We start from the raw sequence: 72,089 nt of genomic DNA, 5'->3' as shown, positions 1-72,089 counted from the left end.
AATCAGAACCTTCAAATTACCTTCATCCCCAAGCGGTAGTCAAAGATCCCTCAACAGAGCATCCGGGTCCGTAAGGAAGCTCCCCAACTGAATATACTTGAACAAGATAGCAAAGATCATTAACGGTCATAATGTCATCGTTTTCGAAATAACAAACAGGGATTTATTTTCCCAACCAAAAGTTTGATACACTCTAAACTGCATAAGTCATGTCCATACATCATACATCATACACATATTCATACATAGTATATAATGTTTCATGACAAACGCATACATAACATGCACGTTTCTAATTTAGTTTGAGAATTTCAACATATACATTACATGCATCATGACATTGCATGTCACTAACTTGGTTTTTCAGGTAGACGAATATCCTCAGCAAGTTATTCTCAATCACATGCAATATTCTCCTGGGTTCTATTCAAACAAGCATCCCTCTCAAATATAATCAAACCAAAGATTCATTCTGAAGAGCTCTCTTTTTCCAAATCACTTATCAACTCTAAACAAGCAAAGCAGATATGGTCTAATGGTGACTCATTCTGACGCTTCCGGGCTATACCACAGTCGAATAAACAACTTCAATAACTTCAGATCTAAGTCGATACCTTGGACGGGTCCTTAATGATCTACCTTCAGATCTAAGTCGATACCTTGGACGGGTCCTTAATGATCTACCTTCAGATCTAAGTTGATACCTTGGGCGGGTCCTTAATGATCTACCTTCAGATCTAAGTCGATACCTCAGACGGTTCCTTAAAGCAGTCAATCTTCAAGATCTAAAGCAGAAACTTCGGACGGTTCTGTAACGATCAACATTCAAAATCTAAAGCGGAAACTTTGGACAGTTCCGTAACGATCAACCTCCAAGATTTAAAGCGGTAATCTCGGACGGTTCCGTAACGGTCAACACAGAGATTTAAATCCTTCATCAAGATATAATCAATGGATTTATTCTGATGAACAAACCATCAACACATTCACTAGATGGCATCTGAAAGCCCATCTCAGGTAATGTTTTGATCCGCCAACGACATTTCTCAAGCCACATTCAATGCAATTTCCAACATCACTTCCGGTGGAGGTAAGTGCAAATTTTCAGGGCATCTAAATATTCAATCATCTTCTACCTTCAGATTCCAATCGGTCTCTTCAGGTTTAAGAAGATTGAATAGGGGCAACTGTTATACCCCAAAATTTGCCCGCATCTTTTTTCAGAGAGAAGGCAACAGACCTCTGTCTAAAAATTTGGAGTTTTATATAATCTTGGATTTTTATTTCATAAATATCCTGATTTTATGAATACTCAGTTTTTAGAATATTTTTTATACGGTATTTTGGGTTCGCTGTTAAATTTATTCTTACACAAACGCCAAATACTGTTTATCACTTCACACGCTGTTTATTTGAGATTTATTTTCAGATAAATAATACTGACGCAATTGGTACAGAATCAAATTTTGCAGGCGCGGAGTCCGGGGATTCAGACTGTACTGGTAACAATTAAATTATTATTAGTTTTTTGTTTCCCACTAATTTTTGTACTATATTATTGTTTTCAAATCTCTTTCTTTCTTTTCAAATCTTTTTCTTTCAAATCAAATCCTAACTTTATTCCATACACTTTCTTTCAAATCCTACTACCACTCAAATTTTCCTTTTTTGTACGGTATCACTTCATTCCCCAACGTCTCTATCTTTCTTTTCACTTTATATATACCCCTCATTTTTTCCATAAATTCTCACATCAAATTTCACTCATCTCTCAAATTTCTATCATACTATCTCATAATTATTTTCTCTTCTTCCCCGGCAAAAATGGCAAAGTGGGTGGATACGTTTTTTCTTGTTGTCATCACTGTTTTTGTGGTGATCATGTCCTTTTTCTGTCTGCATAGTCCTGAAAAATGCGGACCTGGGATGCTGGCACTCCCGTACATCTATATATTGTTATTTATAGCATGGGTTTTTAATCGTCATACTTAAAGTTTGTCGTATCTTTCGCTTTCAAATAACGTACCGTTCATTATATTTGTCGTACTGATCATTATATTATGAAATATTTGTACTATCAGTATTAAATATTGTATTGTCTATTGTACTGTAACTTAATTATCGAGATAATATTATGTGTGTTTATTGCTAGTTAAATATTTATTTTTCTATGCATTAAATCCTTCCCAAGATTATTATCGGTAATTTCGTTCGCGTACGGTATATTTTATTTATTTATTATGTTTGTGTTTTTCTAACAACTCATGTAAATAATTTTCACCATTAACACAACAAAAAAAAAACAAAAAGCAAAAATTAACTTTAACTGTTAAAGTTTTCACTTTAACTGTTACCTTAATGCCCGGACAGCCAGTTAACAGTCAAACCCGCTGATAGCACGATTCTCCGTGTTTGTACCATCAGTCAAATCAATCTTTTGCATTTCGAAAATTCCAAGATTTTTTGTTCTAGAAGTCTTCTGATAATCACATGATTAGCAGAGACTCAACACTGCACAAAAATCAGGTACGCTTAACTGTCTCCTACACAAACAGTCTCTAACTAGGGTTTTTGTTTTTTTCAGGAGAACGAGTTCTTGAGACCTCAAAATGGATTTCATGGATATCCATATGTCTCAAAGTACCACCAGACAAATTTTCAAACTTCGATTCGCTCGGATACGCAATCAACAGCTCAAACAGTCAACAGACGACCAGTTTGACCGAAAAGTCAACAGACAGTCAAAAATGAAATTTTTTGTCAACATCCATACTTTGTCAAAAGATTCATCATTTGATCAATGGTTGATCATAATTCATCAAGAAAAGTTCAGAAATCAACAAAATTCTAAGTTTCAAAATTAGGGTTTTCTCCTAAAAAGTCAACTGAACTTTGACCGGCCATAACTCTCTCCTCGTTCATCCAAAAAATTCCAACCAATGCTTATTTTGAAGGAAATTAAATTATATTTCAAATGAAATTGGTCCCATGGTCATTGGATTTACCATTTGGAAAATATGAGCCAAGACATTACAGGTCATTTTCAAAGTCAACAAAAAGTGGTTTTTTGTCAAAGCCTATAACATCAAGATAACTTCTCCAAATGGAAAAAAGCTTCCAAAGTAGCTTATAGAGGACATCTTGAGGTTTCTAAAAAGTACAAGAACTCCTTCATATGATCAACATTGAGGGAGTTATGCCTTGTTGAAGTTGGCTATTTTTTGGGAAAATGCACGAAACTAGCATTGATCAAAATTGTTTTTTTTTCAAAAGAGGCCAAGCATTCATGATCCAAACATGTTTCTAATGATGTTAAAGGGCTCCCATGACCAACATTAGGCCCATAACATTTTTATTTCTTTTTTAATTTAATTTTATTTCATTTAAAGTTAAATTAAAAAAGAAATGGTTCAAGATAATGATTCAAGGCTTTTGTCCTTAGCTTGAGTCACCAAGTTTGATCCAAGTTCTGCAAGCATAGAGTACAGAAGACCTATGGCAAGAGGGGTAAAGAAAATTGAAGCCATGGCCAAGAAATTCAAAGTTTTTATTATTAAAAAATCAAAAGTTCAAAGGCACTCAAGAGCTTGGTAGCTTAAGATTTCAGCACTCATAATGTTTATAAATGACATAAACACTTCAGCAAGAACACACACACGAATTATGAATCAATACCATCCTTGTATCACACTTGTGTCAACTTGAAATTTTCAAAGAAATTCAAATTTTGAATTTTAAGTTTAAGCTAATTTCTAGTCCAAATAATTATCTAAACACGATCTTTAAACATCCTTGAACCTATTCCAATCATTTTCAGCAGGCAAAGCACTCACAACCAAGCACTATAGCTCACGGTTTGTCCAAACAAAAACTAACACGAATTTAATCATACATGCATGTTTAACAAGATGTAATTGCATATTTGTGTTTGGTTAGATGTTCTGATCGTTTCTGGAGCTTTAATTTGATTTTAATGGAGGTTTGAAGCATATGCCATTTTAGGGTTTTTGAAGCTCGAAATGGGACTTTCTGTTTAAGGCAAAATCTGACAAAACTAAGACCATGGTTGTGATCAGTGGATCATTTGCAGTCGATCCATGGTCTCATGTTTTATTTATATAGCATGTTTTGTGATTTTTGATTAGCAAGAGCTTTAGTGACGGAAAAAACCGTTGGTAGAACCTTTACCTACGGTTGCAGAATTTTGAAATGAAGAAGACGAAGACGTGGCGTCCTCTGGTTGGCCAGTTTGCGCGCGTGCATTTTTTAAGTTTCAGACCAACCATGTGCTTTGCGTTCCACCATCATACCATGTGCCTCATGATTTCAGCCCTCAGATCTCATTAATTCAAGATCCAACGCACCTGAACACACATCCATACCATAGACCTTCCCATCTACCACACTTGATCCAGATTTAATATATATTTTTCATTTTATTTAATTTTCTTTGCAAAATTATTTAAAAATAGTTTAAAAATCAGAAAAAATATGCAAAAAATATTTTAGGTTGATAAAATATTGTCTTAATTTTTGACACAAAAATATTTTATTTTTCTTCATAATTAAAATATTTTGTTTAATTAATCAATATATATTCATATATTTCCATTTCAATAATTTTTAACCTATCAAAAAATCAGAAAAAAATATTTTCTTTTTATTAAATTAAGTTTGTATATTCTAAACTAATTTTGTACATAATTAGAATATTTTTTCTCTTTAAGTTTAATTTATGTGTATAATTATTTGTATAATTATATGTTAATTAACTTAATAATCTTAAAAACAATTTCAAAAATAAAAAAAAATTATTTTAAAATTAATTAACAAACAATTTGGACATATTTTAGAATTAACTTTTTAGGTTTAAATTTTATTTCTAATTCTTAACCTTTTAATTAAATTAGTTATGCATTAATTTTAATTAAAATCAACCATCCAAAAAATCCAAAAATATTTTCCCTTTATCTTATTGCAATTTAAATTCATAGATAAGTGTATAGGTTGTCAAATTCATGTAAATAGAGTAGTTTACATTTCTCGCACAATCGATGTAATAGTGTAGATTTACTTTCCGCATTTTACATTTTCGCACTTTAATTTCTGTACATATAAAACTGCGTGTATGTCAAGAATGAAAATTGAAGCGCTAGATCACTAATCTTAAGACAAAAACATATCTGAAAATAAATCACAATCACACTTGCACCTCTTAGGGTAATCCCTCTGTTACTTTTTTCAAAATCAAAACTTACTGTTTCAAATACAATTCAAATTTCTTCTATATTCAGTCAAGGGAAGTTTTTCTAAAGAAATAGAACCTTATAAACTTAGGGTATACCTCCTAATTGCTTGCTCAATCAAAAACAACAAAAGCTTTTTACACATCACTGTTTTTTCAAAACAAACTTTCAAAAAGACAACACTTTGTATATATCCAAACAAGGATCATTACGAAGTTAAAAATCTTTTTTCGAACCATCAAAATATCTTTTGAAAGATAAACACTTCGTATACATCCGCACAAGGATCATTACAAAGTTAACTCTTTACAAAATATTTAAAACCACATACAAGCATTTCAAAGCAAGACAAACGATTCAAACAAGTGAGCTAAGCAATTAAGAGCCCATGGATAACCATGGATACAAATGGTGCTAACACCTTCCCTTTGTATAACCTACCCCCGAACCCAAAATCTCTTTAAGGTCTTTTTCTGTTTCTTTTATAAACCTTTCCTTAATTGGATAAAATAAAAGTCGGTGGCGACTCTCTGATTTTCACAACTCAAAAATAAAAGAAGAGTCAGTTCGCATCCCACAAAAAACCGAGGATTACACCGGATCAGAAACTTCCTTTGGCGCCTTGCAAAAAATATCCTGCCAGTTAAATCTAACCTCCTGAAAAAAGGAACTGTCTTGGATCCTATCTGCCCGTTGTTTCATGAAGCGCCAGAATCGTCTCAGCATGTGTTTCTGCAATGTAATTTCTCAAGAGTGGTCTTCTTCTCCTCTAGATGTGGATTTCGGCTATGTCCAGAGATGGACCTGCATGAGTGGATCCTTGAAAGCCTATCAGCCCCGGTAAGCTCTAATGGCCAACTGATTTGCTTCCTGTTGTGGCAATTGTGGAAGACTAGAAATGAATGTGTGCATAAGAGTGTTCTGTTAGAGCCTAGAAAGGTAGCTGCTCTTGCGGAGGACGCGTGTTCGGAGATTAGTGCTTCTAATCCTGGAAAATTGATAAAGGCTGTGGTTAATGATGGAGTCGCACCGTTGGGTGAGGCTGGGGTATGCACGATTCAAGTGGATGCAGGCTGCTTCGAGGGAGGCTCCACTTCCTTTGGTTGTGTCTTTAAAGATCATGCTGGGAATTTTTTGTTTGGAGCAAGCAGGAGGGAACAAGTGATGGCTCATCCTCAGTTAGCGGAAGCGTTGGCAATTTGCTGGAGTTTACAACTGGCGTTGGATTTCAAGGTGGATAGGATTCTTGTCCAGTCCGATGCGCTTCAAGTGGTGGATGGAATTAACTCCATTGCTGTCATGGCAGATATAGGACATATTATAGGTGATTATCAGCTCTTGCTTAGCAAATTCATATCTTCGTCTGTTATTTTTATTAGTAGAACTATGAATGGTGATTCCCATAATCTTGTTGGTTTGGGTAATTTCCTTGGATCTAGATCTTGGCTTATTCAGCCCCCTTTTAAGCAGTTTGTTTGAATGCCCTTTTGTGGCTATCTAATGCAATGGTTTTACTGTAAAAAAAAAACAGTAAGTGTAAGAATAAATTAAAAAAAAAGATTTGTGTTTGTGTCTTATTTGTACGGTGAAGAAGAAAGGTTTATGTAGTGAATAAGAAATGAAAAAGAAAGAGTTAGAAATAAGTGAATAAATTTATGGCATTTAAGCAAATAGTTGTTTGATTTAACATGACTGTAAAATTTGAATATAATAATGACAATGTAGTAGACTAGGCTAGAATTAGAGATAGTATTAGAAATGATAGTTGATAAATATACATTTTAATAAATACATTATACTCTTATGTCAGTAAAAGTGGTAAGGTGGTGAGACACAACATAACCCACAAACACACTGAATTATTTTTATACAAATGATAAGAGACATAGCAACCTGAACTCGCCCAATTAAACTCATGGTTAACCGTATTTCAGTTTGTTTCAGCCTAAACGACAATTAAACTCATGGTTAACCCTATTTTAGTTTGTTTCAGCCTAAACGACAAAAAACCTGTGCAGATTAATATATTTAATATATTGTTATTAAATTGACAGTGATTTGTGGCAAAAAAAAATGCAATAAAAAAAAGAAGTCAAATTAAGCTAAAACCACTTCTATATTATTACTAACATTAATTATATTAACTATTGTTTTAATAAAGAACTATATAGGTTGTTTTTAGATGGCCATAATCAATACGGTAGAGGGCAAGTGGAAAGAAATATCAGAATTTGTGTAAAAAAACACCAATTCAAGTGGTATTTCATGCACAAAAATATTTCACCAATATTTAGTCAAATACATCCCTATTTTATTTTTATATTGAAACAAAATCCAGTTTTTAATGTAAAAAGCTTAAAATTAATACATATTTTTTTAATTTAATTTTAAATTTTATTAAAGGTTGATTAATTATAATGATTAGACTTTGTACATGTATATCACATAAAAAACCTGTAATTAATTTAATAAGTTTTATGATTTTTTTGTTGATATAAATATTCTTCACAAACAAATAAAATAATTTAAAAAATATAAAATTCTTTTTTTAAAATTCACCGTAATGTGTTAAAAGTGTAATTTTTTAATTTTGACCTAAACATTATAGTTATTTAACTTGCTTATAATAACATCAGATTAAAAATCTTAACAAACTCTAAAAAAACAATGGTTTCTTAGTTCATTGATTTGATTCAAATTTGTATTCAAAGAAAACAAATATTATCATGTCATTATATATATATATATATATATATATATATATATATATATATATATATAATTTGTTCACAATTATATATATATATATATATATATATATATATATATATATATATATATATATATATATATATATATATATATATATATATATATATATATATACTAGTTCTTTCTTTTGGAAGCTTATATGTATTTTATTACTTGGAGAGAGAATAGGAAGATAAATGACCACGGAAAATAAATTTTTTTAATATAAAAGTCTCACCTTAAGAATCAATTTAGAAAATATAATAATAATCATTTATAAAAAAAATAGAATTTTAACAAAAAGAAATGATCGAATTTTAATTTAAATTTATAAATAACTAGTTTAAAATTGTTTTGAGAAAATAACAATTTTAAAATCGAATTTGTATAAAAAACAGCCATAATTGAATTTAGAACTGATTTTAATTAAGATGTAATTGTATGATTATAAATCCTAACCAATTAAATGGTTTAATAAATGGTTATAAATTGGTTTTTCAAAATAATCAACATGTTCACCCCTATTGCAATTGAGAAGATAGAGCAAATTAGAGAGAATTATCATTGAGAAGAATCGGAAGATTTTAAGATGTTTGTTCAACTAAAAATTAGACAATGGTATACATAAAAGATGTATGTTTAAACTTTCCATAATGCACATCAAAGCATTTACCACCCAACCTAGTAACCCAATTATATGATAATAACATAACATCCAAACTACATGTATGATTGAATAATAATGAATGGATAGTAAGAGAATTAGAAAGAATTTGAACACTATGATTATTATTTAATTAATACATATTATTTTTGTAAGTAAGAATTTGATTAATGACAAGTATTAGGGGTATTTAATCCCAATTATAAAATGAGAGAAGAAATCTCAAACAAAAAGCAAATTATCCACCAAATGAAACTTACTGAAGACGATTCTCAAAATAGGATTTTGTGCTATGGCGATTTGAAGGCGATTTCCGACGACGCGTGAGGATCTTGACTACCCCCTTCCATCCCCACCAGATTGAAGTGGAAAGAACTTTCATGTTGGTTTAAATTCCTAATCTTAGGATTAGGGACCACTTGGAGGTTTGATTCACGAAGAACTGGGTACCATGGGTCGCGGTCGGCCGAAGAAGAAATTGAATATACGGTGCCTAAAGTTGTCAATGGTGAGATTGAAGTTCAACTAGAGGAGCAAGACCTTGTTTCAGAATTGAAATTCTGGGAACATGCCCTTATCATGTATGCACTAGGGGATGAACTCTCAATGAATGGAGTTAGGAAATTTATGATGAATTATTGGAACTTTGTGACCCTCCCGGGGCTCTACTATAACGAGGAGGGATTTTTTCTAATCAGATTCAAGTCGAAGGAGGATAGAGATGCGGTGCTGATGCGAGGTCCATATACTATCTACAAGAAACCTATGCTGCTACATGAATGGTCTCCAGATTTTACGCTGCAAGATGATATATTGTGTGTCCTGCCCATCTGGGTTACTTTTCCCCAGTTACCTCTGGTGATGTGGGGTGAAAAAAGCATAGGTAAGATAGCAAGTGCTTTAGGAAAACCTGTCATGGTTGATGAGTGCACTGCAAAAAAACTACGCGTTACCTATGCTCGAGTCCTTATTGAGGTGGATGTTACTACTGAGCTGAAAAACTATATAAACATTAGGGATCCCAGTGGAAAACTCTTGAGCCAACAAGTTTATTATGAGTGGAGACCTCCTTTTTGCAAGAAATGCAATAAGGTGGGGCATGAGTGCAAAAAGACTGAACCTAAACCAAAGAAGAAACTGGAGGCACAACATACTTGGGTTCAGAAACTAGTGGTGGAAGCAGGGGAATGCAGCCAGAAGATTGGCACTGAGCCTACAGAAGAAGACACAAGCTGGCAACAAGTCCCGACCTCACATAGGAAAAAATAGAAGGAAAAAGAGATTATGGTGTCTCAAGTGGAATGTATCAATGAGTTTAGGATCCTTAGTAGTGGTGTCACTGAGGGGAGTGCGGATCTCCTAGTCCCATGATTGTTAGCTGGAATGTGAGAGGGCTGAATAAGAAGGCTAGATGCAAGGAGGTTGCAGCCCACCTCAAGAAACTTCATGCATCCTGCTGTATTTTGATTGAGACAAGAGTAAAAGAGCATAATGCAAATAAAATTCGCCACTGGTTAGGTAATAACTGGAACTTTGCTGATAATTACAACTGTCACCCAAATGGTAGACTTTGGATTGGATGGAACAAGGATAATTGGGAGGATAACATCATTCACAAATCTGATCAATATATGCACTGTGAAATGAAGACTGGTCAAAGCCATATGTATGTTACTATGGTCTATGCTCACAATCAGTTGGAGAAACGTAAAAAACTGTGGAAAGACATTATTGTGTTAGCTCCTCAAAGCCAGGATCCTTGGATGATAATAGGTGACTACAATAATGTTCCGAAGCTTCATGACAGAATTGGGGGTAATGATGTCCATCTAGCTGAGTACATTGGTTTAGAAGAGATGATGAGTAGTATTGGGTTATATAAGCATGCCACTAGGGGAAGCTATTACACTTGGTCAAACAAGCAGAGCCAAGGCACAATTTACAGCAGAATTGATAGGGCTATATGTAATGGTGAGTGGTATCTAAAATTTCCTAGGTGTGAGATTGATGTCTTGCAACTCTATATCTCTGATCACTCTCCCCTAATAGTGAACCTGGATCATAGCAGTATTACACACAAGTGGAGCCCCTGTTTTAAGTTCTTAAACTGTGTGACTCAGAGAGATGATTATATTGCTATAATAAAAGAGAATTGGCAGGTTCCCATTGATGGTAGACCTATGTACATTTGTTGGAGAAAGCTCATCCGGTTACAAAAGACATTATCCCTACTTAATAGAGACACTACTGCAGAGGTGAAGAAGATCCAACAAAGTAGAGATAACCTTATGAAGGCTCAGCAGATGCTGGAAAATGATAGATTTAATCCTGGCCTCATTGATCAAGTAAAACATTGGACTGATGAAATAATTAAAGGGACAACAATTGAGGAGCAAATTCTCAGTCAAAAGGCCAAGGTGGACTGGCTACAATTGGGGGATGGAAACAATAAATATTTTCATGCTATTGTTAATCAAAAGAACAAACAAAAGAGCCTACTAAGATTGGAAAACCATAATGGAATTCCTTTAACAGAATTTCATGACTTGGAAAAGGAAATCCTGAATTTTTATAGTAACCTGGTAGGCACTTCCTCCACCAGTCTGGATCATGTGGATATCATGGCTCTTAGAGAAGGTGCTCAGTTGAGGGAGGAACAAAGAATTGATCTGGAGAAACCTATCAATGATAAAGAAATCTTGGATGCCTTAAAAAGCATTGGTGATAATAAGGCACCTGGAATTGATGGATACAATTCTAAGTTCTTCAAAGATAGCTGGCAAGTGATCAAGAAGGAAGTGACTGAGGCTACCAAAGATTTCTTCAATAAGAACAGACTCTATCCAGCCATTAACTGCACTCTGGTAACTCTTATTCCTTAGCATAATGAAGCAAGAAGTATGAAGGACATGAGACCTATAGCATGCTGCACTACTCTATACAAAATCATCTCAAAAATATTAACTACCAAATTGAGTAAAGTCATTAGATCTGTTGTTGATTCTAGCCAATCTGCCTTCATCCCTGGCAGAGTGATACATGATAATATACTCATGGCTCAGGAACTTCTGAGAAAGTATAATTGCAAGAACCTGTCCCCTAGATGTGCAATCCAGATGGACCTCCAGAAGGCTTATGATATTGTTGAATGGTATGCACTGGAATGTATCTTAAGAGAAATGAGCTTCCCTCCTCAGTTTACCCAATGGATAATGATGTGTGTGACCACTGTGTCATATAGGTATTCTATCCAAGGAATACATAGTAGAATCCTTAAGGCTAAGAGAGGTTTGAGACAAGGAGATCCAATCTCCCCTCTCCTTTTTGTTCTCATTATGGAGTATTTACATAGATGTCTGAGCAAGCTTAAGAGTAAGCCCAAGTTTAAATTTCATCCTAAGTGTGAGAAGGTAGACCTTACTAATATTTGCTTTGCAGATGATCTCATTTTATTTGCTAGGGGGATATCAATTTTGTCCAGCTTATGATGGAGGAAGTCAGAAGGTTCTCATGTGCCACTGGCTTGAAAGCTAATCCACAAACGTGCAAGGTTTATTTTGGTGGGGTAAATACTGAGGTAAAGAATGAGATTCTGGCTATTACTGGTTTTAGTGTAGGTACTTTGCCATTCAAATACCTTGGGGTCCCAATCACGAGTAGGCAACTACACATTTCATTATACCAGCCCCTCATTGACAAAATAGTGCAGAGAATGAGTTCTTGGACAGCTAGTCTGTTGAGTTATGCAGGCAGATGGCTTCTAATTCAAAGTGTGCTCCAATCCATGACAACTTATTGGATGCAAATATATCCTATGCCTAAAAAAGTTATCCATCATATAGGTGCTATTTGCAGGACTTTCCTTTGGTGCAATAAGAGTAACATTAGTAAAAAAGTCCCCCATTTCTTAGGAATCAATCTGTGAACCTCGAAATGCAGGGGGTTTAAACCTGGTGGAGCTAAATTGTTGGAACAATGCAACCATTATCAAACTCCTTTGGAACCTCCGGGCCAAAGCTGATAAGTTGTGGGTCCTTTGGATGCACACTTATTACTTGAAGGGGAATGAGGTCACTAATTGGCACATGCCTAGTAGCTATTCCTGGATAATGAGAAAGATGTTAAGTTATAGAGAGGAATTAGAGAATAGTAACTATTGGCATTCTATTGTTCAGGCTGGAAGTTACAAGACCAAACACATGTACAATGAACTCAAAGGTGAGAAACCAAATGTGCCATGGTACAAGATATTCTATCAGAATGCTGCAAGGCCTCGTGCAAAATTTCTACTTTGGATAGCTCTATGGGACAGACTGCCAACAAAGAGAAGGCTGGCTCGGTTTGGGATTATAACAGATGGGGAATGTGCCTTCTGCGGGAAGGAGAAGACTCAAGAGCACCTTCTCTTCGATTGTGTCTTTACTAGGGAAATATGGAGGACAATGCTGAACTGAATTGGTATGGACAGGGTTCCTCATGAATGGAGGACTGAGAAGGCCTGGCTCTGTATGGAAACATCGAGAAAAGGCTGGAGAAGACTCCTTCTTAAGGCTGTTATTGCAGAAACGGTGTATGCTATTTGGACACTTCAAAATGACATCATCTTCAAGAACCAAACCATGGATGAGGACCTGCACCAAATGATCAAAGTTAATGTAGTTACTAGATGTAGTGTGTTTACTAAGGTCTCCAACCATATCAATCTAGGGGAGCTTAGCATTTGTTAGATTTGTAGCTTTGGTGTCTGCTGCTAGTAATAAAGTTTATTTTCTACCAAAAAAAAAACTTACCGAATGAAATGCATCCAATCCTTGCAAAACTCATAAAAATTATATTTGGCATAAGTAATTTCGCCATGGAAATACCACTTCCAAACTTGGGCATTAATACTCCAAACCTAATCAGGAAAGCTTCATTGATCATTTCTAAAAATCACCGCATTTGTTTTAATCCAAATGCTCCAACAAACAACAATCCAAATAATACCTTATAATCCCTTGTTAACCTTCTTCATCTTGAACCCTGCCCTGCGCATCAAGGAAACTCTGCCACACAACATCCTCTTTGCCCAAATCGACACCGACCAATATGAAATAATCCCCTAAATCTCCTTTGCAATAGAACAATAGAGAAAAAGGTGATCTAGAGATTCATTGGAATTCTAACAGAAAACACATTGCAATTCGGAATAAGATGATATACAACCTCTAACCAATAATTGATCTATCGTCGGAATCCGATTGATAATACATCTCTAGAAAAGGCTTTAATTCTAAAAGGGATAGAAGAATTCCACATTGTATCAGCCGCCTTTTGACGGTCTAACTCATATACAGGCTACCTATTAAAATATTATAGGTAACCGTATCCAGACTTAACTGAATATCCATCTTCAACATCAGGATCCCATAAAAGAACATCTTCTTCGTCTCCATTAGGAAGAACCTGTTGCAGCAAATTCTTAAGGGACTGCAAGTTGCTTCCTAAAATTGAGCCCTCCTCAAAACGGACCCCAAAATCAACCCACTCCTATTTCTTATTAACCCACCTCCCCATGTCCTCCATTGAATGCGTTTTAAGCTCAGACTGCGCAAACAAATCCGAAAACACAAATTTCATAATCGTCTCTCTACACCAAATAGAATTTCATTTCCCTAACCGATACCTACACCTAGCCACAAATTCTCCCCCCGTATGTCTTTTTTCCATTCCAAGAACATCCTTCCACCATGAAGAAGAAGTTCTGAAGTTTAAGACAGCATTATCGTCCACAACCTAAACCTTCACATTTCCATACCTCGTAGTCAGAATATTAAATCAAAGAGAAATGTTACCTTGCAATATTCTCCATTTCCACTTTAAAAGCAACACAATGTTGAATTATTCCACCAATCTAAAGCCTAAACCTTCATTCTCTAAAGGCCGACAAACCAACTCCAAATTCACCCAATGGGTTTTCTTCCTATCATCTACTCCACTCCATAAAAATTTACTTTGTATGCTAGCTATATGTTTACAAACCTGCACAGGTGCTCTATAAAATGACTTAAAAAAATGTACAAACTACCAAGAACCGCTTTTAGCAAAGTAATTCTACCGCCAAACTCTAAAATTTTCCCTTCCAAGTAGCCAAACACGCCTTCAGCCTACACACCAAAAGCAACCAGCATGAAATTCACCTCGGATTGGCACCAATACTAATTTTGAGAAAAGTAAAAGCTTTATCCTCAATCTTGGAAGATAAAAAACTAGCAGCTGCCCTCAAAAAGTTAGTATTCAAATTAATACCAATCAGACAACTCTTGTAATAATTAACCCCCAATCCTAAGACTAGCTAGAAACCTTCAAGCACTGTTATCAAGGACAAACATGCTTCCATCCTCCTCCCCCATCCACTTTACACAACCCCTTCACGTTTAAGCCTTTAAAATCCTGGACTTCAGAAGCTCTAGCAACAAGACCTCTCAGACCTTCTGCTACCAGAACAAATAAAAAAGGGATAAGGGATCCCCCTGACGCAAACCTCTTTCCACTCTAAACTCATTTGTCAGACTGCATTTACAAGGACCGACATACTGCTATTAAAAATTTTCGCTTCTATCCACTTCAACCATAATTCACAAAATCTCATCCTACGCATGATATACGTCAAAAAACCTAACTAACCTTATCGTATGACTTTTCAAAATCTACTTTGAAAAGCCAACAAGCCTTCTTCTCCTTAATAAGGTAATCCACTACCTCATTCGCTACTAGAACACCGTCAAGAAGCTGTCTCCCAAGGATAAAAGCGGTATGATTATTCAAAACTAAAACGTGGAGGACCATTTTCAATCTAGCAAATAACAACTTGGAAACACATTTGAGCAAACATCCCACAAGACAAATAGGGCGCTAATTATCCAAATCCAACGGATTCTCGACTTTAGGAACTAAAGTCAAAAAGTTATATGTTACACATTTCACCAAAACTGAGTTATTATGGAAATCTTGGCAAACCTAATAAAATAAATTTCCGAAAATGCCAACATTTTCTAATAGACGTGAAATAATACTCGTCGGGAATGGGACTTTTAGATCCATCACATCTGTAAACCGCATCTTTGATTTCAATTTTCGTAAACTGAGCCTCCGAATCTATCACCTGGTTCCAAGACAGTCTTCTAAAACGAACTCCTTCTAGAATTGGTCTGTTCACATCAGTTTCCACAAATTTCCTACCAAAATGTTTCTAAACCTCCTATTTAACTTCCCCTACCCCCTTCATCAAACCCCTGTCAGTCATAATGCTCTCAATATAGTTTTTTCTCCTCCTTTCTTTAATCACACTTTGAAAGAATATACTATTTGAGTCAACGTCTCTATCCCATTTCAGCCTAGCCTTCTACCTCAAAAAATTCTCCTTAATTCTCATATTCATCCATATTCTACTTGTCACATCACTCCTTCTACGCATCACATCAACATGTTGATTCAAACTACATCAACCAACAAAATCATCCAAATCGTTAATCTCACTCACCCCTACCTTAATCTCCAAATTTACCTTACCGAAAATATTCATGTTCCACTTTCGTAAGCTAGCTTTTAACAACCTGAGCTTCTCCGTAATAAAAAAGTCATTTCTCCCTACAACTCTCAGTTTACTCCACTCAGATTTGACATATGGCAAAAAATTATTATGCTTAAGCCACACATTATTGAAAATGAAGAGTTTCAGACCCTAGTCTTCTTTATCCACCACTAGCCACATCGGACAATGGTCTGATATGTCTCTTGTAACACCCGTATAATTTTAATTTTTAATTTAATTTGAATATTAGATTAATAATTATTATTATTATGGATTTTATGAAAATAAGAGGAAAATGATGGTTAATGGCATTTGGGCCATGTGTGAAATTAGTAAGAAGAGGGGGGTGTGGTGCAGTAAAGCCCTTACTAATTTAATATTATTTTTCATAAAATAATCAGAATTGGGAATTGGGAAAGAAAGAACGTGAAAGAACAGAATTGGGAACAAGGAACATGAAGGAGAACTGTAGAGGGAGAGACCAAGAACCAAGACTTTTATCTGAGGTAAGGGGAGACTCTCCGTTTAATCTCTTTTATCGTATTATAGGTGATAGTATGGATTAGGAGTATGATTGGATCCATTGATTCTATATTCTGAATTTTCATCTGTGTTCATCATTGAAATTGAACTGTTAATCCCTAATAACTGATAGATTTAGGGTATGATGAATGAAATTGATTATGGGATCATATACTATGGTTATGGACGAATTCGTATGCTGTTTAGATGCAATTTTTCTGGTTTTTTAGACTCAAAATCGTGGACTGGTATGAGTAAAAACGAATGGGTTTTGGACTGTTACGAATTCTGCAGGTTCTGGGCATTTTCTGGTGTTTCGCGTATGAAACAGTGCCATACGCGTATGGGATGAGGTCATACGCGTATGGGGGACACTCCCAATGGGCTATACGCGTATGATACGCAATTGCCCTGTCCCAAATACCACGTACTGGTGTTTTGCGTATGAGAGCGTATGAGGATGCTCATACGCGTATGGGAGTTTTGAAAGAGGAAAATTATTCTGGCGATACGCGTATGGCAAGACTGATACGCGTATGAGTTGGTTTCTAGACCATTTTGAGTTCTGGTGAAATGCGTATGATACGCGTATGGGACATAGTGATACGCGTATGGGTGCGTATGGGCATCATGATACGCGTATGGACGCTGTGTGTGCACATTTCTGTTTTTTTGTGATTTTTCTGGAAAGTTCAATGATGTGTAACTTTCGATTGGTATGCCTTTTTGTATACTGTTTGGTACTGTGTAAACCTGGTGATGTGATTCTGTGGTTTACTGATGTTTTAATCATATTTGAATGATGTGAATATATATATATATGAACATGCTTGATAACGATGATGATGATGATGAAATGAGTATAGATGATGCTACTCATAGTATGATGATGAAGTATGTTATATATATGTTGCATGCATTCATAAACATGGGCTGAATCCTAGATGATGAGAGGATTCAGTGAGGGGCAGAATTCCCATTGTGTGGAATTGGTGCTGGCAGGGCCGTATCTGGATGATGATAGATCGGTCGGTGGATGATTTCCACTGGTGATGATTGGTACCACATGAATAGTGTCAGTTTCATACATGTGCATGATTTGTTTATAGCATGATGATATATGTTACATGTTGACTGACTGTTTATCGGTGGATGTATAAATGATTGATTTGTCTGAATATGAAACAATTGGGTGAATGATATAACTATGATATGTTATTATTTATGATGCAATAACATTGGTTAACTGTGATGAGACTCACCCTTACTTGTTGTCATTTTCAGATTGAGGATAGCGGCGCGACTTGGTAAGGATTAGCTCATAAGTCGGTTTCTAGTTATAGTGTCGGTGTCATGCTCTGGTAGATGTAACACGGGGAACACGTTTGTTTTGAGTTGATTATAACTCTAATTGGTTTTGTTGGTTGAGTCGGATACATTAATGATGAATGTTGACTCTATGTTTTTGATTCCGCTGTGTAAAACATGATTTTATTTAATGAGTTATAATTTCAGTTGTTTCAGTGAATGCATGATATGTACCGACGTGTGTTTTCTTCATTTTATGAATTGTGAGGCCTCTCTACATGTTTACTCTGATTGATAATTATTTAATTGCCGCGAGTTATTAGAGGGGTGTTACATCTCTCAAACCAATAAACTGACCCATAACTCCCCAAGAGGAAATTAAATCTTCAGATAACAAGAAACGATCAATTCTGTAAGCCGCTTTCCCGTCGCTGCTAAACCAGCTGAAACGTTTCCCCTTACAAGGAATATCCACCAAATCGGAAGCCTCCATAATTTGAGAAAATTCCTCCATCTCCGCCATCATGCTATCCGTTGACCTCCCCCTCCTTTCCTTCGCATTACACACAATATTAAAATCTCCATCCAAAACCCAATCTGCATCCGAGTACTTCGACCTCAACTGTAAAAGAGATTCTCACAACGCCCTTTTCTGCCCCAAAGAACAGGGAGAATAAACATTGACAACATAGAAACAAATACCTTTACTACAAAGTTTCACTCCAAAAAAGCCCTCACCTTTAAAATTGAAAATCTCTTCCATGCTTTCCTCCTTCCATAGAGTGATAAATCAACTACTACTCTTCGTCGAGCTAGAGTAAGACCATCCAACTTTCTCCCTGTTCCACAAACTATTCACCAGATTTTGATCCACCGTATTGAGCTTAGACTCTTGAATAAGAAAAATTTCCGTGTTACCTAACTTAATAATGTTACTAATTCTTTTCCTCTTCAACAAACTTCCACCTCCTCTAATATTCAAAGACCCAGTAATCATTTCCACACACTGTTAAACGCCTTTTTTCCTGCCAATCTCTCCTTATCAATCTTATCCATCTCATCTATTTTTACTTAATAGTATTTAGAATTATTAACAGGGACCACACCTAGATTTGAAATAGCCTCCCGTGTCCTCTTTGAGATATTCAAATCTACATTCTTCCAAAAACGGAAGTTGCAATTAACCATATCAGAATTTGAAACTAGGTCACTGCACAAAATTACCCCAGCATAAAAACTTCCTTCCTCAAGCATTTTAATGATAGAGACCTCCTCTTTAGCACACTAATTTAAACCACTGGAACCCCCTATGTGAGCAGCACATAAAGCCCTTTCTGAATCCTTTTTTTCTTCTCAGAAACAGACCCACTTAGTTCCACCAAACTTTTACTTTTACTTTTCTCACCCACAACAAAGCATAAATTATCTCCATCTTTTCTAACCTATCCCACGAGAGGATTTTTTAGAAAGGTGTCAATAAAATAGCTAACTTTAGAGTCTGCAGGATCCGGGGTTGGATGTAACTCACCCAGATTCTCTCCCTGCTTTAGCTTAACTGCTCTATCCACTTTTGTGGAATCCAAAGCTTAATCAAAACTACATCCAACTAAATTTATGTTATCCTCCGTTTCACCACAGACTCTTTCCTTCAAGATTTCTCCCCTGCCCATCTTATCCTCACCACTATGGACTCTGATAGATTAAGATAACTTCGAGGAACACTCAGAATTTTCCTCCATAATATTATCTCCTTTGTGGTTGGACCAGCTTACTTCCAAATCTGAATAAGTTTGGATCAAAACTCCTCTCTTATAATTCATATCAATATGCAAAGGCCCATGAATGTCTTAAGAAATTTTAATATAGAAAATAACCCCATCAGTCCTAACCGATAAAGTTTCGTTAAGAACTGAAACATAATTAGTTCTGACCATATATCTACCAACATCCATGTTATCCATTTTAAGAGTGTTCTCATCCGCACAAATGTAGCTGCCTACCCTATTTGCCAACAACTTAAAAAACCTAAAATTCCGAGCGTGACAATGAACACCATAAAATCTCAGCCACGTTACCCTCTCCAAATTGAATTCCTCCTTCCTCTATTCCTTAATCTCAACAAACTATTTTTTCCACCAGGTTTCCCCTTCCTTGATTAAATCAATAATTTCGCCTTCTTCATTTTTCTCCAGCTGACCCGAATTCGCTCCCAAAGGGGTAACTTAGATGTAGTTTCCGTGAGGTTGGCATGCATTTTGGTAAAACAAACTTAGTAATCAAAGTTGAAAGAAATGCAAGATGATCTAGCGTTCAAACTTCAACATGTCAAACAAGATGTCACAACATGTCTGGTATGACATCCTATCTACAGAAGCTGATTTGTCAAGTGAATCAGGCATTTTTATTGCTACAGGAATCTCGTGTTTCAGCTACAGAATATTCAAGATTAATCAATTAGATGATGTAGTATCCAAGATTGATTCAATCAAGAGATTTACACACTTTCTATTATTGGAGACAATATAGAAAAGCTTGGATTGAAGACCTATTTTCGTGGAGAACAAGTAGCAGATTTTTTGCAGCCTCTTTGCTGCGTTTTGAAGCCCAGTCCAGTCGTGTTAAACTTATAAATAGAAGGGTTGTAACCTAGTTTTAGATGGAACTGATATTTTTATTTTTAAGGTTATAGTATCTTTGTAAGTTCCATATGTTCGCATTCACAAACCTGTAGGTGTTGAATGCTGGTGTAATCTTCGAAGTTGTTAAGTAAGAAGAGTGTGTGGTTCTCATAAGCTTTTAAGCATTGAGAATTGTGTGTTTTGGAAGAGTGTCTTCTACGTGTGTTTTTTTATTGTTTGTCACAGTGATTATGTGATTAAAGGGATTTGAGGAGGGCCTCATACCTAGGTGAGTCTTAGGTAGAAGTTATAGGAAGGGTGGTGATTAAGTGAGTAAATCGTCAACGGGTGTGTTGGTTGTAGGGTCTATGAATTTTCGTCCCTGGCTTGGTAGCTCCTAGAGTAGGAAGGTTGTTTCTGAACTGGGTAAACATGTCGTTGTATTCTTTACTTTCTGCACTATTATTATCGCTGCTATCAAACTTGTTCATAACTGTTTAGTGCTCAGATATTGTGTCGTGACATCTCATTCGACATTACATCTCGTATGGTGGCTTTCTTGAAATCCATAGATAGGCGAGCCTAGAAGGCAGTCTTGAAAGGATGGAAGCATCATGTTTTTATTGGGGTAGATAAGTAACCCACTACTGAGCTAAAACCAGAAGAATACTGGAACAAAGAAGAGGATGAACTTGCTCTTCCCAAATCTAAAGCCCTAAATGCCATCTTCAATGGAACTGGTAAGAACATCTTCATGTTGGTGAACACCTGTGAGGTAGCCAAGGATGCCTGGGACATTCTCAAAACTGCCCATGAGGGCACATCCAAAGTGAAGATGTCAAGACTTCAGCTGCTAACCACTCAATTTGAGAATCTAAGGATGAAAGATGATGAAAGCATTCATGACTTTCATATGAATGTTCTTGAGATAGCTAATGCAACTAGTGCATTAGGAGAAAAGATACCAGAAGAGAAACTGGTGAGAAAGATGCTCAGGTCCCTTCCCAAGAGATTTGATATGAAGGTGACTGCTATTGAAGAAGCTCAAGACATAAACCAGATGAGATTGGATAATCTAGTAGGATCCCTTCAGACGTTTGAATTGAGAATCAATGATGGAACCGGTCAAAAGAGAAAAAGCCTAGATTTTTCTGCAAACACTGAAGTCGGTATGGAAGAATGCAATCTGGATTCAGATGAAGGAATATCCAATGCCATAGTTCTGCTTGGAAGACAATCCAATAGGGTGATGAAGCAGATGCGCAGAAATCCAAGATTAAATGTCCAGGACACCCCATCTAACATCAAAAAATAAGATGATTTTGGAAGAAGAAATGGTGAAGAGCCGGTTATTCAAGGGAAAGGGGTGCAATGTCATGAATGTGGAGGATTTGGCCACATTAGAGCTGAATGTCCTACATACCTCAAAAGATAGAGGAAGAGCCTATCTGCAACCTGGCCTGAAGAAGATTCTGAAAGTGATCTTGAAGAAGAATCTGCTAAGTATGTGAAGTCCTTGAAAAGCATGTGCCTGTCCAACAAAGACTCTAGTAATGATGGACTTTTTCTTAATAAGTTGGCAACATCATATGGAGAACTATGTCTTAGAAATACTGAAGCACGCCAGTTGACTATAAAAATAAAGAACGTCTGAAAGATGTTGCTGGACTAAAAGATAAAGTAAGCTCCCTGAAGTCTGAACTTGACAGAGTTCACAATCTAGTCAGAATGTTGAATGATGGATCTGACACAGTAAAATAAATGCTTCAAAGAAAAAGGGTTGCTAGAAACTTAAGTGCTCCTGGATCCAATAAAAAATCCACTTCAGACTTCAGAAATCGGGAGGAGGTATGAATAATGTCGAATCAAATGTTTCAATATTGTGACAAGAGGAGCATTGGTCGCACCACAATAAACTTCCAGCACCGGAGATGTTATCACTGTGGACAATTTGGACATACAAGGGAGTTTTGCTTTAGGATGTATAAGTTTCCCAAACCTACATCCGCTTTTAAATATAAGATATCACAGTGGGCACATAAGGAGGTGGTTGCAAGTCTTATTGCTTATACTTCTCTCAAAGTTTCCACTAAAGATGATTGTATTTCGACAACGGTTGTTCAAGACATAGGACACATGTCAAGAACTTACTGGTGGATATCAAACCTCACTCCACTAGCTATGTAACTTTTGGTGATGGAGCCAAAGGTGAAATCAAAGGGGTGGGAAATCTGGAATGCATAGGAGTTCCAAATCTCAACAATGTGTTACTTTTGAAAGGGTTGACAACCAACCTAATAAGCATAAGTCAACTATGTGATCAAGGCTACAAAGTAAACTTTACCAAAACTGAGTGCCTTGTCACCGACAAGACAAGTGAAGTGATCATGAAAGGAGTCAGGTCTAAAGGTAATTGTTACTTATGGACTCCTCAAGAATTTAGTCAGTCCTCCACTTGTGTTCTAGCCAAAGAGGATGATGTTAAGGTGTGGCATCAAAAACTAGGACATCTACATCTGAAGGGCATGCAGAGAATTATTTCAATGGAAGTTGTAAGAGGAATCCCTAAACTCAAGATAGAAGAAGGTAGAGTATATGATGAATGCTAGGTTGGAAATTAGACCAGGATGTCACATCAAAAGATCCAACATCTTATCACATCAAGAGTCCTGGAACTTCTTCACATGGACTTAATGGGTCTTATGCAGGTTGAAAGTCTTGGTGGAAATAAATATGCCTATGTAGTTGTAGATGACTACTCCATATACACTTGGATAAGCTTTATCAGATAAAAGTCGGAAGTCTTTGAAGTCTTCAAAGGCCTGTGTCAAAGACTTCAACGAGAAAAAGAGAGCGGTGTCATTAGAATCAGAAGTGATCATGGGAGGGAATTTGAAAATAGAAAATTTTCTGAATTTTGTTCATTTGAAGGAATCAGTCATGAATTCTCTTCTCCCATTACTCCTCAACAGAACGAGATTGTTGAACGCAAAAACAGAACTCTACAAGAATCAGCTAGAGCTATGGTTCATGAAAAAAGGCTTCCCTATCATTTTTGGGCTGAAGCTATGAATACAGTGTGCTATATTCATAACGGGGTCACACTGAGAAAAGTAACTTCAACTACTATGTATGAAGTTTGGAAAGGGAGAAAACCCACTGTCAAATACTTTCATGTGTTTGGAAGTAAGTGCTACATTCTGGCTGATCGTGAACAGAGAAGGAAACTAGATCCCAAGAGTGATGAGGGGATCTTTTTGAGCTACCTCATGAACATCAGGGCCTATAGAGTTTTTAACTCCAGGACTAAAATAATGATGGAGTCCATAAATGTGGTAATCGATGACAAAGGGTGGAATAATATAGAAGATGTTCTAGAGGATGTTGGAACATCAGTTAATGAGACACCAACAGAATCTACTAACCAAAGTACTGATCCTGTCCAATCAGAAGGAGCTGCTGATCCTGTCCAATGTGACAAAAATTCTGACCCTATTCCTGTTCAAGAGGAACCAGAGATAGATCAAACCAACAAGGGACCTTCCATCAGAATTCAAAAGGATCATCCTAATGACCTTATTATAGGAAATCCTAATTAAGGAGTTACCACTAGATCAAGGGGGTCATATCAAATTCTTGCTCTGTGTCTAAGATTGAACCCAAGAATGTCAAAGAAGCCCTGACTGATGATTTCTGGATCAATTCCATGCAAGAAGAGCTAGAACAATTTAAAAGGAGTGAAGTCTAGGATCTAGTCCCACGACTTGAAGGGACAAATGTCATTGGGACTAAATGGGTGTACAAGAATAAGTCGGATGAAAAAGGCGTGGTAACCAGGAATAAAGCAAGACTGGTTGCTCAAGGGTATACAAAATCAGATTAATCTTAGGAGTAGCATGCATTCTAAAGTTTAAGTTATTCCAAATGGATGTAAAGAGTGAATTTCTAGACGACTATCTACATGAGTAAGTTTATGTAGAGCAACCAAAAGGATTCGTTGATCCAAGTTTTCCCAACCATGTGTATAGATTGAAGAAAGCTTTGTACAGATTAAAACAGGCTCCTAGAGCTTGGTATGAAAGGTTGATAGAGTTCCTTAGTGGAAATGGGTACATGAAGGGCGGTATTGATAAAACTCTCTTTGTTAAAGAAGTAAAAGGAGGCATTATGATTGCTCAGATTTATGTTGATGACATTGTGTTTGGAGGAATGTCTAACGAAATGGTTCAACTCTTTGTAAAGCATATGCTGTCAGAATTTGAGATGAGTCTTATAGATGAACTAACCTATTTCCTTAGTCTTCAAATTAAACAAATGGAAGACTCATCTTCCTCACTCAGAGTAAATATGCCAAAAATATTATGAAGAAATTTGGAATGGAGAATGCAAGTCACAAGAGATCACCTGCTCCTACTCATATAAAGTTATCTAAGGACGAGAAAGGGGTTAGTGTGGATCAAAGTATGTACAGAATTATGATAGGCAGTCTACTATATCTCACAGCCAGTAGACCTGACATAGCCTTTGCTGTAGGAGTATGTGCTAGATATCAAGCTGAACCCAAAGTCAGCCATGTTAATCTGGTGAAGAGGATTCTAAAATATGTGAATGGAACAAGTGACTATGGTATGTTGTACTCTCATGGATCCGGCTCTACATTAATTAGATATTGTGATGCTGATTGGGTAGGGACTGCTGACGATAGGAAGAGTACTTCAGGAGGTTGTTTCTTTCTAGGGAATAATTTAATATCCTGGTTCAGAAAGAAACAAAATTGTGTGTCTCTGTCCACGGCTGAGGTTGAATATATTGTTGCAGGAAGCAGTTGTTCCCAGCTGGTTTGGATGAAACAAATGCTAACTGAATATAATGTCAAGCAAGATGTTATGACATTATTCTGTGATAACCTGAGTGCCATTAATATATCCAAAAACCCTATCCAACACAGCAGGACCAAACATATTGATATTCGACATCACTTCATAAGAGAGCAAGTGGAAGATAAAGTTGTTACTCTAGAACATGTAGCTACTGAAAGGAAACCGGCTGACATCTTAACTAAAGCCCTTGATGCAAATCAGTTTGAAAATTTGAGAGGGAAACTTGGGTTATGTATTCATGAAGAATTATAGCAATCACTTCATGAGCCGCAAGTGGAAGGATTAAAGACAATGGAGCTTCTGCTGTAGTTGCTGGTGCATGACTGCTGGTAAAGTGATTTTATTTTGCTTTGCATTTTGATTTTGTTTATTTTAGTTTATGATTTTGTAAGGGTGGAATTCCCAGGATATTTTCTTTAGTTTTCTTGCCTGAAAAGAAATGTTGAACATGTACCTTGCTTAGTTCTACTACCTTTGTCACTTTGTGGCTAAAAAAGGGGAGTAGAAGTTGAGTACACAGGAGGTGCTTGTATTGAAGGGGAGAATTCTCTAGTCTCTCTGCTGGTTTTGAGGGGGAGCTGATCTGAAGGTTCTATATGTTGTGCTAACCCCAATTGAGATGTTTTTTCGCTGCTGTATTTCTGATGACAGATTTATTTGGTTGTTTGAGCCAAAATGTACCAAAAGGGGAGATTGTAGTTTCCGTGAGGTTGGCATGCATTTTGGAAAAACAAACTTAGTAATCAAAGTTGAAAGAAATGCAAGATGATCTAGCGTTCAGACTTCAACATGTCAAACAAGATGTCACAACATGTCTGGTATTACATCCTGTCTGCAGAAGTTGATATGTCAAGTGAATCAGGCATTTTTATTGCTACAGGAATCTCGTGTCCCAGGTACAGAATATTCGAGAATAATCAATTAGCTGATGTGGTATCCAAGATTGATTCAATTAAGAGATTTCCACACTTTCTATTATTGGAGACAATATAGGAAAGTTAGGATTGAAGACCTATTTTCTTGGAGAACAAGTAGCAGATTTTTTGCAGCCTTTTTGCTGCGTTTTGAAGCCCAGTCCAGTCGTGTTAAACTTATAAATAGAAGGGTTGTAACCTAGTTTTAGATGGAACTGATATTTTTATTTTTAAGGTTATAGGAATCCTTATCTTTGTAAGTTCCATATGTGTGCATTCACAAACCTGTAGGTGTTGAATGCTGGTGTAATCTCCGAAGCTGTTAAGTAAGGAGAGTGTGTCGTCCTCATAAGCTTTTAAGCATTGAGAATTGTATGTTTTGGAAGAGTGTCTTCTATGTGTGTTTTTGTTTGATTGTTTGTCACAGTGATTCTGTGATTAAAGGGATTTGAGGAGGGCCTTATACCTAGGTGAGTCTTAGGTAGAAGTCATAGGAAGGGTAGTGATTAAGTGAGTAGATCATCAATGGGTGTGTTGGCTGTAGGGTCTATAAATTGATACTATCGAATATTGATTCCTCCCTGGCTTGGTAACCCCCAGAGTAAGAAGGTTGTTTCCGAACTAGGTAAACATATCGATGTGTTCTTTACTTTCTGCACTATTATTATCGCCGCTATCAAACTTGTTCATAATTGTTTAGTGCTCAGATATTGTGTCGTGACATCTCATTCGACATCACATATCTGATACCAGAATTTCAATAGAGAAATATCCTTCTGTTTTAAAGCAGGTTTGGATATTATAGGTCATCCCAATATTAACCACACGCCCCACATAAGCCTTATATAATCTATTCAAATCATCAAGATTTGAATCAAACGAAACCTCAAATCTAGCCGACAGTTCCCTAGATCCCTTTGCTTTGACATGCCCTTTATTGCTCAACACCGCTGCAAACAATTTGTTACCGACCAACCCCTTAGAAACAAAAAAACCTCTTAGGATGCCACAGTTTGGACAAATAAGGATTGACCTTATGCTTTGCCCCCTCTTCCCTCTTCCCCCTTCCCCATATCTCCGCCAGGTTTTCTATCAAACCTTAGAGGATTTACATGAATTTTTACTCCATCAATAATGACATTGTCAAGCTTTATCGCAAGTTTCCTAACATCTTCCACCTCTTTAAACCTTACAAACTCAAACCTCTTTCCAAACTTATTCTTCTTGGGACGAATCATCACCTCTCACACGTCTCCAATACACCCGAATAACTCATAGACATCCGCCACCTTAACCCTATCCAAAATCTCTTAAAAGAAAATAAATGAAACCATAATTTTGTACTCTTCCCTTCTACTACTCCCACCAGAATACCAATCCTACTGATTTGCAATGTTTCTGAAAATCTTTCTTCCATTTGCCTTCTGCCAAGCCATCTTACTATTCTCAGTAAATAGAAAATGAAAAAACTCAGGTGAACAAACTTAGAGAGAAGCAAGAGTCTCTCTCAAGAAAACATTTCATTCTATTTTAATACATAATTGAATTGTTCTTCATAAAACTATATACGCAAGGCTAAAAAATAAACAATAAAAAAGGTAAATACATATATATATATATATATATATATATATATATATATATATATATATATATATATATATATATATATATATATATTTATAAGCTTATATATTGAAGAAATATTTAATCAGTTGTTTATTATATTTTAAAAAATAGATTAGAGAATTTCTAATCAAATAATTCGTCAATTACCAGAAATGATATATTATATATATATATATATATATATATATATATATATATATATATATATATATATATATATATATATATATATATATATATATATATATATATATATATATATATATATATATATATATATAGGGCATATCATATGAGAATGCCATCTTTATATGAGAATGTGAGAATGAATCTGAACCAGTGAATTTTAAAATAAATTGTGGAGATTATGGGTGAATCTTTTTTTTCTCTCTCCTAGATCATTTATTTCAAAATGTAGGAGAGAGAAAAAATAGATTCACTCATAATCTCCACCATTTATTTTAAAATCCAAAGGTTCAGATTCGTTCTCACATTCTCATATAAAAAAGACATTCCCATATGATATGCCCTCTATATATATATATATATATATATATATATATATATATATATATATATATATATATATATATATATATATATATATATATATATATATATATATATATATATACTATCTGGTATCATGTATGAACCAAACACATGATAGGATAAGTCTTATCATGTCTATATCATATTTTATCCTTATCCTGCTTGATATCTTATCATGTCTCTATCATATCCTGCGCACCAAATGGGTTCTTAAGATTTTATGTGAATAAGTGGTGTCTCTCTCATTTAATTGGGTGAATTTTTTTCATCATGATGACCCATCAGTTATAGAGTGAAAATCTTACATTCTCATAGGAATAAGAAGAAATCACCCATAACTTCTCATTCACAAGCATTTTGACTAATTTATTTATTTTTATTTTAAAATTAAAATTAAATATATTTCATAAATATTCCAATAAAATTTTATTACCCACCAAACACGTAAGCAGGAATAAAATTTTCAATAATAATGGTCCCTGGTATGGTATTCCTAGGATTATAATTTTAATCCTTCAAATTAGAATTATAATTATTATATGAATGTCAAGGTCGGTCCTGATTTTTTAGAGGTCCGGGGTGTGACACCCCATGTTTTCCCTTAATTAATTTAAATTGAAATTAAATTATTTATTGGATTTACTTGGCATTTTATTGGATTTATTAGAGAATTATGGAAAATGAGGCTAATGGGCCAGTGTCGCAAGTAGCAATTGGGGGGTGTGTCAGTTGCAAAGCCTTTTACTAAACTAAGGTTATATTTTCCATAAAATAGAAAAGAGGAAGATTTGTGAAAAGGGAACCAAAAAGGAGAAGAGAAGATTGAACGTGAAATTGGGAGGAAACTATCTTTAGAAAGAATCACATGAATCATGAGTCTAAAAGAGGTCTTTTAATAACCGTTAGATTAAAGTACAATCAATGGTTATAAAAGAGTGTAACACTTAGTGTAACTTGTTGGTGTAATTTGATCCCTCCTCTCTCTCTCTCTCTCTCTCTCTCTCTCTATATATATATATATATATATATATATATATATATATATATATATATATAGATATAGGAGGGATCAAATTACACCCGAAGAGTTACACCACGAGTTACACTCGTTCAATAACTACATCTCGAAATAATATTTTTTAAATTCAACCGTCGGATTGAAACATAATATCATATAGATCATACCTATAAAGTTTGAGCTTAATCTATAATGATTTACTATATCATCAAGATATCCAAAAATTAACGTCAAAATGAGCTTTTATATAACGTTAATTTTGATGTTATTCAATGACATAGTAAACCATTATAGATTAAGCTCAAACTTTATAGGAATGATCTATATGATATTATGTTTCAATCCAACGGTTGAATTTAAAAAATATTATTTCGAGAAGTAGTTATTGAACGAGTGTAATTCGTGGTGTAACTCTTCGGGTGTAATTTGATCCCTCCTCATATATATATATATATATATATATATATATATATATATATATATATATATATATATATATATATATATATATATATATAAAGTACTTTGTTTCATTTATTTTCTACACGTGGACTTTTATCATTTTTGTATTAGGTTAATTAAATTGTTAAAATTTAAAATTGAGAGAATGAAATAAATAGAGATTGAGATGATCTAATCTCACTGATAGTATTTTTGCATCATGTATTAACCCTATTTTATGCATCCCTGATTTTTAAATTATTTTAATTTAATTTTCGCACTAATTTAATAGGGATTTTTTAAAATAGTCAATTTTCACTTTTATGCATTTTTAGTAAAAAAATCACCAAAAATTATAAAATATTCAAAAAATCCAAAAAAAAAATTTATTAATTCTAATTTTCGTTTTTTATTTTTTTATTAATTTTTAATTGTAATTCATTATTTTATGCATTTTATAGCTAAAAAAAATCAAATATCAAAATAGTATTTTTTGCTTAGCTTTTGGTCCAAGTTAATTGGCATTAAAATTTATTTGATTTGATTCTCTCTAATTTTACATAAAATCAAAACAAATAATTTTGTTATGTCAATAGTATTAATGTCAATTTATTTTTTTTCTTTTTTACTTTAACTTACCTTTACAATATAAATTGAGTCACTTTGTACACTTTTGAAAAACTAACAATTACTAACTTTTCAATTCACTCTCTCACAACTAAACCCTTTTTTTAACAACTTCAACCCCATTCTCCATTCCTAATTTCTACACGTACAAAACAATTCACTACAATTTCTACACTATACTAACATTTTTTACACACTTTTCTTCAATCTCTTTTCTTTCAAGAGTCCCTTCAATATCTTTTGTTGTTTTTTTCTTGGTTCATGGTCAATGATTTCCTATGAGGCCTCCTCCTTTTAAAAATCTTTTTCTACATCCTATAACTAGAATTACAATATTTTTGGCCAATAATTTTCTATGAGGCCTCCTCTTTTTTTTTTTTTAGGAAAAAACCTTTTCTAAATATTTTTATCAAAACTAAAAACAAACATTTTCTTTTCAAAAACCTTTTGGCCAATGATGATACCTGAGGTTTGTCCTTCAAAAACCTCATTTTGGCCGATGATTAAAACTTCCAGATGAGGTCACTCTTTTTCTTTTTTTATTTACTTATTTTCTTTTCCTTTCTTTCCTTATTATTATTATTATACTATTATTATTATTATTATTATTATTATCATTATTATTATTATTATTATTATCTTTTTTGCAGGTACTTCGTGCCATTAACCATGTTTTGGCCAAACACTTTGTTGGCCATTCCCCTTGATAAAATCTCTATTTTTGAATCCAGACTTTTTGGCTAATAGCCAAAAAAGGTATTCCTGCCCTTTTGGTCTTGATCTAATTTTATGAACATTTCTTTATTTCTTGAGAAAATTGTATAATTTAAAAGCACTTTAGTAATTTAGTTTAATTTCTAACAGTTTTTGGCCAATATTTATAACTAGTGATGGTTTGTAATAACTAGTGTTAGGGTTTTTATTTGTTTTAACATAATCTTTTTTTTTAATTATTAGACATAAACTTTTATAATTTAATTAATTTGTAAATAACTTATAATTACGTTAATTAATTTTTTAATTAAAATAAAATTATAAAAAAAACACAAAAATATTAGTTCTAATTTGATTTAATTTTTTTCTAACATTAATTCTATTTGATTAGATTTAAGATTTGATTAGGATTTAATAATTAGGAATAATTTACAATTTAAAATTTAATTAGATTAGATTAGATTTAGTAATTAGAATATTTCTTTAAATAATTAGATTTAGGTTTTTTATAACTTAAAATATTTTTCTAATTTAAATCTCTTTCTCTCCATCCCCAATCTTTTCTCGATTTCCCGATTCGTGTGATATTTATATTTTACTTGAATATTATTTTTACAATTATTATGTAATTTGTTCATAGTTTGTAATAGTTTAATTAGGATTTATTTTCCGCATTTTTTAATTATGTAACTGCTCCTGGTTTGTAATATTAATTAGGACTTTTATTTTCCGCATTTTATTTTCTGCAAAGGTTTTATAATTATGTATCTCTCCCAAAGCCATGTAATAGCGTAGGATTTTATTTTCCGCACTTTACTTTCTGCACCCTTTAAACTGTTATTTAACTGCTAGATGTATGTTAATAGGATTGTATGGCAAGATTAAAATTGAACATAGCTAACAAATAATTCAAGATAAAATATCTGAAAATAACACACTTCTCACACACTCACCTTTAGGGTAATCCTCTCTTATGCTGCCTTTCGACGAATAATAGTCAAGTCCCTCGAGCGTAGGGATACCTTAGAAAATGTCCATCCGATTTAAATCATCATAGTCCCCCCGATTTACAGATCATGGTCCCTTTGATGTTGCTTACGATATAAAATGATCTCGTCCCTCGATTAAATGATGATAGTCCCTTCGAATGCTAAGGTATCCTTACTTGTCGCCTTTTATGACTATTCACATCCAATGCATAGAACTTCCTACCCTCCTTATGGTATGGATAACCCTTTCAAATGAAAGACTTAAAGAACAAGAAAGATAAACTTAGGGTAGGTAGCTTTTAATTGCTTGCTCAACATTCAATTCAAATTACTTTTCACACCTCTTTTCAAAACAATTTCCAAAAGGCTACACTTATTACAAGTTAAAGTCCTTATTCAAAAATCTTTTCTAATCACACACTACACTTCCTTTTCAAACAATTCAAACAAAGTGAGTCAAGAAATTAAGAGCCCATGGATAACCATGGATACAAAGGTGCTTACACCTTCCCTTTGTATAACCTACCCCCCGAACTCAAAATCTTTAAAAGGTTTTTCTTGTTCTTTTTGCCTTTCCTAATTGGATAAAATAAAAGTTGGTGGAGACTCTTGCTATCCGCACAATTATTTAAAAGTCAGTTCTCCCACCGTATTACATAACTGGCGACTCTGTTGGGGGCATTTAAAGAGGGGTTACCTTAGAGCTTAAATCACTAATATTTGTTTGTTTTGATTTCTTTACTTTTCAAGGTTGTTTGGGCATTGAATGGAAGATGAATCCTATACCCGGATTCGAGTGCACCATAAGATAGGAAGTGGCATAGTCATGGCGACCTCCCTTGTGCATGCTTGGTATTGGTCAATATGAAGTCCACGCTTAAGTTAGGCCTCCATGGTTGTTTGAATGCTTCTCTTGTATGAGGGAGGTTCGTGTAGATACCCTTGGGTGAGTCAGAGCTTAAGGACCTTTACTTATCCATTAATACATCTTGGCCTTTAGGAACGTATTGGGGGGACTACCCTTGATATATGTTGAGGGACATAGTCGCTACCCGATACTACAACTCAGATAGGTTCTTTCTTAAAGTATCATTGCATGGTATGTATGTATCATGTCCGAGGGTGCTTTAGAGAAGCTGACCATTCTGAGTAACGTTTTAGAACCCGTACTAAATTCACTCTTATCCTTAGAGGTATCTATTGGGGAAGGGTAGCCACCTGGTCATACTTCATGCAAGCCTTTAAACCTAAAGACTCTTGTGTGACTTGTTTGTTATCTAACCGCTTGATTTCTCTGCAGGTTTTGTTTATAGGATTTACTTGTCCATACTACCTTATGCTTTTACATAACATGTTGATTAACTTTTTCCAAGGATCTTAGGGATTTATGGCGCATAATTTCCAGGTACTATGGAAGGACTATCAAGAACCTAAATTTCTATCAAGGGGCAAGAGGATTTATTTTCCTCTAGCCAAATGCCTTCAAACTCAAAGGTACAATTCCTATCAAGGGGCGAGAGGATTTATTTTCCTCTAGCCAGATGCCTTCAAACTCAAAGGTACCGTTCCCATCAACGGGCAAGAGGATTTATTTTCCTTTAGCCATACACCTTCAAAATTCAGAAGTACAGGTATCCCGAATCGTAGGTTATGACCCACTAGATATGGTGAGCTTGATTCTTATAGAAGGACGTTCGAAGACGAAAGTCAAAGGTATTCAGACAAAGCTGCAACCAATTTCAGTTTTAATGTTGCGAACTAGACAATGAGTCTTTCATCTTCTTCCTCAAATCCCTAAAGCTGGATGCTTACAACTTCTGTGTGGCTTCCTCGGTATCTTCCCTTATGAAGTAATCTGCAATTTTAGATACGAACATTTGATTTGTTTTCCACTCTGGGGCACTTGGTCAGTTGATCGATGATCATCAGCCATTCTGAGACAAGGTTCAAGACCTGATTGATGCAAAGGCTATCGTCATTCATACCTGGAGGCCACATTTGAAGTTCTCCTTTGATTCAATGGATATTCTGAAGCAATAAGTCCATACGGAGAAAATCTCCTCAACTTTGACAATCTCTATATCACTATGCATGTTCATGCGTAGTCTTTCTTGTTTTGATTCAATACTGCTTATATGTCATATTTGTTTGTTTTGGACTATAATAATTATGCATCAAATATGTTTGTCTTGAAAAATTCATTCGCTCTCACTCTAACATGTTTTTTTGCTAGTGATACCAGACTCACGGTGCTAAAGCATGGTAACTCCGAAGGGAGAATGACGAACACATGATACCTGTAACCTCAATTGGTGTGCTTTCGAGTAAAACCCTGTTGATGATGTACAGGCATTGTTTCAATTCCTAAACAGTGGAGATATAAGGAAGTTAATCCCTTGTCAACCCCTTTGAGACTTGAAGTAGGAGTTTCTTTTCTATAAAAAAAAACCCTCACATTTAACCCAGGGGCATGGTAGTGTTTAGTTGACCAGATCGAGCATTCAAAATTCATCAGGAGCACGCATCTAAGGATACAACAATGGTTATCCTTCAAAGGTTGAGGAAACTCAATACCACAATGGTTATCCTTCATCGACCGAGAAAAAAGGTTGTCACAATCTTTCCAACAAATCGAAGACATCCCAGAATCATACGACTTGTTCAAAAAGAAAAGAAAAAAAGAGCCCGCTAAGTCAACGACTTGAAAACAAGTGACTTAGGCAAAAATTAGGGCATCCCGCTAGACGTCAAAATTAAAATTTAAAAGAATTTTTCCAGGAAAAAGTTAGGGAACATGAAACAAAAAATATCCTTAGCAAAAGGACGAGTTCGTGTGTCAATCAAGTCAAAGAACAAAGTCGTGTGATCAGACACAAAATACGAAAGGTAAAGTGACTGCCATGTTCAAACACTTCATCGATTCCTCAATCGTCTCCAAACTCCTTTTGGAAAATGAATGCTCGCATCGAGTTAGCTGAACTTAGGTTGGAGAAAATCACGAAGGGGGTGGGCACCAATAAAATTTTGAGCCTAAAAATCCTTTTTTCTAAAACCGTGAACCTGGCCAAGTTACAACCCTCAAAAGTCCTAATTGAAGCAGGGTTAATTCGAAAGCATACCGTAACGAGAATACGGTAAACCGAATCCTAGGAGTTTTGCTAAAAACGTTTGAGTTGGTATCACACCACCTTTCACAAAAAATCGATGTTTCGACATCCTTTCAAAATTTTCTTCTTTAAACTTCAAGATAAACATGAACTTTGCATTAGAATTATATTTCTCATACTAAACATTCTTTGCATATGAACAAGTACTTGACACCAGGAAAGCTTCCATCATGAGATGCAGATGAAAAGTTTAATCCTCTCAAGGGGCAAGTTGTCTTTAGAACTCCGTTGTGTTCGAGTAAGAATATCTCAAATTTTGATCACCCTCAGGGGCGCAAAAGCGGTCGAAATACTCTGTTGAGTAAGAATTCATATATCTGGGGAAATCAGGACAAGACTCGAAGACTCTCTCAGAAGTGTTGATCAATCAGGGGCATTGTCCCTAAACTCATGATACTGGGGCAGGTTGCTTGTGATAGCACAAAACTTAGAAAGCCCTCCCGACAAGCATGCTTCAGAAATGCACCGAAAAGCAGCAATATTTCCTACGACTGAATCAGTTGGCTAAAACGCCAATATGTACAAGGGGCATGACATGTTATTGTCTAATTCATCCGGGGCAGTAAATTCAAGATTCAAATAATCTCTCAAAGGCACTGAACAGTCAGGGATTTATTCTCCCTGCAAAACACTTTTTGCTGTCATCATTAATAACATTTTACATTCATACATCATATACCTCATGGCATATGCATAACATTCTCATTCATTTCATACATCATGACATTACATAAAACTAATGTTGCTTTTTCAGTCTATCTCTACAAATCAAATGAACATCATCTTCTAGATATGGTGCAGAGATAATCAAGTCAACAATTTAATTATGACACTCATTCAAGACAGAGATTTAGTTCTGATACTTAATTTTGGATATCTTCCAAAGATAGTTCAGGGATAATCAAGACAGAGATTTAGTTCTGATGCTTAATTTTGGATATCTTCCAAAGATAGTTCAGGGATAATCAAGATAGAGATTTAATTCTGATACTTAGTTCTGGATATTCTCCAGAGATAGTTCAGAGATAATCAACACAGGGATTTAATTATGATACTTAGTTCTGGTTATTCTCCAGAGATAGTTCAGAGATAATCAACACAGAGATTTAATTCTGATACTTAGTTCTGGTTATTCTCCAGAGATAGTTCAGAGATAATCAACACAGAGATTTAATTCTGATACTTAGTTCTGGTTATTCTTCAGAGATAGTTCAGAGATAATCAAAACAGAGATTTAATTCTGATACTTAGTTATGGTTATCCTTCAGAGATAGTTCAGAGATGATCAAGACACAGAGATTTAATTCTAACACTTAGTTCTGGTTATCCTCCAGAGATAGTTCAGAGATAATTAAGACAGAGATTTAATTCTGATGCTTAATTCTGGTTATCCTTCAGAGATGGTTAAGAGATAATCAACGCATACTTAGTTCCGATACTTAGTTCTAGATATTCTCCAGAGATAGTTCAGAGATAATCAACACAGAGATTTAATTATGATACTTAGTTCTGGATATTCTCCAGAGATAATTCAGAGATAATCAACATAGAGATTTAATTCTGATGCTTAGTTCTGTTTATCCTCCAGAGATAGTTCAGAGATGATCAAGACATAGAGCTTTAATTCTGACACTTAGTTCTGCTTATCCTCCAGAGATAGTTCAAAGAAAATCAATGCAGAGATTTAATTCTGACATTTAGTTCTGGATAGTCTCCAGAGATGGTTCTTAGATTGTTCAAGACAGTGATTTAGTTCTGATACTTAGTTCCGGGTATTCTCTAGAGATAGTTCAGAGATGATCATGACAGATTTAGTTCTGATACTTAATTCTGGGTATTCTCCAGAGATAGTTCATAGATAATCAAGAAACGAGGCAGATATAATCAAAGATTCATTCTGACTCTTCACAGCACATCTACTAGGTATAGTTCGTTGCAGACTCATCCTAATGTATGTCCTCAGATATAATCTAATATACGACTCATTCTGACGCTTCAAAATATAGCTACTAGGTATAGTTCGATACAGACTCATCCTGGTATATGTTTTTAGATATAATCTAATGCACGACTCATTATGATACTCACATCATCAACAAAATATCACCCATAAGATATAATCAAGACATAGATTCATTCTGATAAACTCTCCTTCTAATATAGCCTGATGGACGGCTCGTTCTGATATCCTTCAACATATACACGGCCTAGTGTATGGCTCATCCTGACATTCTTCAATATATCCATCGGATACAATCATATGATTCATTCTGAAAAGCATCTGCTTCAGGCAGACATTCTAAAAAAGTACTACTTTGAATGACATCTTTAAGCCCATCTCCGACAACGTTCTGTCAACATTTGGATGACATCTTTAACCCCATCCCCAACAACACTACTTCCTGCACCGGCGAGTGCAAATTTTAGGGTACTCAAGTGTTCAATCATCTTCCACCTTCAGATCACGATAGGTAAACAAGCCAATCTACCTCTTCGGATTTAAGAACATTGAACAGGGGCAACTGTCATACCCCAAAATTTGCCCTCATATATTTGCAAATGTCATTTTATTTCAAATAAGTGACATAGCCCAGTTGGTAAGGATATGAGGTTAAACGGTACATGAGCGAGAGGTCCCGGGCTCGAATCTCACTTCTAACATTTCTCCCTTTTTTATTTGTTTTCTAAATTTATTTCCATTTATTCAAAAATCATAAAAATTGCATTTTTTAAATTATTTTAATTTAATTTCGCACTAATTAAATAGGCATTTTTTAAAATAGTCAATTTTCACTTTTATGCATTTTTTAGTCAAAAAATCACCAAAAATCATAAAATATTCAAAAAATCCAAAAAAAGAAGTTTTTAATTCTATTTTTTCGTTTTTTATTTTAATTTTTTATTTTATAATAATTTTTAATTGTAATTCATTATTTTATGCATTTTATAGCTAAAAAAAATCAAAATAGTACTTTTTGCTTAGCTTTTGGTCCAAGTTAATTGGCATTAAAATTTATTTGATTTGATTCTCTCTAATTATAGATAAAATCAAAACAAATAATTTTGTTATGTCAATAGTATTAATGTTAATTTATTTTTTTCTTTTTTATTTTAACTTAACTTTACACTATAAATTGAGTCACTTTGTACACTTTTGAAAAACTAACAATTACCAACTTTTCAATTCACTCTCTCACAACTAAACCCTTTTTTTTAACACCTTCACCCTATTCTCCATTCCTAATTTCTACACGTACAAAACAATTCACTACAATTTCTACACTATACTAACATTTTTTACGCACTTTTCTTCAATCTCTTTTCTTTCAAGAGTCCCTTCAATATCTTTTGTTGTTTTTTTCTTGGTTCATGGCCAATGATTTCCTATGAGGCATCCTCCTTTTAAAAATCTTTTTCTACATACTGTAATTAGAATTACATTATTTTTTTGCTAATGATTTCCTATGAGGCCTCCTCTTTTTTTTAGAAAAAAACCAACAAACCTTTTCTTTTCAAAAATCTTTTGGCCAATAATGATACCTGAGGTCTGTCCTTCAAAAACCTCGTTTTGGCCGATGATTAAAACTTCCAGATGAGGCAATCTTTTTCTTTTATTTATTTATTTTCTTTTCTTTCCTTATTATTATTATTATTATTACTATTATACTATTATACTATTATTATTATTATTATTATTATTATTGTTATTATTATTACTATTATTATTATTCTTATTATTATTATTATTATCATTATTATTATTATTATTATCTTTTTTGCAGGTACTTCCTGCCATTAACCCTGTTTTGGCCAAACACTTTGTTGGCCACTTCCGCTTGATAAAATCTCTATTTTTGAATCCACACATTTTGGCTAAAAAGCCAAATCAGGTATTCCTGCCCTTTTGGTCTTGATCTAATTTTATGAACCTTTCTTTATTTTTTGGAAAAATTGTATAATTTAAAAGCACTTTAATAGTTTAATAGTTTAGTTTAATTTCTAATAGTTTTTGGCCAATATTTATAACTAGTGATGGTTTGTAATATCTAGTATTAGGGTTTTTATTTGTTTTGACATAATCTTTTTTTAATTAATTATTTAGACATAAAATTTTATAATTTAATTAATTTGTAAATAACTTATAATTAGGTTAATTAGTCTTTTAATTAAAATAAAATCATAAAAAAAACACAAAAATATTAGTTCTAATTTGATTTAATTTTTTTCCTAACATTAATTTTATTTGATTAGATTTAGGATTTGATTAGGATTTAATAATTAGGATTAATTTACAATTTAAAATTTAATTAGATTAGATTAGATTTAGTAATTAGAATATTTCTTTAAATAATTAGATTTAGGCTTTTTATAACTTAAAATATTTTTCTAATTTAAATATGTTTCTCTCTATCCCCAATCTTTTCTCGATTTCCCGATTCGTGCGATATTTATATTTTAATTGTATATTATTTTTACAATTATTATGTAATTTGTTCATAGTTTGTAATAGTTTAGTTAGGATTTATTTTCCGCATTTTTTAATTGTGTAACTGCTCCTGGTATGTAATAGTAATTAGGACTTTTATTTTCCGCATTTTATTTTCTGCAAAGGTTTTATAATTATGTATCTCTCCCAAAGCCATGTAATAGCGTAGGATTTTATTTCCCGCACTTTACTTTCTACACCCTTTAAACTGTTATTTAACTGCTAGATGTATGTTAATAGGATTGTATGACAAGATTAAAATTGAACATAGCTAACAAACAATTCAAGATAAAATATATGAAAATAACACACTTCTCACACACTCACCTTTAGGGTAATCCTCTCTTATGCTGCCTTTCGATGAATAATAGTCAAGTCCCTCAAGCGTAGGGATACCTTAGCAAATGTCCCTCCGATTTAAATCATCATAATCCCTCCGATTTAAAGATCATGGTCCCTTCGATGTTGGCTACGATATAAAATGATCTCGTCCCTCGATTAAATGATGATAGTCCCTTCGAATGCTAAGGTATCCTTACTTGTTGCCTTTTATGACTTTTCACATCCAATGCATAGAACTTCCTACCCTCCTTATGGTATGGATAGCGCTTTCAAATGAAAGACTTAAAGAACAATAAAGACAAACTTAGGGTAGGTAGCTTTTAATTGCTTGCTCAACATTCAATTCAAATTCAAGTTACTTTTCACACCTCTTTTCAAAACAATTTCCAAAAGGCTACACTTATTTACAAGTTAAAGTCCTTATTCAAAAATCTTTTCTAATCACACACTACACTTCCTTTTCAAACAATTCAAACAAAGTGAGCTAAGCAATTAAGAGCCCATGGATAACCATGGATACAAATGGTGCTTACACCTTCCCTTTGTATAACCTACCCCATGAACTCAAAATCTTTAAAAGGTCTTTCCTGTTCTTTTTGCCTTTCCTAATTGGATAAAATAAAAGTCGGTGGCGACTCTTGCTATCTGCACATTTATTTAAAATCCAGTTCTCCCACTGTATTACAGTAGTTATTAGAGTTTGTCCAGTGATAGTTTAGGGAATGAATCATCTATTGATAGTGACAGTAACTTAATGTCTTCTTCCTTATGTCTCGCTAAATATCTCATGGCGCTTGAAGTATCTAATCCATATTCCTTTTGTGAAGAGGCCGTGAATATCGACCTGATCGTCCATGAAGAACATTGGATCCAAGCTTTATGGCTAGAATTGGAGCTATCCAAAACTAGGAATGAGACTAATGTGATTCCCGAACCTTGTTTTCCATGTGAAATATTTTGCATGCGGCGTCCTTAGGGGAGTTCGCTAATTGCTTCTATTTTTTACACTAGGGTGATTGAGGAATTCGGGGTTGGTATCCCTTTCACCATCATGAAGTCTAAGATCCTGAAGGTCAATTATTTTTCCCCTTCCTATTGGCATTTGAATATTTTAGCGTTTATTCGGGATTTTTAGATTTTGTCTCTTGAATTAAAATAATGATTGATTAACTAAAATAAATATTGTCTTGTTAGTGACCCGTGAGATAAATACATATTTCATCATGCTAATTAAATTAAAAAAAATACATTATACAAATAAATCTAAAATGAATTACTTAATTATTAAATAATTATTTAAAAAAAATTGATCCATGAGACGGAAAGAGAATAAAAAGAATTTTAACATTTGAAAAAATAAATAAAATATGTATTATGTTGATAGTGACCCGTAAACTACAACATAATATCATGTAAATTTATTTAATGTTGTATCATATATATTTAAAAACATATAAATTTAAAATGAATGATTCAATTATAAATGAATAATAATCATAAATATGCAACTATATTATATTTTCAATTGAAATTATACTTTATAAAGAGAAAGAGAATGAGGTAGTGTATTATGTTTTTAAAATTAAAAAAATACATTATACAAATAAATTTAAAATGAATTACTTAATTATTAAATAATTAAGCAAAGAAAAAAATTGTTCCATGTGACAGAAAAAGAATAAAAAAATTTTTAACATTTGAAAAAATAAATAAAATATGTATTATGTTGATAGTGACCCGTAAACTACAACCTAATATCATGTAAATTTATTTAATATTGTATAAAATATATTTAAAAATATGTAAATTTAAAATGAATGATTCAATTATAAATGAATAATAATCACAAATATGCAACTATATTATATTTTCAATTGAAATTGTACTTATAAGGAGAGAGAAAATGAGGTAGTGTATTATGTTGTAGAAAGTTGGTGGACCAATGAGAATGAAACACTTGGTGCAAAAGATAAAAAGGTGAAGGGTTATTTTGTTAGTTACCAAAATGTCCATTTTGTAGTATAAATTTATTTTGAAGATAGGGCAATTTAGGGAGTTTGGTCAATTTTTTAATATATGTTAGATAGTAGATAGTAGATAGTAGATAGTAGATGTCTCACAAGACATATCCTCCAACACTTTGAACTTTGCCGTTGGAGCCTTCCATATTTTCTTTAATATTAACTTTCTATCGACCGACAAAAGTGAAATTTCATGAATAACAAGATGATAATGATACTTAAAGAAAAACGTTTCTCTCTTTTATTGAACTTTTTTTAAATATGAATCACTTTTTTGGAAGAAAGTATAAAAATTAACACATGGGATAGAATGTAACCAAAAATAAACATGGGTTGAAAGGCAATCGCAAGTTGTCAACTTAAAACCTACGGTCAACGAGCTATTGACCACACTACAATTTTCTTCGGGTGTTGTCGTATAAATGAGCATATTAGATATATTTTTTTATGACTAAATGAGCATATAATATATATAAACATTTGCTAATTGCTTACGTAGTTTGAATATATTTTTATATAGGAAATTTGAATATATTTGGATGTCGTTTTATGGCAATGAATAGAAACAACGAAAACGCCAATGGTTTAGAGTGTGTAGTTATAGTCCAAGTGTTTTTTAAATTTAAAAAGCTACTTTTAGAACTTCATTTCGTATCAAAACTAGTATATTAAATAATCAAAATTGAGCACCAAAAATGTTCATGATATTAAAAATATTATACAGTGGTATTAATTAAATATTAAGTTTGAGTAAAGCTAAAATTGACTTCATAACGTTGTGAAAGGAACGTGGCATGCAGTTATTTAAGAATCTACGACTATAAGGCATTTTCTTATGTTTTTCGAAATAAAGTTTTAGGCATATGTTTTGGTTTGTTGGAACGTGACCAAATTAAACAATCGGGCCGGTCCATAAGCCAAATAATTTAGCGCGGAACAGACCATAAGACAAATAATTTAATGCGGGTCAGACACTAAAATACCTTTAAAAAACACGATTCTGTCTTTTTCCGCCAGTTTATCGGACTGACCCATTAAAAAAAATTTGGTAAATTTTGGAGAAAAAAGATTGAGATAAGATATGATTGTATAAATGTGTTTTCAAGTGATAAAGAAAAGTTAAAGAGCATGAATATATATTTTCAATATATATATATATATTTGGATAAATATTTTAAACATTACTTATATACGTTTATGATGACTCTCTACTTATATTATGTTGCATTTATACATTACATCTTTCTTATAAAATTAAAACTATAATATTGAAATACGGGTCAGGCTGTCCCATCGGACCGCACGGGCCTTTGAAAAATGGGTCAAACTCATTTTATGTAGCATATTAAACAATCGGGTTGTATCGGGCTAACCCATTTAAATATATTGGGCCACCGGGCCGAAGCAAGCTGGGTCGGACCAGCCCAATTGACAACCCTACTTGTATACCAATTGAAGAAGAAAACTTAGTTTAAAATACTCCGGACCGGCCCATTTGACAGCTCTACTTGTATACCATTTGAAGAAGAAAACTTGGTTTAAAATACTCCAACTATGATGGAACATCGATTTACTTATCATAGATGCAACTTACAAAAATTAACTTATGCTAACTTTTGTTAGATTTTTTAATGAATTTAATTGAAATACAGTAACAATAAATTTTTTTGTATACTATCATTAAATTATAACTGTTAAATTTTTGTAGATGTTTAACTTTTTCTTTAATTACATATAAAATAGTACTTGTAAATAATTATGATGTACTGTGTATAAAATATTTTACATTAATAGAGCATAACAATTATTCTTTTGCTAAATTATATTGTTCTCATATATGTTGATTGTTGTCTTAGATTTTTTCTATGTGCCCGGGGTGAGTTGTTATAGACATATACTGCTCGAATCCTTATTTAGGATGATTATCTGTTAGTTTCTAGATTATAGAGATAGATTTAGAGCTAACAATCTTTATGGGTGTCGAAACTTAATGCTTTCATGTTATATGTGTCGGTTGAGAGATTGTCGGTACAAATGATATGTGTTAGACGCTTGGCTTACGTATCTAGAGGGGGGGTGAATAGATACTTCAGAATTTATTCGAATTTTCTTAAAAAATATGGCGAAAGCGTTTAGGGATCGACTCGCGTCTATTCTGAACCACTACGGGAAGGATCAAATATGTTTTTAAACCACAAACTGATTATGATGTGAAGATGAAAACTATTAGAGAATCAACAAGTTATGCTACGATAAATCGTTTAAGTTGTTTAACTTGGATAAGCTTGTTTCCAATGACTTTGATTAATGAAAGAACCAATATATCAAACACGTGGTGTATAATACTCAAATTGAGTTGTGGATCAATGTGTGGTGACTTGTGATGTGTTTACAGAATTCTATCACACAAGTTTAACACTTTGATTCGTTAATCAATTTGCGATTATAACTAGAAATAAGCACAACGTAATCAAAAGATAAAAGCGATAAAAAACACGATATTTGTTCAGGCAGTTCGTCGATCGTCCTCGCTACGACTACATCTGCCCTCAATTCCAAACGAGAATTGGTATGTCTTTCATTATGATTGAAAAGAGTTTATACAAAGAAGATGACAAAGCAATAACGATAAACCAAATATGTTGATTCTTTGTATCTTCTTCCCCTTGATCTTGAGCCAGATCAAGTATCTTCCAAGAGCTTGTCGTTGATTCCCTTTCTGCAGTGTTGTGAATTGATCGAACCCTTGTTCTTCAACTTCTACACTCAGTTGAATCGTTGATGAAGCCTCTTGAAAAAAACCCCAAAATTCACCAATCTTGGAGGACAAAATCCGCAGATTTTATTCACCAATAACCCCACAAATCTTCACCCAATGGGAACCTTCAATTCATTTCCATGGACGTTATCAATCTTGATCACAAACCCTCACCACAAGAATTGTTGTGTGTAATTATGTTGGAGTTGAGAAGAAGATAGAAGATGAGAAGACTTTGTGTATCTTTCAGTTGTTGGTGTTAACTTGAATAATTAGCTGAAAATGATATATATAGGTGCTAGCAGAGTTGGCTGAAGGCAAACACATAATTTGGTAAATTTTGGGGTGATAGGTCGACCTACTCCATTACTTGGGTCGACCTAAATGGAACAGATTCAGCTGATTGATATTTATCTTCAGTTGAGTCGACCTGTTGGGACTCTGGGTCGACCTAAAAGCATCTGACTTTGGTTTTTGTGATTTTTCTTCATTTTAGGTCGACCTAGGCAGTTGGTTTAGTCGACCTAAAGTGAGCAGAAGTGAAACCTTTTTGTTCACTTCAGTTTGCGTCGACCTAGGGGCAAGATGGGTCGGCCTAACTAGACCAGTTTCTTCCATAAGATGGATGAGGCATTCTAGGTCGACCTAGGCTTGTGTAGAGTCGACCTAAGATGTCCAAGAGTGCCAAAATCTTGCTTTTCCTTATATCATTCACTTGTAGCTTGATATTTGTTCAATGAAGATGTTTTCCATGAATCAAAAACTATTGATGAGTATATGCTTGCACTTACATACTCCCCCTTTTTAATGATGGCAAACATTGGTTGAATGATGTAATATGACATAAGCTCCCCCGTACTTTAATGCATAAGCTCCCCCGTACTCTCATACTCTCATACTCCCCCTTTGACAACATCAAAAATGAAACAGGAAAGGTAATAGGAGAAAGCACACAGAATTATAATAAACAAGATAATAAGAACATACTAAGATAACAGAATAATAATAATAGTCAAAGTTAAAGTAGGTCACAATTACAAAACACCGAAAAAGTCAAGATAAAACAAGCATAAAAAATGATATGATATGATCTACAATGCTATGAACTAATGGAATGCAATGCTCTCCTAACGTCTTCCTCTCCCTTGGTAACGGCCACCTCTTCCTCTTTGAAAACCTTGCGGCCGATCCTCTTCAACTTGCTCAAGTAGTTCAAGAACACTTCTGTTGAGAATGTTGAAGTTTTGGCTTAGGTTGGCATGCCGATTGTTCGCAGATTCCTCAAACCTATTTTGTCTTTCAGTGAGATTTGAGGCAAAGTTTACAAAGTCGCTTTTATGCTCTTGAGCTAATCGGTGCAGATTTTCATACTGAATTTGTTGCTCGTTGTAGCGCTCTTGTTGGAGTTGTTGCATATGCTCAAATTGTAGCTGTTGTGTATCATATCGTTGTTGTTGAAGAAGCTACATATTTTCTAGCATGGTGATGATAGTAGATTGACCGGGTTGTGGCGGTGCTGTATACCCCCAAGGGATTTCCTCTTCTTGAGGTGGTACATAGTGCCAATTTGAGTTAACATCTTCAGGAACATCTTCCATTACATGATCAGCATCAATATTCATGTCTAATTCAGGTTCTTCTTCTACATTTTCTACTTGTGGACCAAATTTAGCAGGATCATCATAGTTGTAGATGATCTTTCTGGACCCATTTTGTATGAGCTAGTATGCTTTCCTCATTGGATCCCAGTGATATCCCATAAGGGTTAAGGTAGTTTGAGAGAATTCTTGAGTATGTTTGATCCTGGTGTATGTCAGCCCATCAACTGTCATACCGAAGTGGTTCACAATTTTCTGGATTATAGATCCATAACATAAGGTAGTGGTTTTGTGCTTGACTTCATAGAATTTGTTGGCCAGAAAGTTTGGCCAGTGAACACGAGTCCTATTTTCCAGCAAATACATCAAAATTATCTAATTCCTCTCAATCCTAGAGTATCCACCCGACCGTGGTCGAATGATACCGGAGATGATCCAATTTAGAAGTCTAGGATTTCTCTTTAGATGCCCTGCAGTTATGGTTTCATTTGTCTTGTCAAGAACACTTGGGTAAGATCACCATCCGCTATACGAAACTCATCACCTGTCAGTGTAAGACCAAAAATACTCACCCAAACTTGTTCATTAACAAATTGTGAGCGTGAGCCCATCTTAAACTGAAAATAACATCCATCACCTTTCTGTAAACCGACATAGAAAGCACGAACTAGATCCTCATTATATGGGGTATCACACTCCAATAGTGGACCAATATTCTGATGTTGAACTAAACTAGTAATTTCCGGAATGTTCATACGGTCGGCTACCTTAGGGTTATACACTTACGACTTAATAATTTTCCTTTTCAAATGTTATTTCTCAAATTCAGCCTTACAATCTGGATGAACAAGGGCAAGAGCACTTACCGGTCGAGAAGCTGATCCGGACGCGATCTCTTTTCCTTTTCTTGACTTGGGAGGCATTGTTGAGATGAATTGAGTGAAGATGTTGAGAATTTGAGATATTTGGTGCTGGAAGAATTAGGGTTGCCGTATTGTAGAATAGGTTTGAGGAAGAGGAAGATGTAATATGAATGAATGAATAGAAAAGATGCATGGGCGGGGTCGACCTAAAAGCCCAAATTTGGGAATTTAAGTCTCAGTGGGTCGACCTAAAGAGAAGGCTGCGTCGACCTAAATGAAGCAGTAGCTGCAACTTTTAATTGATAGCAGAGTAGGTTGACCTAGAGACAGGTTAGGTCGACGTAACTGGCAATAATTTTCTCCTTTTTGAAAGCAGCTTCAATAGGTCGACGTAAGGTCGGTTTGGGTCGACTCAAAATGGTTCAAAATGCATGGATTGCAGCAAATGGTCATGAATAGAAATGCATGCTTAATCTACCACATGTAATGCTTAATTATTGTGATTCTTAAACTTGACACATTTTTCTTTGTGATGAACAATCTATATGTGAATGAGAGATATTGAGAAGCACATAGGATGTCACTATAATCATGTTAATTGATTGCATATTACAGAATCAATAATATTTTTGGAAGTGAACAACAAACATGTTACCGCTTTTTCAATTTTCAGATATCTTGTCATCATGATATGAGAGATACTATGTTCCTTTGATCCATGTAGCACGATCCTTGACCAGTTACGTACTACCTTCACACTAAGGAAGAATGTTAGCATAAACATAAATAATAGATAGACGAGAAAATAATTAGATAGTCATAACCACATTTAGCTCAAATTAGAGAAATCCAATATCCCTAATTCTCTGCGAATGTTGAAGAAAGGCTCGGTTGCAAGAGGCTTAGTAAAGATGTCCACTAATTGTTTCTTGCTCTCAACATGTTCAAACACAACATCCCCTTTTTCTACATGATCTCTTAAGAAGTGGTGCCTTATTTCTATATGCTTGGTTCGTGAATGTAGAACAGGATTTTTGCTTAAGTTGATGGCGCTGATGTTGTCACACATGATAGGTATTCGGTCAAGTTTGATGCCAAAATCAATAAGCTGCTGTTTGAGCCACAATATCTGTGCACAGCAACTTCCGGCAGCTACGTATTCTGCTTTAGCTATAGATAACGCGACTGATACTTGTTTCTTGTTGTGCCAACTTATCAATGAATTTGAGAATAGATGACATGTGCCACTGGTGCTTTTTCTGTCAGATTTGCATCCAGCAAAGTCGGAGTCGGAGAATCCCACCAAGTAGCATTCATTTCCCTTAGGAAACCATAGACCATATGTGGTAGTTCCACGGAGGTATCGTAGAATTCTTTTTACAGCCTTTAGATGTGATTCCTTTGGGCACGATTGGTATCTTGCACACATGCATACGCTAAACATAATGTCCGGTCTTGAGGCCGTGAGATACAATAGAGAGCCTATCATGCCTCGGTATAATTTTACATCAACCTCTTTACCGTTTTCATCCTTGTCTAGGTTACCATTTGTGGCCATAGGTGTGTCAATCTCCTTTGCCTCACTCATCCCAAATCTCTTTAGCAATTCTATGCAATATTTAGTTTGGCTAACGAAAGTTCCATGACTTAGCTGCTTGATTTGTAGACCAAGTAAGAAGTTCAATTCCTTCATGAGGCTCATCTCAAATTCACTCTGCATAAGCTTAGAAAATTCTTTAACAAGTTTTGCATTAGTTGACCCAAATATTATATCATCTACATAAACTTGAACCAGAAGTATATCTTTTTCATTTCTCTTAATGAAGAGAGTAGTATCAACTTTATCCCTAGAGTATCCTTGACTAAGTAGAAATTTTCTTAAATGCTTATACCAAGTCCTAGGGGCTTGTTTGAGACCGTATAAAGCACGTTTCAAATTGTAAACATGTGTTGGATACTTATAATTTTCAAAACCGGGTGGTTGAGCTACATAGACCTCTTCATTAATAAAACCATTTAGAAAAGCACTTTTAACATCCATTTGGAAGAGCTTAAAGTCTTTTGAGCAAACATAAGTAAGTAAGAGACGAATTGCCTCAAGACGTGCTACAGGAGCATATGTCTCCTCATAATCAATACCTTCCTCTTGATTGTAGCCTTGAGCTACCAACCTAGCTTTGTTTCTAGTAATAACTCTGTTTTCATCAAGTTTGTTACGAAAAACCCACCTAGTGCCGATTACTTGATGTTCTCCCGGATGAGGGACAAGGTCTCATACATCATTCCTTTTAAACTGGTTTAATTCTTCTTGCATGGCCATTAGCCAATGTTCATCAAGTAATGCGTCTTTTGCATTTTTCGGCTCAACTTGTGAAACAAAAGCAAAATGATGACAAAAGTTACTTATCTTGGAGCGTGTTGTAACGCCCTTTAAGATATCACCTAATATGTTGTCAATTGGATGATCTTTTACGTTTGTCCAGGCTTTGGAAGTTCTTCGTTGCTTGAGATATTTTCTTTTTCAATGCTATCATGAGATTCATCTTTCTCTTCCTTAGCATCTTCATCTTGATAATCTCACTTTCTTCTTCCTTTTCTTTGACAATATCTTCAGTAGATGGGCCTGCACTATCAAAAGAAATACCTTTCTTGACACATTTTGAGTAAGATTCATCAAAGGACACATGAACTGGCTCTTCAACAATAAGTAGTCTTTTGTTGTAAATCCTATATGCTTTACTAGATTGAGAGTAACCAAGAAATATGCCTTTGTCTGCTTTAGCATCAAATTTACCAAGGTTATCTTTACCTTTGTTTAACACAAAACATTTGCAACCGAATACGTGGAGATGTGACACATTTGGTTTTCTACCCTTTAATAGTTCATATGGCGTTTTGTTTAGTATAGGACGAATTAGTATCCAATTCAAAACATAACATGCGGTGCTAATAGCATCCGCCCATAAATATTTAGGTAGATTTCCTTCATTGAGCATTGTTCTTGCCAACTCTTCTAGAACACGATTTTTACGTTCGACCACACCATTTTTTTGTGGTGTTCTAGGAGCTGAAAAGTTATGTTCAATTCCATGTTTATCACAGTATTTTTCAAAATGATAATTTTCAAATTCTCCACCGTGATCACTACGGATTGCAACTATTTTGGTGTTCATTTTGTTTTGACATAACCTTGCAAATTGAGTAAATGCTGGAAATGTTTGATTCTTACTAGGTAGGAAGATTGTCCAACAGAATCTAGAGTAATCATCGACAATGACAAAACCATAGATGTTTCCACCTATGCTTTTTGTCCTTGAAGGGCCAAAGAGATCCATGTGAAGAAGTTCAAGGGGTCGTGATGTTGAAACCACATTTTTTGATTTTAAAGAAACTTTTGTTTGTTTCTCCTTTTGACATGCATCACATAGATGATCTTTTGAAAACTTTATTTTTGGTAGGCCGATTACTAAATCCTTTGTGACAACCTTATTTAGTAAGTCAAAGTTTATGTGAGCAAGGCGTCTATGCCAAAGCCATGAGTCTTCGCCTAAGGCAATAAGACACTTGACATTTGACTTATAAACTTCGTCCAAATTTAGCATATAAATGTTGTTTACTCTTGTGCCATTAAACACAATGTCTCTTTTCTTAATATGTTCGATTGTGCAACCAGAATTTGTGAAAGTTACTTTGAAATCTTTGTCGCACAATTGACTAATACTTAAGAGATTATGTTTAAGACCTTCTACTAGTAATACATCAGATATGGTTGTGGTAGATGGGTTACCTACACTTTCTTTACCATGTATAGCTCCCCGATTGTTGTCTCCATAGGTGACATACCCCTTTTTCTTTGCATGAAACTCAACAAAAAGTGATATGTCTCCCGTCACGTGTCTTGAACATCCGCTATCAAGGAACCACAACCTTTCGGCAATGTCAAGACACTTTTCCTGCAAAATTAATTTAGAGTGGAAGGTCCCCAATTTTCATTGGGTCCTTGGTAGTGAGTACATAAATTGTTGCACTTAGGCAACCATTGAAATACTCCTTTAGGAACTAGAATCCTCCTAAATTTGCATTTTTCAATGGTGTGTCCCTTTTTGCAACAATAGTAACAAGTAATATGATGAGAATATGTTGATTTGCTAGTTGATACTTTTGGTACAAAAGTGTATTTGCTATATAAAGGAGTATACAATCTTTTGAACTTATTAGGATCAACCGCAAAAGTCACTTTTGGTTGTAGAGCCTTATCTAATTTGGCCTTAAGATCTCTTACTTCTTTTTGCCAAATGTGACATGTCTCACAACCAAACCATGATGGAGGATCTTCCGCAACTTTATTCTTTTGAGTATCTAACATAGATTGTTTTAAGGCTTCCATGTTCTTTTCGGTCTTCTCAACTTTTGATTCAAGATATGAAAAAAATTCTTATTTGAGGCCAAAATTTTGAAAGCCTCAATTGCATCTCTATGTAGTTCTTCAAAAGCTAATTTCAATTGAGCATGAGATACCTTATCTACAAGTTCAGGTTTGAGATGACTTACACGTTTCATTTTCTTGTGTTGATGAGCCATAAGACATAAGTTTGCAGATTCTTCTTCATCGCTTGATGAGTCTTCACTTGAGGAATCACTTTCCCAAGCTATATAAGCTTTGAGGCCTTGGAGCTTGAAGCCTTTAGAGCTATTGACTTCTTCTCTACCTCTTTCTCCATGTTCTTATCCTTCTTTACCTTTTTCTCATGCATATCAAGGCATTTAAGGTGTTGCTCATGTTCTTCAAGTTTACAAAAGAGAGTGGTGATGTCTAAGGTATTTAGATCATTTGCTGCTTTTATAGTTGTAACCTTGGGTTGCCATTCCCTGTTCAAACATCTTAAAACTTTGTTAGTAGCATTTGCATTGGAAACAGGTCTATCAAGAGAATTTAAATGATTTATAAGATGTACGAATCTATTTTGCATATTTTCAATGGATTCACCACTTTCCATATGAAAGAGCTCAAACTCTTGAGTTAACATATTGATTCTAGCTAGGTTGACATCATCCGTGCCCTCATGTGCAACTTTCAATGTGTCCCACATAGCCTTAGCAGTTTTACAATGGGAAACACGATAAAATTCATCAACTCCTAGAGCTGAGATCAGAATATTTCTCGCTTTCCAATCGTATCCATACTTCTTTTCATCATCAGCATTCCAACTAGTTTCTGGTTTAGGAATGACAGCACCAGCCGCATTGGTCATAGTAATTTCAAAAGGACCATTAACGATGGATGTCCAAATGTTCCTGTCAATGGAGTTGATATGAACACACATACAATCCTTCCAATAGCCATATTTTTCACCGTTGAAAACTAAAGCTCTATTGTGAGCCCCTTTAGGTCCGGAAGCTATTTGTCCGATAAGTGTTTCTCGAAGCAAGGAATTAACCAGAACTCTTGATGCCACTTGTTAGACGCTTGGCTTACGTATCTAGAGGGGGGTGAATAGATACTTCATAATCTATTCAGATTTTCTTAAAAAATTATGGCGAAAGCGTTTAGGGATCGACTCGCGGCTATTCTGAACCGCTATGGGAAGGATCAAATATGTTTTTAAACCACAAACTGATTATGATGTGAAGATGAAAACTATTAGAGAATCAACAAGTTATGCTACGATAAATCGTTTAAGTTGTTTAACTTGGATAAGCTTGTTTCCAATGACTTTGATTAACGAAAGAAGCAATATATCAAACACGTGGTGTATAATACTCAAATTGAGTTGTGGATCAATGTGTGGTGACTTGTGATGTGTTTGCAGAATTCTATCACACAAGTTTAACACTTTGATTCGTTAATCAATTTGCGATTATAACCAGAAATAAGCACAACATAATCAAAAGATAAAAGCGATAAAAAACACGATATTTGTTCAGGCAGTTCATCGATCGTCCTCGCTACGACTACATCTGCCCCCAATTCCAAACGGGAATTGGGATGTCTTTCATTATGATTGAAAAGAGTTTATACAAAGAAGATAACAAAGCAATAACGATAAACCGAATATGTTGATTTTTTGTATCTTCTTCCCCTTGATCTTGAGCCAGATCAAGTATCTTCCAAGAGCTTGTCGTGGATTCCCTTTTTGCAGTGTTGTGAATTGATTGAACCCTTGTTCTTCAACATCTACACTCAGCTGAATCGTTGATGAAGCCTCTTGACAAAACCCCCAAAATTCACCAATCTTGGAGGACAAAATCCGCAGATTTTATTCACCAATAACCCCACAAATCTTCACCCACTAGGAACCTTCCATTCCTTTCCATGGACGTTATCAATCTTGATCACAAACCCTCACCACAAGAATCGTTGTGTGTAATTGTGTTGGAGTTGAGAAGCAGATAGAAGATGAGAAGACTTTGTGTATCTTTCAGTTGTTGGTATTAACTTGAATAATTAGCTGAAAATGATATATATAGGTGCTAGTAGAGTTGGCTGAAGGCAAACACATAATTTGGTAAATTTTGGGGTGATAGGTCGACCTACTCCATTACTTAGGTCGACCTTAATGGAACAGATTCAGCAGATTGATATTTGTCTTTAGTTGAGTCGACATGTTGGGACTCTGGGTCGACCTAAAAGCATCTGACTTTTGTTCTTGTGATTTTTCTTCATTTTAGGTCGACCTAGGCAGTTGGTTGAGTCGACCTAAAGTGATCAAAAGTGAAACCTTTTTGTTCACTTCAGTTTGCGTCGATCTAGGGGCAAGATGGGTCGACCTAACTGGACCAGTTTCTTCCATAAGATGGATGAGGCACTCTAGGTCGACCTAGGCTTGTGTTGAGTCGTCCTAAGATGTCTAAGAGTGCCAAAATCTTGATTTTCCTTATATCATTCACTTGTAGCTTGATATTTGTTCAATGAAGATGTTTGCCATGAATCAAAAACTATTGATGAGTATATGCTTGCACTTACAATATGGATGTCTTATGTGTTGTTGAGGTTGGCTAAGAGATCGACGCCGAGATGATATAGTAGTTCTCTTTACTTTGGGTTATAAATGACGTAGGGTGTGAGCGATGCTGGATGATACTGACGAGTATTGTAGGTTGAGTATAACTAGTCGATAAGTTTAAGTTTGTGAGTAGTAGATTATATGCAAACTTGATAAGTTTCTTCTCTCTGAAAAAATGAATTATTTTTGTGTTGATATTTACTTTTATGTTTTTTTGCTTTAAACAATTCAACCGAAACACATAACTTTGGAAACTGTTGAACGGCAGTTCAATGTACTGATCCCCGTGGAGACGATAAATTTTTCGGATAAATATTTTCAAAACTTTTGTTGCTTGCCGCTTTAGCGCTTCAACAATGTCCAATTAAATAAGCAATTAAAAATATTATTTTTAAAGTTTACTAATAATTACAAAAAATTTAATAACTAAAATAATGAAATTTTAATATAAAAAAACTTTTATTAAAATAAGAGAATAAAAACTATGAGATATAACTAGGGGTGGCAAAGCGGGTTGCTCGCCCTGCCATATGTCCGCAAAAGTAAAAAAGCAGGACGGATAAGTCTGCCAACTCAAAATGGACATAAAAATCTAACCCGCCCCGCTAAGGTGGCAGATTGGCGGATGCCGGACTTGCCCGCCTATTTTTTAAAAAAAATAAATTAATAGATTTTTTTTACATCTCAATTAGATTTTTCACATAGTTTTTAGAATAATTTTTTATAAAACATTTTTTTAACGAATTTTACTTTAAAATATTGCATATATTCACAAATAAATGTAAAATAAAATCATCAAGAATTGAAATTACTAGAATTAACTAAAATAGAACGAATTTTGGTGGAGCAGCGGGGTTTGGCGGGCGACAGGATTTTGCGGGGCAGGCTTTCGCGAGCGGCGGACCCAAAATCCCAACCCAACACCCCTTGATATAACTCAATAAATCTTTCACTATGTAGAATAATGGATACACGAGTTTTCTTGATAATAATAGAAAACAACGATTATTAATCGGTTGACACCCTTTTAATTAGTCATGGCACTTCCCACTAATCTTGATTTGATGATAATACCTTTTGTTTTGAAAAATTTAATAATATTTTAAAATATTTAGTAATATATGTGGGATGTCGGAATTTTAAAAAAATTTGATAAAAAAACTCATTTTTGATATAATATTTTAAATGTTTGATATTGAACTAGAGACGTTGTGGAGTATATGAAGCAGTAATCTCATGCTCAATTCCATTCTCTTCAAAGTACTTCTTGAACTCCATAGAGTTGTACTCACCTCCAGTATCACCACTATGTTTTTCATCCTTCACTTTGATCTTTGTCATCAACTCATTTGATCTATGTCTTCTTTCTATAGTCAAAATCAATCAGCCTTTGTTTGTTTCCTATTAGATGATTTGAGAAGACAATGTCAATTTACCTCTAATCTGCCAAATATCCTCTATCAGATTCAGAAGCCATCAATAACACAGGTTTATCATCAGAATCTCCTTTGGCTATGTTTGCTTCTTCTGACTTCCTTTTCTTGTTTGACCAACAGTCAGTAGCAAAGTGTCAAACCTATTACAGTTATAACACTGAACCTTTGTCTTGTCAAACTTCTCATTTCCCTTCTGATGTTTCTTCTCATCAGAGTTTGAGGCTTATGACTTCTGAGAACCACCATGTCTTTTCTTGACCTCTGACCAAGACTGCTTCTGATACTTCTTACCTAAAGACGCTTTCAGAGATTGCTCTACCTCTCTTTCAGAGTTTCTCTCAATCAGACGTAACTCTTGTGCTGCTAGACTACTCTGCATCTCTTCAATTCTCATGGTATCGAGGTTTCTGGAATGTTCAATTGCTACAACAATAACTTCTCAACAATAATTTTTTGAGTTCAATATTTATACCACCATAAACAACTAAATAAAACTCAAATTAAATTGAAATAGAAATGTTAAAACTAAATATATTGAATTTGAATTAAACTTCAATAAAATCGGACACCTAGTGAAGTTATTTTTACTCAACTTAAATGATTTATAAGAAATGTTATTTGAACATATTTTTAAATAATCAATACTGTATTTTTATACAATTTTTTGTGCAGCATTTTTTATTATTTCTTTTCTCATATTAATAATTAAAAATAATATATTTTTATACAGTGTTAGAATATATTGTCGATATTTATGTTGGTGTTAATATTTAGATGTTACTATTTATACATGTCACGTAGTATGTAGTATTTAAATAGGAAAAATACTTTAATACTACTTTCACTATGTTAGTTGTATTAATTTGACCATTTGGTTCCTATTAGATAAAATAACACTTTACTATTGTGATCATTTGGAATATGCTACATGCAACTTAAGAACCAACCTCCACATCTTTTTGTGACACTATTTTGGATGAAGAAAAGTGTATGTGGTCCTATGATTGATAAAAACACAGCCTCCAATTTCTAATTACAAGAGTCCACAGTTTCATCTTAAAAAAAGAAAAGAAAAACAAAAATTGAAGCAATTAATAAATCTCTCTCTCACACACATACTCATAGAGTCCAAGATAGAGTTGGATGGCATAACCTCCCCATGAAATCTACTTCATTCCACACCCTTTATCCCTCATCTTCAAATATCCACTATATTTATGCCATGTGGCATGTCAACTATCCATGCACTAACCACAAAGGACCTTTCCTATATTGCTTTTTTATCACACATTTGCTATAACCTCATAAATTTTATTGTTTTTAAACAAGTTGCTAACAAAGGTTTAGATATCTAGTGTCATTATTTGTCCTTTATGTGTTATCTTAAAGAAGAAAAATCTAAAAAGACTACTATATCCTTTTACAATGGACTAACACCACTCAAATTCCTGTTTTTCTAACACTACATGCACTTCCACATTATTTGTTACAAAAACTAGGGGTAGTCACAGAAACACAAAATTAAACAATAAATAAAAAAAATTGGTTAACAGCCATTTTTTGTGTGTAAAGCTTTATCAATATAGTGTTTGAATGTATTAAAATTATAAAAAAATATATATGTATTTGTTTATTTTGTAAAAAACACTATGTTTAGAATGTTTTTATTTAATTAACTTAGACTTCAAATATATTTTTTATTGAACAACTAAGTATATAAAATTACAAAATAAAAAGAAAATTTTGAAATAAATTTTTAATTTTGATACATACAACTATATAGTAATCACAATCTAATAAGACTATGTTAGATTATGAAGTCTACAATTTTGTAACATTTAAATGGTGGTTAAAGTAGTTTCATTATATATTTATCATGGTTAATTCATAAAAAAATAAAATCTGTATAAATTTTGTCATAATTAAACCGTAATACTTTTCAAAGTTAAAAATGACAACTTCTTACATATTGAGTGACTAAAATAATTATTCATTTTATTTAAAAAAACCTCTTGTTTTCACTATTTAATTTCCTGTTAACTCCCTTTGTTTTGGTTTTAAATTCCACCTCATATATTTTATGTGTTCCAAACTTTTTCTTAGAATAAATGTCCCTTATCATATTAATCCTCTATCCAACATAAACTCATTTCTTCTTCAAAAATTTCTTTAACTTAGAAAAAGAGAGAGAAAAAGAAAAGAAATCTCTCAGAAACAATGGCAGCTTGCACTGTCTACTCAACACAATCCTTAAGAACAAACATCTCAATTCCAACATCATCAAAAACAAATGTTGCCTTCCATCAAAAACAAGTACTTTTCTTCACAACAAACAAGAAAAGCAACAACAGAAGAGCAAACAGCAACAAAAGATACTTGATAACATGTGCAGCAGGAGACTCACAGACAATTGTGATAGGTCTAGCAGCTGATTCAGGTTGTGGAAAAAGTACTTTCATGAGAAGACTCACAAGTGTGTTTGGAGGAGCAGCTGAGCCACCTAAAGGTGGTAATCCTGATTCAAACACTCTTATAAGTGACACAACAACTGTGATATGTTTGGATGATTATCATTCTTTGGATAGAACTGGTAGAAAAGAGAAAGGTGTTACTGCACTTGATCCAAGAGCTAATGATTTTGATCTCATGTATGAACAAGTTAAAGCTATTAAAGATGGAAAATCTGTTCAAAAACCTATTTATAATCATGTTACTGGTCTTTTGGATGCTCCTGAGCTTATTAAACCACCAAAAATCCTTGTCATCGAAGGTCTTCATCCAATGTAAGTATCTCTAATGATCTGTAATAACAACCATGAAAAATATTCTAGTTTTTTTTTTTTTTAATATTTAAGGAACATTAGTCATTAGTTGTTTTTCTTGTGAATCTTGAGAATCATGATGTGAGGATGTTATGGATGTTTGATATACCTTATCTATTTTTTATGATTGTGTGGCCAAGGAATTTGCTAGGGAATTTGTTATCTTTCATTATATGTATGGTGGGCCAACATGCATGTATGGGTCCAATATTGTTACTATATACTAAAATAATGTGACATATCAATGTGTTGCTTTTAAATATGTAGTTTTTCATAATTGCATTAGCTTATAATTTGATTATTAATTTGAGATTTTTCCTTGCATGCAGGTATGATTCTAGAGTTAGAGAACTCTTGGACTTCAGTATTTACTTAGACATTAGTAATGAGGTGAAGTTTGCTTGGAAAATTCAGGTAACTATGACTTATAATTCAAGAGTTAATAAAATTGAAAATTCAAAAGTTGATTTGTGATGCTTATTCATTGTGGATTAACAATTATTTGACAAATATTTCAGAGAGACATGGCAGAACGTGGACACAGTCTTGAAAGTATCAAGGCTAGCATTGAAGCAAGAAAGCCTGATTTTGAAGCTTTTATTGGTAATAATCAATTAAGATTCCAACTCTCTCTTTCAACTTGAAATAATTGATCTCTAATTTTATTGACTAAAACATTTTACGACGAAATTAGAAACATATTAATATTTTGTTTATATGTCTGATGTCTGACACTGATGCATGTTTGATCAAATGACACGAAATATGTAGTTTTACATTCAATCACTTCTATTCTCTTAAATAACCATTAGCGTCTTACGTGTCAGTATTGTTTCTAATGTACGTGTCATGTGTCCGTGTTTCATATGAATGTGTTGATTAACTTGTGCACTTCTATTTTCAGATCCACAAAAGCAGTATGCAGATGCAGTGATAGAAGTGTTACCAACTCAACTCATCCCCGATGATAACGAGGGAAAGATTTTACGAGTAAGGTTGATACAGAAAGAGGGTGTCAAATACTTTAGCCCGGTTTACTTGTTCGACGAAGGCTCAACAATTTCATGGATACCATGTGGAAGGAAACTCACATGTTCTTACCCCGGAATCAAATTCTTCTATGGACCAGAAACCTACAAAGGAAACGAGGTATATATAAATCAACAACTAGTCTATTGTTCAAAATAATATATCAACTCTTTTGTTTTCGATATTCTTATTTTTTTTCCGATAATTTCTTCGCGAAATAGGTCTCAGTTGTGGAGATGGATGGACAATTCGACAGACTAGATGAACTTATATATGTTGAGAGCCATTTAAGCAACTTATCATCCAAATTCTATGGAGAAGTTACTCAACAAATGTTGAAGCATGCTGATTTCCCTGGTAGCAACAATGGAACAGGTCTCTTCCAAACCATAGTTGGTTTGAAGATAAGAGATTTGTTTGAGCAGATAGTAGCAAGCAGGGCTGAGACTCCAGTAGGAGCTGCTAAAGCTTAGGAAGAATTTGCCTTACAAATACATAATATTATTGGAAAAGGGAGTAATTGAATTTTATTCTAAAAAAATAATTTCTCACTTTTGTGTTTTCCACAGTTCCTGTATTGTATGTTGTTTTGTGTATGAAAAGACTCTTGCTTGTATTTATTTATGTAATGTAATATGTTGTTACTTATAATATAGAGGAGGAGAAAACAGGACTGAGATTTCAGTTATGTTCATGTCCAATTGCATCTTGAATCTGGTCTTGCATTTTTTTATTTCTACCATCATTAATTGCATAGTTGTCATTTGGTACTGCAAAAGCTAAAGAAGATTTGATAGCAAGAAGTCAAATTGAAATTCAATGGTTAGCATGATCATTTGGTTCTATCTTTGAGTTTGTGATTTTAAAAGCTTTTTGTGTCAATCTTCATCTCCCTAAAGCCTATTTGATCAAAGAAGTAATCTGGCATCCACCAACCACTTCTTGGATATATTGCAATGTTAAGGAATTTGTTAATGTGGTTCTATTAGTTTATCTGGTTTTGATGATGATAAAGAGAAACAAACTAAGATATCAAAAACATCTTCAATGAATGGAGAAGAAAGAATAACTTGAATTAAAAAGCGAGAAGTTTCTGATGATTACCTTAAAAGATCAAGTGCAAATGAATAACATCAAGAACGGAGCTAGCTGCTAAAAACTCGTCATCTAATCTGAATGACCACAAGTTTTATATCTTTTTAGGATGAATTATGTAAAACAAATGTGTTACTCTTCCAGAACTTAAATCACATACACACTTACAAAATATTATTCAAAACTTCATCTTTTTTCAACTTCTTTTGAAAAACATTTTGGATTTAGGCAAAACCTTTTTCAAACTAAGTATAATCGATTATGAAGTGTTTGTAATTGATTATAAAGCAAAACTTGGACTATAATCTATTATGTAGGTGGTAGCCTTAGATTTTCAGTTCAGTCTTTCGACATGAATGAGGGATATGAGATGGATATAAATGCTAAATGCAATAATTAAGTCGTGTTTTCGAGACAAATCATATATTCGACAAGTGAACCTTTTCAACAGATAGGGTTGGATGACTTAAAGATGTTTTTCGACAGAAGTAACGGTTTGAAGCAGATCAAGAGTCAAAGACATGTGGAAACAAATTAGATGGAAAAAACCCACGTAACAAAATGCATGTCGAATTCTGGAGAGAGAACAGTTGTTGACGGTTCACAATGTACCTAGTATATAAGTAGATTTCGTTTCTATAATCAGGAATCACATTTCATTCTTTTTTCGGTAAAATTCACACATCAAAGTCATAGAGATAGAGAATTTGTGAGAAATGTATGAACTTGCGTTTCATTCTTAATTCAAGTATTTTTTACCCAATTGTCTTAGTGTTCATACTTCTTTATTTTCTTTTTTGATTTAAACATTTCTTCATTTACTTACATTGAACTTTTTTTAACACTAATACGTTATCTCAAACCCTTAACATGTACTTGAACTCCAGGGTACATGGTTCAATTCCCACGAAAGACAAAAACTCTACTAGAGAGAGGGCAGAGAAGATCGTGAGGGGACAGTGCCGGGAGCGCAGAAGGCTCGATCTGTTACATAATATATCCTTTCCACGTACCATCATCTTCTGAGAAGCTATTGAGTATACATGGGTCAGTCAGAATCCAATCTTTGCTTAGGAGCTTCAGATTAGATTTGTCAGAATGTCTTGAGTCCTGTTTAGGCTTTCTGCTTCTGGTTGAGCATCTTCTGAGTCCTTGAATTCTTATTTTCCTTTAAGAAACATCATTACCCTCAGCGATTGAGTAACTAATCTTCAGATCTGCAGATATACAACTAGCTTTAACTTTTCAAGGTCAAGCTTATCATTACATCTAACATAGATTGATTCTTAAACACCAAGTTTTTCAAGGTTGTATATTTTGTAGTTTCTTGAGCATTCAAAATATCCTAACATGTCACAATATTGGATCTTTTAGAATTAACCTTGTTGAGATTCTTCATCATCTTAAGGTAGAACAAGAGTATCTAGATGAATGAAAGTAAAGAGGATTGGGCTTCTTTTCCTTACACAAACCACATGAGATCGTGCCCAAAATATGTCTTATCAAGACATTATTCTGAATGTAACACGCAGTGTTTACAACCTCTGCCCAGAATTAATTTGCCATGTTGGTTTTATTGATCATGATCCTAGAAAATTCAAACACAACTTTGTTCATCCTTCTTACAACTCCTTTTTCCATGGAGTTCTAGGGCAGGAGAAGTCTCTGGAAATTCCATTCTCATTAAACATATTTTCCAGATGTTTGTTCTCAACTACTCCACCATGATCATTTCTAACCTTAACAATTCTGAGACTTATATCATTTTTTACTTGGTTACAGAAGGTGGTGAACACAAAATATGACTCATTCTTGTGTCAAAAAAGCTTTACTCAAGTTTGTCTGCTTTAATCATCAACAATGACTTAACCAAATTTCTTCCCATTGATTTACACAATTTTCACTAGTACAAACAATTCAATGTGCAGAAACTCCAATGGTCTGGGGTTAGAACCAACACTATTTTCTTTTAAAATATATTTTTGAAAACAAACCACTCTTACATGTTTTACAAAGAGCTTCTGAAGAGAACTTCATATTAGCTGAGACAGTCCATTTCACTTTGTTAGCAGACATAAATCACTTTACATTTTGTTCTTTAAGATCAGAAATTCTAATCTTACAGATGTTGTTCTTCCTTTTTCCAACGAATGTTATAGATCCATCCTTCTACTATTAGCTTTACTTGATACTTAATAGTGAAGATTTTATAACTGTTTTTCTCTTAGTTGACTTACGAGCAGTAAGTCATGCATGAAGTTGTCAACAAGTAAAACAATAATTAAGGAGGGAAGAGAACTGTTACTAACTGTCTTGGAGCTTATGACCTTTTTTTTATTCAAATCCAAAACCCACAATGCCTTCAGGCCTAAGTTCCAGGCCTTGGAAGATATACCTTATTTCCGCTATGTGTTGCAAGCAGCCAAAGTCCAGATACCATGATAGGAATTTCAACTGTACTGCTAAGAATATTTGCAACATTGATTATCTGTTTCTTTGATACCCAAAATTTCTTGGGTCCTCTCTTATTAGTCATCCAAGAGTTATTAATACTCTTGGGTTTAACATTAGAATAATCATATTTATAGGATTTAAAACATGAAGGTTTAGACACAGGTTTTTTCTTAGGTTTAGAATAAAGTTTCTCTTTTTCTTTTCCTTTGTCTTTTGGCACAAACCCAACAGAGACAAAATGGGAGTGAAGAGTATTCAATTTGTCTTCCTCGTCAGAATTGGATTTGTCATAGAAGTTATAACCAATACTATTTGTTCCATTTCTGCTCACGCCATAGATCATATAAGCCATCATCCTTCTCCATATGCTTCTGGCTAGGAACTTCTGAAAAGCTTTGTCATATTTTTTAATGACATTATCAGTACTCTCATAAGCTTCTAGAGGAGCTCTCGAGCCTTTGAGGACACAATTCTCATCTTTAAGAAAAAGAATATCTTCATTTAAATGAAGAGATCTTCTTTAAGCTTATTCTTTTCACAACACGTGGATTCACGGGACTTTTTAAGTTTCTTGAATTGAATCTTGAGTAACTCATGTTTTTCCAGAATTTCAAGTAAGGAATTAGATAATTCTGAATGAGAAAGGTCAGAAAATACCTCTTTGGAGAATACATCTTCTGCTTATAAATCAGTGTTTGCTTCATCTTCTGAAGGGTTCTTCGAATCCAAAGTTCCAACTTGAGCCATCAGGGCCATGTTAGCCTTTTCTTCTTTTGAGTCCTCTTCTAAAGAATCAGACTCACCCTGGGTTGCCATCAGCCCTTTCTTCTTACTCACGAGCACTTTCTTCTTTGTCTTATCTTTCTAGAGTTCAAAATAGTCGTACTTGAGGTGTTCTGGCTCGTTGCATTCATAACAGATGATTTCTCTACCACTAGACTTCCTTTGACTAGAAGTAGACTCGAAGCGACCATTAATCCTTCTGGTTCCTCTGAACTTGTTTTCTTCATTTCTCTTCGATTAACCCTTCTTGATAGCAGAGACAACTCATCTATAACTTCATCAAAATATTCTTCCAAATCCTTGATCTCTTCAGCTTGCAGAGCTTTGGACTTCTCAAATCTTGTGACCGACTTGAGCGCAACATATTTTCCTCTCTTTTGAGGTTCATCTTGTTCTAGCTGAATCTCATAACTTCTTTGAGAACTTGCCAGTTCTTCTAGAGGAGTGTGGTTTAGATAATTTGCAAGCTTGAGTTCAGTTACCATAGGCCTCCATTTAGATGGCAAGCTTCTTATAATTTTCTTCACAAGTTTGGTTTGTTTGAGAAACTTTGTAAGTTCATCCTTCCCATTGACATTGCATGTTAAGTTGTCTAAAGTCAAAACAATAATTTTGAATTTTGAGTGTGTCGTTCTGCCTCCGGGTAAAAGCAAAGAAACTATTCCACTTGATGCAACATTTAATGCAATATCCCTTTTAGATCTTAAATATACCGTAAGCGTTTTCCACGTAAAAGTCTTGCCAGTTCCGCCATAACCGTCAAGGAAAAAACTCCGCCTTGTTGAGATGTAACATAATTTGTAATTTAGTGGAAAATAGATTTCTGTTCATCTGTTAGCATATGATTTATCAGGTAATTATTAAGCTTCCATATCATAAAACATGATTTAAAACCTGTCATTGATATGTATCGATAATTGTACCTAATAAAGAGATGTATAGTCTGTAAAATTCGTTATTCATAATGTTTTTATCATAATTATTTTCATCATAAATAAGCTTGTTACCAAGTTGTTTCAGAATATAACCTTTTAGATATGGTATATATCCAAAATCAGTAAGGGATCATCTGTTAGCTTGCAAGAAGTTATCAATGTCAAACAATGTTAATAGTATGATTTCATTCTCAACGAGTTGAAGATCTTAAAACAGAAATAAAAGTATAGGAGAATGGTTAATCAAGTAAAATCATAAGTGTGGAAGATATAGATTTAAAAGATGAATACCTATGTTGTTTGCTACAATTTTTTGATGATAAAGAATTTCATCAGTTAACAAATGTTTTGTCTTCGTCCATACATGGCATGGTCTATTGACAGAACCTGCCAAAAGCATAGTGACAAACAGTTTTCTCAAAAAATATCATGATCCCCAACAACTTGTTTCTTCAATAGCATGTATTCTCGATCATCTTTAAGAAATCTCGTAGCAAAAAATGCATCTCTAAAAGTTTCATGTTGTTATCCATCAATGCATTTAATGTTGTCATAACATTTCTTTGATTGTGAGTTGGTTCCTTTCTTTGGGATTTTTAATCTTTATAAATTAGTGAGGAATTTCAGTCTGGTAATTGTCTTCGCCATAAGGAAAAATAAGGGGATATTGATAGGTCATGTAAGCGGGGTGGAATTCATCAATTCTTTGTAAATGTCCACTTTGAGTTTCAATGAGAATGTCTCTCTTATCTGTCGTGTCTAGGTCTTTGGTAATAAGTGTTGCAACTTCTGAAATAGTAGGTTTGTTATATATCCTCCCATATGTTTTTCTTTCTGAAATAAGTTGGAGTTTAACATCACTTATATCTTGATTCATCAAACGTGTATGTGCCATTTTAAAAACCTTTGCATGAGTATTAAATTCATCCAAAGAAGTGGTAAGTTTCGAAACAGTCAATGGGTCAATCTTCTTGTTATTACTGAAAAGAGGTGTAATAAGTATATGTAAAAATGTAACTAAAACAATTGCTTATATATATATATATATATATATATATATATATATATATATATATATATATATATATATATATATATATATATATATATATATATATATATATATATATATATATATATATATATATATATATATATATATATATATATATATATATATATATATATATATTTTAATAATGGAGCAGAGAGAAAAAAAGATGCACACATAATATCTACCATTTATTTTAAAATTCAATGGTTCAGATTCATTCTCACATTCTCATATAAAAAGGCATTCTCATATGATATGTCCTTATATATATATATATATATATATATATATATATATATATATATATATATATATATATGTGTGTGTGTTATCTAATGGGACATATAAAATGAAACTTAAACTAACAAAATAAAAACGAGAGGAAGAGAGGTTGTTAACTGATACTCAATTTATTCAAAATGTGATATATATTACATCATAGCTAGATCCATTTATATAGGCTACAAAACTTATAATTTAAGAAAGTAAATGGCGGTGATAGGCGGTGTAAAATTGCTAGCTGTATTCTAAATTCATTTCTTACTAACTAAGAATAAGCCACCTCTTTAATTAGTTGTCCAACATTAATTTTTCTTAATCATGAAGAATATTGTAGTGTATTTCCACAACCTTCTTGATTTAATTATTCAACATTGCCTCCCTTAAATCAAGCTTTAATCATTCCAAGCATTTTCTTCAACTTGTAAAATAACTCAATCTTCAAAGGTTTTGTAAATATATCAGCAATTTGTTCTTCAGTGGGACAGTACTCGATCACCACTTCTTTCTCAGCTATCAACTCTCTTATCTTATGGAACCGAATATCAATATGCTTGGAACGTCCATGAAAAACTGGATTCTTACTCAGTGCAATTGCAGACTTATTGTCGCAATATATCTTTGTAGGACTATTCTGTTTCTGATGTATCACTTCTAAAATTCTTCTCATCCATACTGTTTGAGTAGCACAACTTGTTGCTGCAATATATTCAGCTTCAGCAGTAGAAAGTGCAACAACTGGTTGTTTCTTTGAAGACCATGAAATTGCACCTGTGCCCAAATGAAATGCGTACCCTGACGTGCTTTTTCTTGTTTCTATGTCTCCAGCCCAATCACTATCTGTGTATCCAACAAGTTCCACATCATTATTACTAGCATAAAAAATACCTTCGGTCAGAGTACCTTTGATATAAAGAAGAATCCTCTTTGCTCCTTGTAAATGGCTAACACATGGTTCTTCCATGAATCTGCTGAGCAATCCAACTCCATATACTATATCTGGTCTTGTTGCAGTCAGATATCTCAGACTTCCAATCAAACTTTTATATTGGGTTGAGTCTACCCTCTTTCCATCATTTTCTCTTGTCAACTTCAACTTTTCTTCAACAAGTGTGTAAACTGGCTTTGAATGCTCCATCTTGAACTTCTTCAGAATATCACTTGCATACTTCTTTTGAGAAATGAAAATTCCATCATCTTGTTGGACGACCTCAATACCAAGGAAATAGGACATTAGGCCCAAATCTGTCATTTCAAAATGTTGAATCATAGCCTCCCTGAATTTTGTAATCATCTCTGAATTATTTCCAGTGAAAATCAAATCATCAACATATAGGCACACCATAAGGACATCACCAGGATCAATATATTTGATATATAGCGTGTGCTCGTGAGGACATCTCTGAAAACCATTCTTCACAAAATAAGAATCAATCTTGTTATACCAAGCTCTTGGCGCCTGCTTTAAGCCATATAATGCTTTCTTCAATCTATAGACTTTATCCTCCTCTCCTTTGACCAAATATCTTGCAAGTTGCTCAACATACACTTCTTCTTCCAGATTTCCATTAAGAAATGCAGACTTAACATCCATTTGATGTATTTTCCAACTATTTTGAGCTGATATCGAAATAAGCATTCTAATTGTATCTAACCTTGCAACAGGAGCAAATACCTCAAAGTAATCAATACCTGGTTTTTGTTTGTATCCTTTTGCCACCAACCTTGCTTTATAGCGATCAATCTCACCACTGGGTTTGTACTTTGTCTTGTACACCCACTTCACTCCTATAGCTTTCTTGTCTGGTGGTAACTCTGTCAGCTCCCATGTTTGATTCTTCTCAATTGCATTGATTTCTTCATTCATGGCTTTTCTCCAATTTTCATCATCAGCTGCTTCTTCAAAAGTAAATGGCTCACAATCTGCAAATAAAGCAAAGTTGATAATCTCCTCATCAGATGGATCATTATCATTGCCCAAAACACAATCTTGCAGTCTGGCTGGTAATCTACGGGGCCTTTGTTGTCTGTTGGATGTTTCTGGTTCATCAGGCGTTGTTTGTTGTCTGTTGGATGTCTCTGGCTCATCAGGTGTTAGATTATTTTCATTCACCTCTTCGTAATCATTTGAAGTTAATATTGGATCTTTTTGTGACTTTGAGGACCAATCCCACATTCCTCCTTCATCAAAAGTCACATCTCGACTAATAATCACCTTCTTTGTCTCTGGATTGTAAAGCTTATAGGCCTTTGAGTTTAAACTATAACCAACAAAGATACATCTTTCTCCTTTGTCATCTAACTTCTTTCTTAATTGATATGGTACATGAGCATATGCAATACATCCAAAAACTCTAAGGTGTCGGATTGAAGGTCTTCTTCCACTCCTAGCTTCTTCGGGAGTCTTTTGTTGAACACTTTTTGTTGGACACCTGTTTAAAATATACACTGCAGTAGCAACAGCTTCTGCCCAAAATTCCTTAGGCATTTGTTTAGCCTTCAACATGCATCTCACCATATCCATGATCGTTCTATTCTTTCTTTCAGCAACTCCGTTCTGTTGAGGTGTGTACCTTGTTGTTAATTGATGCTCAATTCCATGTTGCTCAAAGAAACTTGTACCAGCGAGGTATTCTTGGCCTCTATCTGTTCTCAATGCTTTGATTCTACAACCACTTTGTTTTTCTACAAATGCCTTGAATGTCTTGAAGGCATCACATGCTTCTGATTTTTGTTTCAAGAAATACACCCAAGTCTTTCTACTAAAATCATCAATAAAAGTAATAAAGTACTTACAGCCACCAGGTGTTGGTATTTCCACTGAACACAAATCTGAATGAATTATCTCTAGCAGCTTCTTTGCTCGCCAAGACATTCCAGTTGGAAACGAATCTCTATGCTTCTTTCCAATTTGACAAGTCTCGCATACTCCATTTGGAATATTTACAACAGGCAATCCAGAAACATATTCTTTTCTCGACAGGTAATTCAAGCCAGAAAAATGAAAGTGACCAAATCTCATGTGCCATAACCAATCATCATTTGGAATGATAGAACTCAAGCAAGGAAATTTTTCATGTTGAATTTTCAAAGGAAATAAGCGGTTTGGTGTCATTCTTACCTTTGTGATGAATTTGCCATTCCTATCGATCAACGTGCAAAAACCATTGTGAATCTGCATGTTATAACCTTTCTCCGACAGTTGTCCCATACTCAGGAGATTGTGATGAAGACCAGGAGCATAGAAAACATCACCAATAAAGTTTTGAGTTCCATCTTTCAACCTGATAGCAATTCGGCCTTTTCCCAAAATCGGAATATTTGAATTGTTTCCAAACTTCACGGTAGATTTTACCGTTTCGTTTAGAGAAGAAAATAATTCCTTTTTCCCACACATATGATTACTACATCCAGTATCCAAATACCAAATATCCTCTTCCTCAGAAAATGTATTACTGGCCAAAAATAAATTTTGTGGATTTTCAAAGTACTCACCTGAATTTTGATACGAACTTTCTGCTACATTTGCCTGATGTTTGTATCTGCAATCAGCTGCTTTGTGTCCAAACTTTACACAGTGATAACAACTATAATTCGTCCTTTCTTGGTTGTAGTTACCTCTTCCTCTACCACGATTGTTGAATCCAAAACTGTTTCCTCGACCACGATTGTTGTATCCAAAATTATTTCCACCTCTTCCTTGATTGGATGGATTGAAATTATTGTCTCTCCATTGGTTAAAGATGCCACGTCCTCTTCCTCCATAGTTTCCTCGGCCTCTGCCTCTAGAATTTCCTCTTCCTCTGTTGAAAGTATTTTGACCTCTTTCTTCTACAATATAACTTGACTCAGAAGTGTTGTTGAAATTCACCTGACTCTTTAGAGCTTCTTCTTTTACCACTTTTTCGGTCTTTTCTAATATTCTGTTGACATGACTTTCAATGCTTCCCTGTAATTCTGCTACAGACAGGGTATCTGTATCGTGGGACTCAATTATTGTAGTCACCACATGGTCAAACTTCATCATCGTACGTAGAATTTTTTCTACCACTTTGCTATCTGGAATATCTTCTCCATATACTCGCATCTTGTTGACGAGATTTATCACACGAGAAAAATATTGTTCTACTGTTTCTGAATTTGACATTTCGTACCTTTCATATTCTCTACGCAGCGATTGTAATTTGGACTTCTGAGCTTTCTCTACTCCTTTATGTGACAACTTCAATATGTCCCACGCTTCTTTAGCAGTTTTGGCATTTGCTATTTTGCCAAATATTGAGTAATCAATTCCTTGATGAATTTGTGAAAGTGCCAACTAGTCCCTTCTACGAGCAACTTCATCAGCTCCTTCTTGTAAACCAGGATCTACAAAGCTCCAAACATTGTGAGCTTTTAAATGTGTTGTCATCAACAATTCCCAGTAACTGAAATCTAACTCTGCGGTTAATTTTGGATCAGACCAGACAAAATTGTAATTTGCCATATCTCTAAAAAAAAAATACTCACAATAATTTTTGACACAATGAGAACTCTTTTGTTCCTCACACACTCAAAAATATTTTTGACACTCACACTAGCAGGACCTAACCTGCTCTGATACCAATTTGTTATCTAATGGGACATATAAAATGAAACTTAAACTAACAAAATAAAAAGGAGAGGAAGAGAGGTTGTTAACTGATACTCAATTTATTCAAAATGTGATATATATTACATCATAGCTAGATCCATTTATATAGGCTACAAAACTTATAATTTAAGAAAGTAAATGGCGGTGATAGGCGGTGTAAAATTGCTAGCTGTATTCTAAATTCATTTCTTACTAACTAAGAATAAGCCACCTCTTTAATTAGTTGTCCAACATTAATTTTTCTTAATCATGAAGAATATTGTAGTGAATTTCCACAACCTTCTTGATTTAATTATTCAACAATATATATATATATATATATATATATATATATATATATATATATGTATATATATGGGACGACTCAAGTGAGAACACTTGGTTATTATGAGAAATGAGAACAATGAATTATGACAATTAAATTTTGATTTTTTTGATTTTAATGGACACCACTACGCCAAATTTAAGCTGTAGCAGCGCAGCTACTAAAGCGCTTTTAGCAAAAGCGCTCTCGTAGGGCTCGCTAAAAACAAAATTAATAAATAAGGGAAAATGATGCAAAAAAAGCGCTCTGGTAGGGGGGGTTATGAGAGCGCTTTCAAAAAGCGCTCTGGTAGGGGGGGGGGGTATGAGAGCGCTTTTAAAAAGCGCTCTGGTAGGGGGGTTATGAAAGCGCTTTTAAAAGTGCTCTTATAGGGTGGGTGCTACGAAAGCGCTTTTGGGATAAAAGCGCTCTGGTAGGGGGTGTTATTAAAGCGCTTTTGAAAAGCGCTCTAGTAGCCCATTTAAAAAATTATATATTTTACAAACACACGCGTTTTGTTTCAGATCCAAAACACGCGAACCTTCTTCTTCCTTTCGTTGCTCCGCCGTCCTCACTCCCT

General features: G+C 34.2%; 2 protein-coding genes across 2 annotated transcripts; both read left to right on the top strand.

The window, feature by feature from the left end:
* Positions 1-10,028: 10,028 nt before the first annotated feature.
* LOC131633763 (uncharacterized) lies at positions 10,029-11,543 on the top strand. The gene has a single exon (XM_058904452.1). The coding sequence runs from the start codon at positions 10,029-10,031 to the stop codon at positions 11,541-11,543; it is 1,515 nt and encodes a 504-aa protein (XP_058760435.1).
* Positions 11,544-58,224: 46,681 nt separating this feature from the next.
* LOC131633757 (phosphoribulokinase, chloroplastic-like) lies at positions 58,225-60,673 on the top strand. Its single transcript, XM_058904447.1, has 5 exons — positions 58,225-58,904; positions 59,273-59,357; positions 59,462-59,546; positions 59,848-60,092; positions 60,194-60,673. Exons 1-5 carry the CDS (start codon positions 58,339-58,341, stop codon positions 60,443-60,445), a joined length of 1,233 nt encoding a protein of 410 aa, XP_058760430.1. The 5' UTR covers positions 58,225-58,338; the 3' UTR covers positions 60,446-60,673.
* Positions 60,674-72,089: the final 11,416 nt, after the last annotated feature.

This window comes from Vicia villosa, unplaced genomic scaffold (assembly GCF_029867415.1).
Source record: "Vicia villosa cultivar HV-30 ecotype Madison, WI unplaced genomic scaffold, Vvil1.0 ctg.001176F_1_1, whole genome shotgun sequence".
Lineage (NCBI taxonomy): Eukaryota > Viridiplantae > Streptophyta > Magnoliopsida > Fabales > Fabaceae > Vicia > Vicia villosa.
Note: the sequence above shows the minus strand (reverse complement) of the source record. Positions and strands in the feature narration are given on the sequence as shown.

Excerpts from the sequence above, each read along its gene's own strand:
- LOC131633763 (XM_058904452.1), top strand. The coding sequence starts at position 10,029 with ATGATTGTTAGCTGGAATGTGAGAGGGCTGAATAAGAAGGCTAGATGC.
- LOC131633757 (XM_058904447.1), top strand. The coding sequence starts at position 58,339 with ATGGCAGCTTGCACTGTCTACTCAACACAATCCTTAAGAACAAACATC. Across the intron at positions 58,905-59,272 it reads ATCGAAGGTCTTCATCCAAT|GTATGATTCTAGAGTTAGAG; the intron begins GTAAGTATCTCT and ends CCTTGCATGCAG. Across the intron at positions 59,358-59,461 it reads AGTTTGCTTGGAAAATTCAG|AGAGACATGGCAGAACGTGG; the intron begins GTAACTATGACT and ends CAAATATTTCAG.